The sequence below is a fragment of the Aegilops tauschii genome, chromosome 2 (assembly GCF_002575655.3).
Source record: "Aegilops tauschii subsp. strangulata cultivar AL8/78 chromosome 2, Aet v6.0, whole genome shotgun sequence".
Lineage (NCBI taxonomy): Eukaryota > Viridiplantae > Streptophyta > Magnoliopsida > Poales > Poaceae > Aegilops > Aegilops tauschii.
This window is the reverse complement of record NC_053036.3, coordinates 346571059-346643147: the sequence shown is the minus strand read 5'-3', so window position 1 is coordinate 346643147 and position 72089 is coordinate 346571059. Positions and strand designations below refer to the sequence as shown.

At 45.7% G+C, this 72089-nt stretch overlaps 1 protein-coding gene and 1 long non-coding RNA gene across 7 annotated transcripts; one reads left to right on the top strand and one right to left on the bottom strand.

Annotated features, from left to right (window-relative positions):
- Nucleotides 1-51777: 51777 nt before the first annotated feature.
- LOC109745658 (uncharacterized) lies at nt 51778-56846 on the bottom strand. Of its 5 annotated transcripts, none has more exons than XM_020304771.4 (10): nt 56534-56846; nt 56366-56442; nt 56126-56261; nt 55129-55966; nt 54887-55026; nt 53950-54042; nt 53199-53286; nt 53060-53115; nt 52480-52513; nt 51778-52385 (listed from the first exon to the last, which is right to left on the bottom strand). In XM_020304771.4, the coding sequence occupies exons 1-10, from the start codon at nt 56729-56731 to the stop codon at nt 52339-52341; spliced, it is 1707 nt and encodes a 568-aa protein (XP_020160360.1). In that variant the 5' UTR covers nt 56732-56846; the 3' UTR covers nt 51778-52338. The 5 variants fall into 5 exon arrangements, with proteins under 5 accessions (XP_020160360.1, XP_020160361.1, XP_073364663.1 ...); XM_020304772.4 differs by having other exon boundaries at nt 53950-54039; XM_073508562.1 differs by having other exon boundaries at nt 52151-52513; nt 55129-55257; nt 55339-55966; nt 56534-56833.
- Nucleotides 56847-64846: 8000 nt separating this feature from the next.
- Nucleotides 64847-67770, top strand: LOC109745648 (uncharacterized). Of its 2 annotated transcripts, none has more exons than XR_012202679.1 (5): nt 64847-65114; nt 65400-65500; nt 66691-66752; nt 67153-67218; nt 67477-67770. It is a non-coding gene; the product is annotated as an uncharacterized lncRNA (long non-coding RNA). The 2 variants fall into 2 exon arrangements; XR_002228605.4 differs by having other exon boundaries at nt 66688-66752.
- Nucleotides 67771-72089: the final 4319 nt, after the last annotated feature.

Sequence of the window (72089 nt, the reverse complement as noted above, 5' to 3'; positions counted from 1 at the left end):
CAGCAGGGCCCCGCTCAAAGGTTTCTTTTTAGATTAAGACCATGTGTAAACCTTTTTTACTGTCTCTTGTTGCTTCACACCCCCCGAATATTCAACATAACCAAGAGGGATGCTGGCGTTATTGGCATTTCGCCACGTCAGACTAATGCACGTACCTGGAAATTCAGGGCTCATTATCGAGGGTGTTACTCAGCCCAGTATACATTGTAAAGACCGAATACCTTAGGGAGTGTTCGGCGTCGCGAGTTTGGCCTTATATGCATCAGCTCCGAATCATGTCTTTGGTCAATAGTTGGGTTTGCCTGGCTCCCGTGTTTTGCTACCTTATGTTCCGCTCTATCGGCTAAGGTGGCACCGGGAGAACTATTGCGATTGTGCCCTGGTTCATCTGGACGAGCACCTCAGTAGAGAAAGCCGAAAACTGACTGTCATGATAAAGCGCGAGACTGGTCAACCACTCGATGACTCAGCGGAATCTTCGCGATTCCTCCGCATTAACGAAGGGCCGGTTTCCCGGTCATGTATGTACGCGCCCCGTATTCGGATGAGCGCGGAAGTACCAGGGGCTATATAGTAGCCCCACCGTCAAACTCCTATGGCTAAGTAAAAGTGTTAAAGCTATATAGTCCGATTGCCTTGTTCGCCACGCTATCACCTCCTTAATGGACCAAGACGTTGGATCAAGTGTGAATACGCGCTTTTCTGAACACCCCCGCATTATATCCGTGGGGGCTGACGCCGACGACTGCAAACTTTCAGGTTATATACATACATAAATGGCCGCATAGGAGGCATCATAATACTTTCAGGCAGTATAAACATAGCCTTTATAATCCAAATAGCATTGTTTTTACAATTGGGATACATATCACTCGAACATGATACTCTTTGAGCACTGAGCCTCTATTAAACGAGCACCATCTAGGACTTCTTTAAAATAGTGCTCGGCCGAGACCTGGCCTACGGCCGGATCCTGGGTTGCAATAGCGGTGGCCTCCATCTCTGCCCAGTATGTCTTAACACGGGCAAGAGCCATCCGCGCACCCTCTATGCACGCCGACCTCTTTACAGCGTCGATATGCGGCACAACACCAAGGAATAGTTGCACTAAACCAAAATAACTATTCGGCCTTGGTCCCTCCGGCCAAAGATGATCCACGACAGACCTCATGGCAAGTCCGGACAATCTATGGAGCTCAGTCCACTCTGCCATTTGTTCATTTAACAGCAGCAGACGCGTGGGAGCACTGAACTGTGACCAGAACAACCTTTCCACTTCATGATCTTTCTGATCTTTGAAAAACTCAGTCGCATCAGCAGCACTCGTTGCCAAGTCCAAGTACGCGTCTGCAGCACTCCATAATTGATCCAGAGGGGCATACTTCGGATCTCCGAACTTCGTCCGCAACAAAAGGGCTTCCCAGCCGTGATATCTCTGGCTTGATGAAGCTCCTCCTTTGCCGCTCTGATTTTAGAGCGGGTTTCCTTGGCTGCTACCATGGCTTTCTTCAGGTCCGCCGTTTTTGTTTGGATTTCCTTTTCAAGAAGCTCGTACCGGCCGGAGGCATCCTTCAGCTCAACAACCATCTTGGCTATTTTATCTTCGCTCTGGCAATGAGCAGCCTGTTCGACTCTTAACTCTTCGGCCGCCTTTAGGGCGGCCACATCACTTCTCCTGGCTTGTTCCTTGGCTCGGGCAAGCTCCGCCCGAAGGGTCTCCACGGCGGCAGCTCCATTTGCAGTCACAACATATTATAGATACTAGCATCATGCTCCTCTTAATATCTATTGACCACCGGAAAATACATACCTTGTGCCTCGTCAAGCCGCTTGTTCACAAGCACGATGTCGGCATCTGCCGCATCAAGCTGCCGCCTCAGTTCGGCAAACTCACCAGTCCGGCCAGCCACCAGACCCTCAGCTGCCTGCACATGTAAGCAGCATGATCATTACCTGGGACTATGATCCTTTGTTTGCTGCCTCTGGACAACAACCAGAGTCTCAGGGGCTACTATCTGTATAGGGCACACCTAGTGTGTGCGGTACCGTCAATATATATATATATATATATATATATATATTACTTTACGTACCTCAAAGCCTCTTAGCAGGCTCATAAAAGCTTCATGCAACCCACTTTTGGCGGATGAAATCCTCTCAACCACCGTACCCATTAAAGTACGATGCGCCTCTGAGATAGCCGCTTGCTCTAGAAGACCCATCAGTGCGTCCGGTCGTGCATCGGACAGTCCCGGACTCTTTCTGTTGCTCTCCTTAGGAGCCGAATACTCCAGACTTCGGGTGGCCGAAGGGTTACCTTCTGGCCTTGGCGGATCAGGAGAAATCCTCCGTGATGACACCTCAGGGTCGTCCGCCTCATGAGGCGGGGAGACAGGGGGAGGCGTTTCGCTCTCCATCATCTCCGGAAGAAGATCCCCCGAAGACGAACTCTGTCGAGAAGGGCTACGATCCGAACTACAAGACATACGTCTTGGTTATTGTCCTCAGAGATGAAGCAGGATATATTTACCAAAAGTACTCCTGTTCCCTTACAGCTCGGTGGAGGGCTGACCCCCTTGCGGGCACGGTGCGGTAAGGACGCCCTCCGGGGTAGGGCCCCTGACGAAGGTTTCTTCCCTCATTTGGAAACCCTCGTTTCCAAGTCTTCAGAGGCGGTCCTTTTCCTTCCTTGGGGAGAGGGGATTTTAGATTCTTCTCCCCGATTATCCTCCTTCGCGGAGACACTAATTCCCCCGGTTTGGATGAGTAATGCATGAGGCCCGCTTTCGGCTTCTTTATTCCTCCCTTTATCTTCCCCTGATGGCACTTGATAAGGTGCGTGCTCAAGCATCCTGGCTAGTACAGGATCCGGTGAGCCTTCGGGAAGGGGGGCCGAACACCTGATCATCTTCGCCTTTCTTATCCAGTCCTAGCCAAGAGCGATTTTTTCAGAATGATGTTGTGACAAATGAAAAGACAGCGTGTTCAGCCGCAGAATTACTTACGTGGGTATCTGGCCGATTGCAGTTTAGACCCGCATCCTCGGTGGTGTCCGGACACTTTATTCGTGATCCGAAGAACAATCCATACATCTCTTCGAGCGTCAGGCCGAAGAATTGCTGAATAGTTCACGGTCCTTCCTGGTTGAACTCCCACATACGGAGAGGTCGACGTTGGCATGGCAGGACCTGACGAACTAGCATGACTTGCATTACCTTGACAAGGCTGACATCTCTCTTGAGGAGATCTCGGATGCGACTCTGCAATGTCGGCACGTCATTAACTGGCCCCCAGTCCAGCCCCTTGTTGACCCATGCCGCCAGTTGTGGCGGGGGGCCCGAATGGAAGGCGGGGGCAGCTACCCACTTAGTACTTCGGGGAGCTGTGATGTAAAACCACTCCCGCTGCCATAAGTCGGACATCTCCGGGAAGGAACCCTTTGGCCGTGGAGCATCGGCGCCTTTGCTTATTATGGCACCTCCGCATTCTGCGTGTCGCCCATCGATCATCTTTGGCTTCACATTGAAGGTCTTAAGCCATAAGCCGAAGTGCGGGGTGATGTAGAGGAAGGCCCCACACACGACGATAAACGACGAGATGTGAAGGATGGAATCTGGAGCTAGATCGTGGAAATCGAGCCCGTAATAGAACATAAGCCCTCTAACAAAGGGATCAAGACAAAAGCCTAGCCCTCAGAGGAAGTGGGAAACAAATACGACACTCTCGTTGGGTTTAGGAGTGGGGATGACCTGCCCTTGAGCAGGCAGCCTGTGCGAGATTTCGGCGGTCAGATACCTGGCTTCTCTTAGCTTCTTGATGTCCTCCTCTGTGACAGAGGAGGCCATCCACCGGCCTTGAAGGTTGGATCTGGACATGATTGAAGGTCCGAAGCGCTTAGCCTGAGCCTTGGGTGTTGGAATTCGAGGCGGGGGAAGGGAAGGATCGAGCGCGAGAAGAAAAGGACAGGCCTTGGCCCCTTTATAAAGAGGGTGAATATCAAGCGTCCTCCGCATGGCCGTTTGGAACTTGCCTAAAATCGAGGAGTCATACCAGCAGGCATGATTGGGTTACCCACACCCGTATTGATGAGAATCCCGTGATAAGGGGACACGATCTCTGCTTCGACAAGACGTGCCAAGAAAACCGCCTCGCAACACGTGTAGTGGCAGGCTGGAAAAAACGGTTCGTAATGACCGGACCACGATAGGATGTCACGTTATGAAAAGTTGTCAGTAGATTAGATTTGTGGAAATATTATACTCTCTACGGTGGTATGTGGAATTTATTTTGCAGAGCCGGACACGATCCTTGTGTTCAAAATCTTCTATGGAGTATTCGGAGGAGGAACCCGCCTTGCAATGCTGAAGACGATCTGCGCGTCGGACTCATCGTCATTGAAGCCTGGTTCAGGGGCTACTGAGGGAGTCCTGGTTTAGGGGGTCCTCGGACTGCCGGACTATATACTTTGGCCGGACTGTTGGACTATGAAGATACAAGACTGAAGACTTCATCCCGTGTCCGGGTGGGACTCTCCTTTGCGTGGAAGGCAAGCTTGGCAATTCGGATATGTAGATCTCCTCCCTTGTAACCGACTCTGTGTAACCCTAGCCCCCTCCGGTGTCTATATAAACCGGAGGGTTTAGTCCGTAGGACAACAACAATCATAATCATAGGCTTGCTTCTAGGGTTTAGCCTCTACGATCTCGTGGTAGATCAACTCTTGTAATACTCATATCATCAAGATCAATCAAGTAGGAAGTAGGGTATTACCTCCATCGAGAGGGCCCGAACCTGGGTAAACATTGTGTCCCCCGCCTCCTGTTACTATCCGCCTTAGACGCACAGTTTGGGACCCCCTACCCGAGATCCGCCGGTTTTGACACCGGCACCACCCTCGTGGGCCCCTCGTAGCTCCACCGACCTACTTCTTTCGCCTATATATACTCTTATACCCTGAAAACATCCAGGGGAGCGACAAAACCACTTTTCCACCGCCGCAACCTTCTGTACCCGTGAGATCCCATCTTGGGGCCTTTTCTGGCGATCTGCCGGAGGGGGATTCGATCACGGAGGGCTTCTACATCAACACCATAGCCTCTCCGATGATGTGTGAGTAGTTTACCACAGACCTTCGGGTCCATAGTTATTAGCTAGATGGCTTCTTCTCTCTCTTTGGATCTCAATACAAAGTTCTCCTTGATGTTCTTGGAGATCTATTCGATGTAATTCTTTTTGCGGTGTGTTTGTCGAGATACGATGAATTTTGGGTTTATGATCAAGATTATCTATGAACAATATTTGGTTCTTCTCTGAATTCTTATACGCATGATTTAATATCTTTGCAAGTCTCTTCGAATTATCGGTTTAGTTTGGCCTACTAGATTGATCTTTTTTGCAATGGGAGAAGTGCTTAGCTTTGGGTTCAATCTTGCGGTGCTCGACCCCAGTGACAGAAAGGGAACCGACACGTATTGTATTGTTGCCATCGAGGATAAAAAGATGGGGTTTATATCATATTGCTTGAGTTTATCCCTCTACATCACGTCATCTTGCCTAATGTGTTACTCTGTTCTTATGAACTTAATACTCTAGATGCATGCTGGATAGCGGTCGATGTGTGGAGTAATAGTAGTAGATGCAGAATCGTTTCGATCTACTTGTCACGGACGTGATGCCTATGTTCATGATCGTGCCTAGATATTTTCATAACTATGCACTTTTCTATCAATTGCTCAGCAGTAATTTGTTCACCCACCATAATACATGTTATCATGAGAGAAGCCACTAGTGAAACCTATGGCTCCCAGGTCTACTTTACATCATATAAGTTTCCAATCTACAATTCTAGTTTACTATTTATTTTGCAATGTTTACTTTTCAATCTATACAACAAAAATACCAAAAATATTTATCTTATTATCTTTATCAGATCTCACTTTTGCAAGTGGTCGTGAAGGGATTGACAACCCCTTTATCGCGTTGGTTGCAAGGTTCTTTATTGTTTGTGCAGGTACTAGGCGACTTGTGTGTAGTCTCCTACTGGATTGATACCTTGGTTCTCAAAAACCGAGGGAAATACTGACGCTACTTTGCTGCATCACCCTTTCCTCTTCAAGGGAAAACCAACGCATGCTCAAGAGGTAGCAAGAAGGATTTCTGGCGCCGTTGCCGGGGAGATCTACGCCAAGTCAAGACATACCAAGTACCCATCACAAACTCTTATCCCTCGCATTACATTATTTGCCATTTGCCTCTCGTTTTCCTCTCCCCCGCTTCACATTTGCCGTTTTATCCGCCCTTTTTTCGTCCGTCTCTTTTCGCTTGCTTCTTGTTTGCTTGTGAGTTGGATTGATTGTTTGTCACGATGGCTCAAGATAATACTAAATTGTGTGACTTTTCCAATACCAACAATAATGATTTTATTAGCACTCCGATTGCTCCTATTACCGATGCTGAATCTTGTGAAATTAATACCGCTTTGTTGAATCTTGTTATGAAAGATCAGTTTTCTGGCCTTCCTAGTGAAGATGCCGCTACCCATCTAAACAACTTTGTTGATTTGTGTGATATGCAAAAGAAGAAAGATGTGGATAATCATATTGTTAAATTGAAACTATTTTTGTTTTTGCTTAGAGATCATGCTAAAACTTGGTTCTCTTCTTTGCCTAAAAATAGTATTGATTCATGGAATAAGTGCAAAGATGCTTTTATCTCTAAGTATTTTCCCCCCGCTAAGATCATCTCTCTTAGAAACGATATTATGAATTTTAAGCAACTTGATCATGAGCATGTTGCACAAGCTTGGGAGAGGATGAAATTAATGATACGTAATTGCCCTACACATGGTTTGAATTTATGGATGATTATACAAAAAATTTATGCCGATTGAATTTTTCTTAGAAACCTTTTAGATTCGGCCGCGGGAGGTACTTTTATGGAAATCACTTTAGGAGAAGCTACTAAACTCCTAGATAATATTATGGTTAATTATTCTCAATGGCACACCGAAAGATCCACTAGTAAAAAAGCTCATGCTATTGAAGAGATTAATGTTTTGAGTGGAAAGATGGATGAACTTATGAAATTGTTTGCTAATAAGAGTGTTTCTTCTTATCCTAATGATATGCCTTTGTCCACTTTGATTGAGAATAATAATGAATCTATGGATGTGAATTTTGTTGGTAGGAACAATTTTGGTAACAACGCGTATAGAGGAAACTTTAATTCTAGGCCGTTCCCTAGTAATTCCTCTAATAATTATGGTAATTCCTACAACAACTCTTATGGAAATTATAATAAGATGCCCTCTGATTTTGAGACTAGTGTTAAAGAATTTATGATTTCGCAAAAGAATTTCAATGCTTTGCTTGAAGAAAAATTGCCTAAGATTGATGAGTTGGCTAGGAACGTGGATAGAATTTCTCTTGATGTTGATTATTTGAAACTTATATCTATTCCACCTAAGCATGATATCAATGAGTCTCTCAAATCTATGAGAATTTCCATTGATGAGTGCAAAGAAAGAACCGCTAGGATGCGTGCTAAAAAGATTGCTTTGTAAAAGCGTGTTCTTCCAGTTTTCATGACAATAATGAGGAAGATCTAAAAGTGATTGATGTGTCTCCTATTAAATCTTTGTTTTCCAATATGAATCTTGATAAAGATGTGACTGTAGATGAGTCAACTTTAGTTAAAAGGCCTCCCAATGATTCGGAGTTTTTAGATCTTGATGCTAAATTTGCTAAAAGTGGGATTGAAGAGGTCAAAACTTTACATAGCAATGAACCCACTATTTTGGATTTCAAAGAATTTAATTATGATAATTGTTCTTTGATAGATTGTATTTCCTTGTTGCAATCCGTGTTAAATTCTCCTCATGCTTATGCTCAAAATAAAGCTTTTACCAAACACATCGTTGATGCTTTAATGAAATCTTATGAAGAAAAACTTGAATTAGAAGTTTCTATCCCCAGAAAACTTTATGATGAGTGGGAACCTACTATTAAAATTAAAATTAAAGATCATGAATGCTATGCTTTATGTGATTTGGGTGCTAGTGTTTCCATGATTCCAAAAACTTTGTGTGATGTGTTAGGTTTTCGTGAATTTGATGATTGTTCTTTAAATTTGCACCTTGCGGAATCCACCATTAAGAAACCTATGGGAAGGATAATGATGTTCTTATTGTTGCAAATAGGAATTATGTGCCCATCGATTTCATTGTTCTTGATATAGATTGCAATCCTACATGTCCTATTATTCTTGGTAGACCTTTCCTTAGAATGATTGGTGCAATTATTGATATGAAAGAAGGAATATTAGATTCCAATTTCCATTAAGGAAAGGCATGGAACACTTTCCTAGGAAGAAAATTAAATTACCTTATGAATCTATTATGAGAGCCACTTATGGATTGCATACCAAGGATGACAATACCTAGATCTATTATTGTTTTTATGCCTAGCTAGGGGCGTTAAACCATAGCGCTTGTTGGGAGGCAACCCAATTTTATTTTTGTTTCTTGTTTTTTGTTTCTGTTTAGTAATAAATATTTCATCTAGCTTCTGTTTAGATGTGGTTTTTGATACGTCTCCAACGTATCTATAATTTTTTATTGTTCCATGCTATATTATATTCTTTTTTCGATGTTTAATGGGCTTTATTATACACATTTATATTATTTTTGGGACTAACCTATTAACCAGAGGCCCAGCCCAAATTGCTGTTTTTTTGCCTATTTCAATGTTTCGAAGGAAAAGGATATCAAACGGAGTCCAAACGGAATGAAACCTTCGGGAACGTGATTTTCGGAACAAACGTGATCCAGAGGACTTGGAGTCTACGTAAAGCAATCAACGAGGAAGACACGAGGCAGGGGGCACGCCCTCCACCCTCGTGGGCCCCTCGTTGCTCCGCCGACGAACTTCTTCCAACTATATATACCCATATACCCTGGAAACATCATATATGGAGCCAAAACCCTATTTCCACCGCCGCAACCTTCTGTACCCGTGAGATCCCATCTTGGGGCCTTTTCCGGCGCTCCGCCGGAGGGGGCATTGATCACGGAGGGCTTCTACATCAACACCATAGCCTCTCCGATGATGTGTGAGTAGTTTACCTCAGACCTTCGGGTCCATAGTTATTAGCTAGATGGCTTCTTCTCTCTCTTTGGATCTCAATACAAAGTTCTCCTCGATCCTCTTGGAGATCTATTCGATGTAATCTTCTTTTGCGGTGTGTTTGTCGAGATCCGATGAATTGTGGGTTTACGATCAAGATTATCTATGAACAATATTTGAATCTCCTCTGAATTCTTTTATGTATGATTGGTTATCTTTGCAAGTCTCTTCGAATTATCAGTTTGGTTTGGCCTACTAGATTGATCTTTCTTGCAATGGGAGAAGTGCTTAGCTTTGGGTTCAATCTTGCGCTGCTCGATCCCAGTGACAGAAAGGTAAACGACACGTATTGTATTGTTGCCATCGAGGATAAATGGGGTTTATATCATATTGCATGAGTTTATCCCTCTACATCATGTCATCTTACTTAAAGCATTACTCTGTTCTTATGAACTTAATACTCTAGATGCATGCTGGATAGCGGTCGATGTGTGGAGTAATAGTAGTAGATGCAGAATCGTTTCGGTCTACTTGTCACGGACGTGATGCCTATATACATGATCATACCTAGATATTCTCATAACTATGCTCAATTCTATCAATTGCTCGACAGTAATTCGTTTACCCACCGTAATACTTATGCTCTTGAGAGAAGCCACTAGTGAAACCTATGGCCCCCGGGTCTATTTTCTAGCATATTAATCTCCCGACAACAAGCTATTTCTGGCACCGTTTATTTTACTTTGCATCTTTATTTACTCTTTATCATAAAAATACCAAAAATATTATCTTATCATATCTGCCAGATCTCACTCTCGTAAGTGACCGTGAAGGGATTGACAACCCCTTTATCGCGTTGGTTGCGAGGTTCTTATTTGTTTGTGTAGGTGCGTGGGACTCGAGCATGGTCTCCTACTGGATTGATACCTTGGTTCTCAAAAACTGAGGGAAATACTTACGCTACTTTACTGCATCACCCTTTCCTCTTCAAGGGAAAACCAACACAGTGCTCAAGAGGTAGCAAGAAGGATTTCTGGCGCCGTTGCCGGGGAGTCTACGCACAAGTCAAGACATACCAAGTACCCATCACAAACTCTTATCCCTCGCATTACATTATTTGCCATTTGCCTCTCGTTTTCCTCTCCCCCACTTCACCTTTGTCGTTTTCTTCGCCCTCCTTCCGTTCGATCTTGTGTTACCATGTACCTTCTTTTTGCTTGCATCTTCGCTTGCTAAAAGTTTATGGATCCTCATCCACTTGCTAATCTCTTTAAGAGATCCAATTATGATGAACCTATTTCTAGTGAGTTGAGTGCACTAGATTATCTTTATGAGGTTTTGCTTGAAATTCGTGAATCTGAAAATTGTGATGAAGTACTTTATGAAGCGATTCACGATAGATCTTTGAATAAAAAGCATGATTGCAATGATTTTATTATAAATTCTATTGATGTAAATTGTGCTAATAATATGCAAAACCCTAAGCTTGGGGATGCTAGTTTTGCCATGTCCTCTACTTGTTGCAATGATCATGATTGGTGTGATAATGCTTCTTATGATCTTGAAAATTTATTTAAGCCCCATGATGAATATGAGATTGATAATAATGTTTGCAATAATATTGAAAGTGGGTTTGGAAGAGTGTCAACTTTAGATCCCACATATTTGGAGAATGTTCAATCTTATGAAGTTTTTGATAAAAGTGGGTTTGGAGAGGTCATGACTTTAGTTAATGTTAATCCCACTATTTTGGAAGAGTGTCAACTTTGCATACATGTGGATCATGTTAAGAATATGTTTTGTGATAGCTATATTGTTGAATTTGCTTATGATCCTACATGTAATTATTATGAGAGAGGAAAATATGGTTGTAGAAATTTTCATGTTACTAAATTACCTCTCGTTATGTTGAGATTGCTATTGTTTCTTTCCGCTTCCTTGCATATGCTAGTTTTTGTTTGCCTATAAGATGCCTATACATAGGAATTATGTTAGACTTAGATGTGATTTTAATATGCTACATGATGCCCTCTTCGTGTTTCAATTGCTATCTTTTATGTGAGCATCATTGAATTTATCAATGCCTAGCTAGGGGCGTTAAACGATAGCGCTTGTTGGGAGGCAACCCAATTTTATTTTAGTTTTTTTTTCTTTTTTCTCCTGTTTAGTAATAAATCTTTGATCTAGCCTCTGGTTAGATTTGTTTTTGTGTTTAAATTAGTGTTTGTGCCAAGTGAAACCTATAGGATCTTCTTGGATGATAGTTATTTGATCTTGCTGAAAATTCCAGAAACTTTCTGTTCACGAAAACAATTGTTAAAAATCACAAGAACGTGATAAAATACTGATTCCAATTGCAGAAGATCAATAAACAAATTATTTAGGTCGTCCTATTTTGGTAGAAGTTTTGGAGTTCCAGAAGTTTGTGTTAGTTACAGATTACTACAGACTGTTCTGTTTTTGACAGATTCTGTTTTTCGTGTGTTGTTTGCTTATTTTGATGAATCTATGGTTAGTAAAAGAGTTTATAAACCATAGAGAAGTTGGAATACAGTCGGTTTAACACCAATATAAATAAAGAATGAGTTAAATACAGTACTTTGAAGTGGTGTTTTGTTTTCTTTCGCTAAGGAGCTCACGCGATTTTCTGTTAAGTTTTGTGTTATGAAGTTTTCAAGTTTTGGGTAAGGATTTGATGGATTATGGAACAAGGAGTGGCAAGAGCCTAAGCTTGGGGATGACGAAGGCACCCCAAGGTAAATCCAAGGACACTAAAAATCCAAAGCTTGGGGATGCTCCGGAAGGCATCCCCTCTTTCGTCTTCGTCCATCGGTAACTTTACTTGGAGCTATATTTTTATTCACCACATGATATGTGTTTTGCTTGGAGCGTCTTGTATGATTTGAGTCTTTGATTTTTAGTTTACCACAATCATCCTTTCTGTACACACCTTTTGAGAGAGACATACATGATTCGGAATTTATTAGAATACTCTATGTGCTTCACTTATATCTTTTGAGCTATATAGTTTTTGCTCTAGTGCTTCAGTTATATCTTTTAGAGCACGGTGGTGGATTTGTTTTATAGAAACTATTGTTCTCTCATGCTTCACTTATATTATTATGAGAGTCCTACAAAATAGCATGGTAATTTGCTTTAATCATAAAAAATACTTCTAATATAATAGGCATCCAAGATTAGTAATTTTTTTTTGTTATGAGTGTGTTGAATACTATGAGAAGTTTGATGCTTGATAATTGTTTTGAGATATGAAGATGGTGATATTAGAGTCATGCTAGTTGAATGGTTATGAATTTGAGAAATACTTGTGTTAAAGTTTGTGATTCCCGTAGCATGCACGTATGGTGAACCGTTATATGATGAAGACAGAGCATGATTTATTTATTGATTGTCTTCCTTATGAGTGGCGGTCGGGGACGAGCGATGGTCTTTTCCTACCAATCTATCCCCCTAGGAGCATGCGCGTAATACTTTGCTTTGATAACTTGTAGATTTTTGCAACAAGTATATGAGTTCTTTATGACTAATGTTGAGTCCATGGATTATACACACACTCATCCTTCCACCATTGCTAGCCTCTCTAATACCGCGCACTTTTCGCCAGTATCATACACCCACCATATACCTTCCTCAAAACAACCACCATACCTACCTATCATGGCATTTCCATGGCCATTCCGAGATATATTGCCATGCAACTTACCACCGTTTCGTTTACTATGACACGCTTCATCATTGTCATAATTGCTTTGCGTGATCATGTAGTTGACATCGTATTTGTGGCAAAGCCACCGTTCATGATTCTTTCATACATGTCACTCTTGATTCATTGCATATCCCGGTACACCGCTGGAGGCATTCACATAGAGTCATATTTTGTTCTAAGTATTGAGTTATAAGTAAATAAAAGTGTGATGATCATCATTATTAGAGCATTGTCCCAAGTGAGGAAAGGATGATGGAGATTATGATCCCCCCCACAAGTCGGGATGAGACTCCGGACGAAAAAAAGGTCATATAAAAAAAGAGAAGGCCCAAAAAAAGAGAGAAGGGACAATGCTACTATCCTTTTTCCACACTTGTGCTTCAAAGTAGCACCATGATCTTCATGATAGAGAGTCTCCTATTATATCACTTTCATATACTAGTGGGAATTTTTCATTATAGAACTTGGATTGTATATTCCAATGATGGGCTTCCTCAAAATGCCTTAGGTCTTCATGAGCAAGCGAGTTGGATGCACACCCACTTAGTTTCTTTTGTTGAGCTTTCATACACTTATAGCTCTAGTGCATCCGTTGCATGGCAATCCCTACTCACTCGCATTGATATCTATTAATGGGCATCTCCAAAGCCCGTTGATACGCCTAGTTGATGTGAGACTATCTTCTCCTTTTTTGTCTTCTCCACAACCACCATTCTATTCCACATATAGTGCTATGTCCATGGCTCACGATCATGTATTGCGTGAAGATTGAAAAAGTTTGAGAACACCAAAAGTATGAAACAATTGCTTGGCTTGTCATCGGGGTTGTGCATGATTTAAATATTTTGTGTGGTGAAGATAGAGCATAGCCAGACTATATTATTTTGTAGGGATAACTTTCTTTGGCCATGTTATTTTGAGAAGACATAATTGCTTAGGCAGTATGCTTGAAGTATTATTATTTTTATGTCAATATTAAACTTTTGTCTTGAATCTTTCGGATCTGAATATTCATACCACAAATAAGAGAATTACATTGAAATTATGCTAGGTACCATTCCACATCAAAAATTTTGTTTTTATCATTTACCTACTCGAGGACGAGCAGGAATTAAGCTTGGGGATGCTTGATACATCTCCAACGTATCTATAATTTTTTATTGTTCCATGCTATATTATATTCTGTTTTGGATGTTTAATTGGTTTTATTATACACTTTTATATTATTTTTGGGACTAACCTATTAACCGGAGGCCCAACCCAAATTGCTGTTTTTTTGCCTATTTCAGTGTTTCGAAGGAAAAGGATATCAAACGGAGTCCAAACGGAATGAAACCTTCGGTAACGTGATTTTCGGAACAAACGTGATCCAGAGGACTTGGAGTCTACATAAAGCAATCAACGAGGAAGGCATGAGGCAGGGGCGCGCCTACCCCCCCTAGGCACGCCCTCCACCCTCGTGGGCCCCTCGTTGCTCCACCGACGTACTTCTTCCTCCTATATATACCCATACACCCTGGAAACATCATATACGGAGCCAATAACCCTATTTCCACCACCACAACCTTCGGTACCCGTGAGATCCCATCTTGGGGCTTTTTCCGGCGCTCCACCGGAGGGGGCATTGATCACAGAGGGCTTCTACATCAACACCATAGCCTCTCCGATGATGTGTGAGTAGTTTACCTCAGACCTTCGGGTCCATAGTTATTAGCTAGATGACTTCTTCTCTCTCTTTGGATCTCAATACAAAGTTCTCCTCGATCTTCTTGGAGATCTATTCGATGTAATCTTCTTTTGCGGTGTGTTTGTCGAGATCCGATGAATTGTGGGTTTATGATCAAGATTATCTATGAACAATATTTGAATCTCCTCTAAATTCTTTTATGTATGATTGGTTATCTTTGCAAGTCTCTTTGAATTATCAGTTTGGTTTGGCCTACTAGATTGATCTTTCTTGCAATGGGAGAAGTGCTTAGCTTTGGGTTCAATCTTGCGGTGCTCGATCCCAATGACAGAAAGGGAAACGACGTGTATTGTCTTGTTGCCATCGAGGATAAAAAGATGGGGTTTATATCATATTGCATGAGTTTATCCCTCTACATCATGTCATCTTACTTAAAGCATTACTCTGTTCTTATGAACTTAATACTCTAGATGCATGCTGGATAACGGTCGATGTGTGGAGTAATAGTAGTAGATGCAGAATCGTTTCGGTCTACTTGTCACGTACGTGATGCCTATATACATGATCATACCTAGATATTCTCATAACTATGCTCAATTCTATCAATTGCTCGACAGTAATTCATTTACCCACCGTAATACTTATGCTCTTGAGAGAAGCCACTAGTGAAACCTATGGCCCCCGGGTCTATTTTCTAGCATATTAATCTCCCGACAACAAGCTATTTCTGGCTCCGTTTATTTTACTTTGCATCTTTATTTACTCTTTATCATAAAAATACAAAAAATATTATCTTATCATATCTGTCAGATCTCACTCTCGTAAGTGACCGTGAAGGGATTGACAACCCCTTTATCACATTGGTTGCGAGGTTCTTATTTGTATGTGTAGTTTGCCCAAGGTAAAATTCAAGGACAACCAAAAGCCTAAGCTTGGGGATGTGTAACACCCCAGATGTAACTTTCCATATTTGTAACTCCAACTCTTGCCATTTTCGGCTATGTGTTATGATATTCCCTTCGTGGTCGGGTTTTGTCTTTCGTTTTGCATTTTGTTTTCGTCATGCATCTCGTATCATGTCATCATGTGCATTGCATTTGCATACGTGTTCGTCTCATGCATCCTAGCATTTTCCCCGTTGTCCGTTTTGCAATCCGGCACTCCCACCTCCTCCGGCGCATCCCTCTTGTTTTGTTTCGTGAGCGGGTGTTAAACATTCTCGGAATGGACCGAGGCTTGTCAAGTGGCCTTGGTATACCATCGGTAGACCACCGGTCAAGTTTCGTTCCATTTGGAGGTCGTTTGGTACTCCAACGGGTAACCGGGTAACCGCAAAGTCCGTTTGTGTGTTCCAGCAAAACCCCCTCTCTAAACAGCCCAAAAATCCTCTAAGTCTCTTCCATGCTCTAGGTCGTTCGATCACGATCGTGTGGGCGAAAACCGCGCTCCGTTTGGACTCTCCTAGCTCCCTCTAGCTATAAATATGTGAGACTCCCTGAAATTTCCGGATCCCCGAAACCCTAGCCTCTCCCTCCGCCCGCCGGACACGTCCGCCCGGCGCCGGACGAATCGCGCCGCCGCCCCACAGCCAGTCCGCGCCTGCCACGTGTCGCCGCCGCCGCCCGTACGCCCGCGGCCCAGGAAGCCCGCATCCGGCCCCCGCGGGCCCGCGCGTCCTCGCCCGCGGCCCGAGCCGGCGCCTCCCGCCCGCCGCCTCGCCTCCTCCGGCCGCCCGCGCCGCCGCCGCCGCATCGCCTTGCCGCCACCCGAGGCCGCCGTCGCGCCTCCTCCGCCCGCGGTCGCCGACCCCGCCGCCGTCGTCCTCCGCCGCCGCCCGAGCTCTTCTTCCTCCTCTCCACGCCGGCGACGTCTCCCTCCTCTCCTCCGGCCGTCCGCAACTCCGGCGAGCTGAGCTCGAGCCAGATCCGATCGGGACTGCCCTAGGGTTGACCTCTCTCCCTCCTCAAATTCTCCAAGTCCTTATTTTTTATAGTACATGCACCTGTTCATCGCATCATAACTCTCTGCATATAGCTCCGTTTCGCGCGTGTAATATATCGAAATGTTCGTCTCGAGATGCTCTTCATTTTGTTACATTGCACCATGTTCATTTCAGTCCATCTTGATGCCCAAATCTCTGGTGCAAGAGTGCTAGTTGTTGTTATCTGTTGTTACTTATCAGAACTTAGGGTTTTGTTATTTTTGTTGCATTTAATCTGTGCATCTTATGGGTATGAGCTCTACATGTGTTTTGTTTTATGTCATGCCATATTTACAGGGGTGTATGCCATGTATTTTTGTGATCTATGTGGTGACTAGCACAAGCATGCAAACTAGGCCTCGTGATGTTTCTGATTTCAGGGACTTAGTAATTTTACCAAGTCTGACTGCTGATATTTTGTTGCTATGTATCCATGTGGCTACAGAGAGATCCATGCTCCTTTTGGAGATGTTCAGTAAGGATGTTTTGTAGATATTGTTGTAATTGATCCATTCATGCCCTTGTTTGAAATTATGGAGTGCCATAGAATGACTCAATCTTGCTCTACTTTTGCTATAAAATGTTCCTGGCAGATTGTTTACATATTATTCAATTTTGCCAAGCTTGTTGTAGTTGATCCATACATGCTATATATTTGCTCTTGCCATGAATAGCTTCATAAACATGCCATCGTGCTGTAGGTATGCTTGTTTTGTCATGCATTGCTTTGTGGTGAGTGCATCAAGCTCACAAAGATGCCCTCATAATGTCTGTTTCTGTCATTCTCTGTTTTCTGCTAAGTCTGAAACCTGTTAACGAAACTTGCTATGTTTCCATGGTTGCCATCATATCTTCTGGTTCTTTTTGGCTTATGGTCAGTAAGGGACTTTTTTCATATGCATTTAGTAGATTCATTCCATGCCTTGTTTTGCTATGTTAAGTTCCTGTAGCATATTGATTTCGTGCTCTGAACATTACTACCTGATGCTGTTTCAGCCATGTCCAGTAATTTCACTAAGTCTGTGAACCTGATATCTTTTGCAGTTTTGCCATGCTTGTTTGAACCTGTTATGCTGTGATCTAGCCATAGCTCAGTGTTCATCTTTTGTCAAGCATCTACTTTAGATTACTTCCATATGCTTTGTTGCTATGTTGGAGTGCTGTTGCATAGTATCTTGATGTATTCTAAGTACTATCATGCTGTTAATCGCATATTCGTGTCATTCTTGTTTTGCTTGCCATTTACAAACCGTGCATCCGTTTCCGGTGATCTTTATATCGATTTCGACCGAAATCATCTCAACTTTCTAGTGGCATGCTTGGTTTGCCAAGTTACTGCCTTGTTCATCATTTTCCTTCTGGAGCACGCATATGCATCGCATATCCCATCTCGCATATCATTCATGTTTTGCATCATGTTGCTTGTGCATTTCCCGTGATTGATTGTGGTTCCATTGCTTGTGTTCTTGTGTTGGGTAGATCCGGGAGACGAGTTCGTGAACGAGGAACCTGTTGAGTACGCTTACGAGGATCAAGCTTTCGACAACTCTGAGAACCTTGCAGGCAAGATGACCATACCCTCGAAATCACTTCTATCTTTGCTTTGCTAGTTTTTCGTTCTATTGCCATGCTACGCTACCTACCACTTGTTATATCATGCCTCCCATATTGCCATGTCAAGTCTCTAACCATCCTTTCCTAGCAAACCGTTGTTTGGCTAAGTTACCGCTTTTGCTCAGCCCTTCTTATAGCGTTGTTAGTTGCAGGTGAAGTTGAAGTTGGTTCCATGTTGGAACATGGATATTTTTGGAATATCACAATATCTCTTATTATATTAATGCATCTATATATTTGGTAAAGGGTGGAAGGCTCGGCCTTATGCCTGGTGTTTTGTTCCACTCTTGCCGCCCTAGTTTCCGTCATATCGGTATTATGTTCCTTCAGTTTGCGTTCCTTACGCGGTTGGGTGATTTATGGGACCCCCTTGACAGTTAGCCTTGAATAAAACTCCTCCAGCAGGGCCCAACCTTGGTTTTACCATTTGCCACCTAAGCCTTTTCCCTTGGGTTTTCGCGAGCCCGAGGGTCATCTTTATTTAAACCCCCGGGCCAGTGTTCCTCTGAGTGTTGGTCCAAACTAGAGCCCTTTGCAGCGCCACCTCGGGGAAACTTGAGGCCTGGTTTTAGTTGTACGGACTGCTCATCCGGTGTGCCCTGAGAACGAGATATGTGCAGCTCCTATCGGGATTTGTCGGCACATTCGGGTGGCTTTGCTGGTCTTGTTTTACCATTGTCGAAATGTCTTGTAAACCGGGATTCCGAGACTGATCGGGTCTTCCTGGGAGAAGGTTTATCCTTCGTTGACCATGAGAGCTTATAATGGGCTAAGTTGGGACACCCCTGCAGGGTATTATCTTTCGAAAGCCGTGCCCGCGGTTATGAGGCAGATGGGAATTTGTTAATGTCCGGTTGTAGAGAACTTGTCACTTGACTTAATTGAAATACATCAACTGTGTGTGTAGCCATGATGGTCTCTTCTCGGCGGAGTCCGGGAAGTGAACACGGTTTGAGTTATGTTTGACGTAAGTAGGAGTTCAGGATCACTTCTTGGTCATTACTAGTTGACGACCGTTCCGCTCCTTCTCTTCTCGCTCTCTTTTGCGTATGTTAGCCACCATATATGCTTAGTGCCTGCTGCAGTTCCACCTCATTACACCATCCTTTCCTATAAGCTTAAATAGTCTTGATCTCGCGGGTGTGAGATTGCTAAGTCCTCGTGACTCACAGATTCTACCAACACAGTTGCAGGTGCCGACGATGCCAGTGCAGATGACGAAATCGACCTCAAGTGGGAGTTCGACGAGGAACGTGGTCGTTACTATGTTTCTTTTCCTGATGATCAGTAGTGGAGCCCAGTTGGGACGATCGGGGATCTAGCATTTGGGGTTATCTTATTTTCATATGGATTTTGACCGTAGTCGGTCTTTGTGTGTATTTTGGATGATGTATGGTTTATATTTATGTATTGTGTGAGGTGGCGATTGTAAGCCAACTCTCGTTATCCCATTCTTGTTCATTACATGGGATTGTGTGAAGATGACCCTTCTTGCGACAAAACCACAATGCGGTTATGCCTCTAAGTCGTGCCTCGACACGTGGGAGATATAGCCGCATCGTGGGCATTACAGGATGCCCCGGAAGGCATCCCCTCTTTTGTCTTCGTCCATCGGTAACTTTACTTGAGGCTATATTTTTATTCACCACATGATATGTGTTTTGCTTGGAGCGTCTTGTATGATTTGAGTCTTTACTTTTTAGTTTACCACAATCATCCTTGCTGTACACACCTTTTGGAGAGACACACATGTATCAGAATTTATTAGAATACTCTATGTGCTTCACTTATATCTTTTGAGCTAGATAATTTTGCTCTAGTGCTTCACTTATATCTTTTTAGAGCACGGTGGTGGTTTTATTTTATAGAAATAATTGATCTCTCATGCTTCACTTATATTATTTTGAGAGTCTTTTAGAACAGCATGGTAATTTGCTTTGGTTATAAAATTAGTCCTAATATGATAGGCATCCAAGACGGGTATAATAAAAACATCCATATAGAGTGCATTGAATACTATGAGAAGTTTGATACTTGATGATTGTTTTGAGATATGAAGATGGTAATATTAGAGTCGTGCTAGTTGAGTAATTGTGGAATTGAGAAATACTTATGTTGAGGTTTGCAAGTCTCGTAGCATGCACGTATGGTAAACGTTGTGTGACAAATTTGAAGCATGAGGTGTTCTTTCATTTCTTTCCTTATGAGTGGCGGTCGGGGACGAGCGATGGTCTTTTCCTACCAATCTATCCCCCTAGGAGCATGCGTGTAGTGCTTGGTTTCGATGACTTGTAGATTTTTGCAATAAGTATGTGAGTTCATTATGACTAATGTTGAGTCCATGGATTATACGCACTCTCACCCTTCCATCATTGCTAGCCTCTTCGGTACCGTGCATTGCCCTTTCTCACCTCGAGAGTTGGTGCAAACTTCGCCGGTGCATCCAAACCCCGTGATATGATACGCTCTATCACACATAAGCCTCCTTATATCTTCCTCAAAATAGCCACCATACCTACCTATTATGGCATTTCCATAGCCATTCCGAGACATATTGCCATGCAACTTTCCACCGTTCCGTTTATCATGACACGCTTCATCATTGTCATATTGCCTTGCATGATCATGTAGTTGACACCGTATTTGTGGCAAGGCGACCATGCATAGTTTTTCATACATGTCACACTTGATTCATTGCCCATCCCGGTACACCGCCGGAGGCAGTCATATAGAGTTATGTTTTGTTCTAGTATCGAGTTGTAATCTTTGAGTTGTTAATAAATAGAAGTGTGATGATCATCATTATTAGAGCATTGTCCCATCTGAAAAAAGAGAAAGGCCAAATAAAAAAGGGGGACAATGCTACTATCCTTTTTCCACACTTGTGCTTCAAAGTAGCACCATGATCTTCATGATAGAGAGTCTCTTATTTTGTCACTTTCATATACTAGTGGGAATTTTTCATTATAGAACTTGGCTTGTATATTCCAACAATGGACTTCCTCAAATGACCTAGGTCTTCGTGAGCAAGCAAGTTGGATGCACACCCACTTAGTTTCTTTTGTTGAACTTTCATACATTTATAGCTCTAGTGCATCCGTTGCATGGCAATCCCTACTCCTCGCATTGACATCAATTGGTGGGCATCTCCATAGCCCGTTGATTAGCCGCGTCAATGTGAGACCTTCTCCTTTTTTGTCTTCTCCACACAACCACCATCATCATATTCTATTCCACCCATAGTGCTATGTCCATGGCTCATGCTCATGTATTGCGTGAAAGTTAAAAAAGTTTGAGAATACTAAAGTATGAAACAATTGCTTGGCTTGTCATCGGGGTTGTGCATGATGAGATCATTTTTGTGTGACGAAAATGAAACATGGGCAAACTATATGATTTTGTAGGGATGAGCTTTCTTTGGCTATGTTATTTTGATAAGACATAATTGCTTGGTTAGTATGCTTGAAGTATTATTATTTTTATGTCAATATTAAACTTTTGTCTTGAATCTTTCGGATCTGAACATTCATGCCACAACAAAGAACATTACATTAAAAATTATGCTAGGTAGCATTCCACATCAAAAATTCTATTTTTATTATTTACCTACTTGAGGACGAGCAGGAATTAAGCTTGGGGATGCTTGATACGTTGGAATTTTTGATTGTTCCATGCTATTATATTATCTGTTTTGGATGTTTAATGGACTTTAATATACCTTTTTATATTATATTTGGGACTAACCTATTAACCGAAGGCCCAGTGCAAATTTTTGTTGTTTTGCCTATTTCAGTGTTTCGGAGAAAAGGAATATTAATCGGAATCCAAACGGAACGAAACTTTCGCGAGGATCTTTTTTGGAACATATGCAATCCAGGAGACTTGGAGTGGAAGTCAAGGAAGCAACGAGGTGGCCACGAGGCAGGAGGGCGCGCCCCCACCCTCGTGGGACCATCGTAGCTCCACCGACCTACTTCTTTCGCCTATATATACTCTTATACCCTGAAAACATCCAGGGGAGCGACAAAACCACTTTTCCACCGCCGCAACCTTTTGTACCCGTGAGATCCCATCTTGGGGCCTTTTCCGGCGATCTGCCGGAGGGGGATTCGATCATGGAGGGCTTCTACATCAACACCATAGCCTCTCCGATGATGTGTGAGTAGTTTACCACAGACCTTCGGGTCCATAGTTATTAGCTAGATGGCTTCTTCTCTCTCTTTGGATCTCAATACAAAGTTCTCCTCGATGTTCTTGGAGATCTATTCGATGTAATTCTTTTTGCGGTGTGTTTGTCGAGATCCGATGAATTGTGGGTTTATGATCAAGATTATCTATGAACAATATTTGGTTCTTCTCAGAATTCTTATATGCATGATTTAATATCTTTGCAAGTCTCTTCGAATTATCGGTTTAGTTTAGCCTACTAGATTGATCTTTCTTGCAATGGGAGAAGTGCTTAGCTTTGGGTTCAATCTTGTGGTGCTCGATCCCAGTGACAGAAAGGGAACCGACACGTATTGTATTGTTGCCATCGAGGATAAAAAGATGGGGTTTATATCATATTGCTTGAGTTTATCCCTCTACATCATGTCATCTTGCCTAATGCGTTACTCTGTTCTTATGAACTTAATACTCTAGATGCATGCTGTATAGCGGTCGATGTGTGGAGTAATAGTAGTAGATGCAGAATCGTTTCAATCTACTTGTCACAGACGTGATGCCTATGTTCATGATCATGCCTAGATATTCTCATAACTATGCACTTTTCTATCAATTGCTCAACAGTAATTTGTTCACCCACCGTAATACATGCTATCATGAGAGAAGCCACTAGTGAAACCTATGGCTCCCGGGTCTACTTTACATCATATAAGTTTCCAATCTACAATTCTAGTTTACTATTTATTTTGCAATCTTTACTTTTCAATCTATACAACAAAAATACCAAAAATATTTATCTTATTATCTTTATCAGATCTCACTTTTGCAAGTGGCAGTGAAGGGATTGACAACCCCTTTATCGCGTTGGTTGCAAGGTTCTTTATTGTTTGTGCAGGTACTAGGCGACTTGTGTGTAGTCTCCTGCTGGATTGATACCTTGGTTCTCAAAAACTGAGGGAAATACTTACGCTACTTTGCTGCATCACCCTTTCCTCTTCAAGGGAAAACCAACGCATGATCAAGAGGTAGCACTAGCCACTCCGGCTAGGGCGGTCCTTCCTCCCTTGCTGGGCGCTCGGCTTCTCTGCTCCAGATCTGTTCGCCATGGCAGCCAGTCCATGCTCTGTGACGTCCTCGTTCCACGGGGAGCGGCTGGTCATCTCGGGCCTTGGCATCTCGTCGGCGTCGGAGGGTTCTGCTGCGGCCAGCGGGGAACCGATGGAGGACACCATGGCGGCGCCGTCGCGTAGGATCGCGCCTTGGCAGGAAGTCCCTGCTTCAAAGCGGTCGCTTTGGAAGTGCCGCCGCGAGGCGGGGCAGCCGGAGGTTGTGGTTCGCCGCAGCTCGCCGCCTCGCAGGAAGGTGACGCCGGAGATGCGGGACAGGTCCTTCAAATGCTTGGATAAAGGCCACTTCTTGAAGGACTGCACGAACAAGTTTGTCTGCCTACAGTGCGAGCTGCCTGGTCATGGCGCCAGTCAGTGCAAGCGGCCCCGCAGCCCGTCGGTGGTGGAGGAGCTCAAGAGAGATGTTGTGGCCAAGGTGGCGCGGAGGTCGTTGGGCCAGGGTGCGGCCGCCGTTCCGGGATCGTCTAGGCAGGGCGCGCCCGCACCGCGTGTTCTGCCCCCCTCTCCTGCTCTCATCGGGGCCGACGTTGCCGCTGGATGGGCCTCGTCAGGTGGCCCCGAGATTGGAGGTGCAGGCGGACTTGGAGATGTCCCCGTCTGAGTTGTGTGTCGTCAGGAGGTCCAGGGCCATGGCTGATCTCGAGGGCAGGCTGCAATGCCATGGTCGTGTATGTGGGTGGTGACAGGTCGGAGCTCTCGCTGGACCTGGTTCGGCAGGCGCTGCAGGCGAGGATGGGCATTTTAGCAGACAGAGTATCAGTTCATAGATTCCAGCTGGAGGATTTTCTCGTGGTGTTTGCAAACAAGGAGGACCGGTCCAGAGTGGGATTGAGGCCAGTGATCGAGTTCCACTAGAGGAGGCTCTCGTTCCGGCAATGGATCAGACAGAACCAGGCGGTTTTTGCGGCGCTAAGGACCAAGGTTAGTTTGGAGCTCGAGGGCATTCCCCCGCATGCCTGGGAGTTGGATGTCGTCGAGAGTTTGTTGGGTGGTTCCTGGTTCATCGAGACGGTGGCGCTGGAGACTTCGTCGAGGGCGGACTTGGCCTCCTTCAAGTTGCTTGCGTGGACGGCTGATCCAGAGCTGATCCCAACGCGGAGGCGGCTGGCGGTGCCGGTGCCGGAGGAGCAGTGGGATGTGTACCAGCCGAAGACTCTGCAATACAAGGTGCTCATCCATCTTGACGCCATCACCACCTTCCCGGAGGGGGAGGAGCCATGGTTGCTCAGAGGGAGCTCGTCGGGCAGCGGACAGAGTGGCCTGCCGGATTCGCCTATGGACATGGGGAGAGGGGCGACAACGCACCGCTGCGTTTGGCAGCGTGGAGTTCGGGATGCCAGGGGTGACAATGCGGGCGGAGGGTCTGGATCGGTGGCTGGCCGGACTTACGCCGGCGTGGTTCGTGGAGCAGGGGAGACGACGGACTGGACGATTCCTCCCATGGCTCTTGTGCCTCCGGTGGGGCCAAGCGGTGGGCCAGCAACCATAGTTCGGGATAGGCTGTCACTGCGTCATTCTGTTTTTAACCGTCTGGGTGGTTCAGTTGCGTTGGAGGTGGAGACCGAGGTGGCGGGGCAGAGAAATTCAAATCCGCTCAGCGTGAATGTGGTGGCTAGTGAGTTGTCGTTGGCCCGATCGGTTCAGCCAATGGACGGGCTGGTGGATGCGCATGACAGCGGGGGCCCCGTGAATCAGCCCACCCAGTCGCGGCTCACCGAGGCGGTTCCAATCAGTGGCACGGTAGTGGGTGGTGGAGCCCCAGGCTCCCAGCAGGTGGGGTCAGTGGGGGCAGAGGTGTCTGTTGAGGTGACACCTTCAGATGCGATCCGACTGCCGCATGTGGCTGACGAGGTGCCGTCTCAACCATTGGCTGCGGCACGGGAGAAGGAGGCGAGCATGGGTGGCTCGGGCATAGAGGATCTGGGGGCTCTGTCTTTGGTTGTGCTGCCGCCCAATCCACTGGTCCAGGATGTTGCGGGTGGAGACAAGGTGGTATAGGGGGTGAGCCATGCTCGGCTCTCCAGATGCCAGTGGGAGACACCACAATGTTTGGGACAGAATCTCCGGCATGCGAGGATGTGCAGCGACAAGTGACTAGTTCGGAGGAGGGGTGTTGGTGCAGCGACAAGTGCGCTCATGAGTTTGAGCCTGGGCAGCTAATTCCCGACTTAATTCAAACATGCTACAGAGGGAGGAGACTGGGAATGTGGTTATGACACCTCAGGAAGCCATTGCGTTTGGCAAACTCAAGTGGTTTTGCAACGCCTTGGTGAGGAAGCTTGCGCCACCGCTCCTTTTGGAGTTGCAATCTTCTCTCCGACCGGACGCTGAGCCGTACACACCACGGCATGCCACGAGGAGTGCCAGGAGGGTGCAGCCAGCCAAGTCGAAGGCAACGCAAGCAGAGAATGTTCTAATGCGCGCGCTAGGCATCGTGCCAGAGGACTTGGAGGGGCATGATGACAACATCATGGAGTTGGCCGAAATCTTTGAGTCACAACTAAGAGAGCAGCACATTCGGGTCATTGTGGCCTTGTTTGGCAAGGAGATGCCGCCGGCTCATGAGAGGGGCGCCAGCGCGTCCATGGTGTTGGGGGCGGCTTGAGTAGTCGCTGGCAGGTGGGGTGTGTTTCTCATCTCCTATGGATTGGAACCCGCATGTACTCTCTTGGAACGTGAGGGGCCTCAATAACCTTGCAAAAAGAAATGTTGTTAGGGAGTTTGTAATAGATGCGAAGGTTAACTTGGTGTGTCTCCTAGAGACAAAGCTAGATGTACTTGATAAATATCTGGTGATGCAATGCATTGGGCCATATTTTGATGGTTTTGCTTATCTGTCGGCGATCGATACGGTGGGTGGTATTTTGCTAGCTTGGGATAGTACATACATGGAGATAGACAATCTGGCTCGGGACTCTAACTTCCTTACGGGGCACGTGCGTAACAAAGATGGATGGTATTGGTGGTTATCCGTGGTTTACGACCCCCAAGGGGATGAGTTGAAGATCAATTTTCCTGGTGGAGTTGCAGCATAGGAGAGATTTATGCCCGGGACCGTGGATGGTTCTTGGAGACTTCAATATGATCTTAAGAGCGGAGGAGAAGAATAACCCCAATCTCAATAGATCCATGATGAGGAGATTCAAGGCGTTTGTGGATAATAACGAGCTCAAAGAACTCTACATGCATGGAAGGAGGTTTACGTGGTCTAACGAGAGGGAGAACGTGGTTATGACCAAGATAGATCGTGTGCTTGTGTCGGTGGATTGGGAGCTCTACTACCTGGATGTTTTGCTTCAAGCTCTCTCCACGAACACCTCGAACCACACCCCGTTACACCTTTCCACGGCGGCCCCGTTTTGTGCTAAGAGGAGGTTTAGGTTTGAATTGTACTGGACCCGACTAGAGGGTTTTGAGCAAGCGGTTCAGGAAGCCTGGGTGTGCGATGAGGAGATCACAGACCCATTTAAAAGATTGGATGCTTTGTTGAGGAATATGGCGGTGGCCTTACAAGCTTGGGGACAAAGGAAGACGGGGAACATTAAGATTCAAATTGCCATCGCCAACTACGCCATTCTTAGACTTGACAGAGCTATGGTGGCGAGGGACCTGACTTGGTTGGAGAGATGGTTGAGGCTAACCTTAAAACAGGCGATGTTGGGGCTGGCCACTCTCCAACGTACGATTGAAAGACAAAGATCGTGGCTTAAATGGATAAAAGAGGGGGATGCGAACACGAAACTCTTCCAAGTAGTGGCCAATGGACGGAGGTGCAAGAATTTCATAACCCACATTAGACTTAATGGAGAGCTGATCACGGATCAAGGAAGGAAGGATGAGATCTTCTCGGAGGTTTATGAGCGGCTACTAGGGCATGCCACTGCCTGGGATGTGGAGGTTGATCTTGACTTCCTCGACTTGGAAGGGCTTGACCTGTCGGAGCTCGATTGTATCTTCACGGAAGAGGAAGTGTGGAACACTATTAAGGAGATGCCACCGGATCGGGCACCGGGACCGGATGGGTTTATCACGGCCTTCTACCAGAAGGCTTGGCATATCATAAAGAGGGATGTGATGGCAGTGCTCATGAAGCTATACGTAGGGGATGGCCGTGGTTTTGGCAAACTCAACCGGGCACACATTGTGCTCATTCCAAAAAAGCCGGAGGCCGAGGAGGTGGGAGACTTCAGGACGATTAGCTTAACCCATAGTGCTGCTAAGTTGTTCGCAAAGATGCTAGCGAATCGTGCTCGGAGAAGAATGAAGGAGATCATGGAATCTAACCAGTCCGCGTTCATATGTGGGAGACATCTACATGATAACTTTCTCCTGGTTCGGCAATTTGCTAGGAAAATTTATGCTAGGAGGCGAGTGTTTTCTTGAAGCTGGACATCTCACGAGCGTTTGACTCCCTTGCCTGGCCGTTCTTATTTGAGGTGATGCGAAGGAAAGGGTTTGGCAATAAGTGGTGCCAGTGTATTGCTATACTTTTGAGGACCGCAAGCACTAAAGTGATCGTGAATGGGGTGCCAGGTAGAAGCTTCGTGCATGTGAAGGGCTTAAGGCAGGGGGGGCCCGTTTCGCCTCTTCTTTTTGTGATAGCCATGGATGTTTTGTCGAAGATGATGATACGTGCTGCGAGCATGGGCGTCCTGAGTCCTTTCACTGGCATCGCTCCTCACCAGTCCGTGTCAATCTATGCTGATGATGTGGCTTTGTTTGTCAAGCCAAGGGACCTGGATCTCACCCTTGTTTGGTCGGTGCTTATGGTGTTCGGGGAGGCATCTGGATTGAGGGTGAACTATCACAAATCGTTGGCGATTATGATCCGCGGAGATAATGCTGATAAGGATCGTGTGGAATCGGTGTTGCATTGCCGCATGGGAGCCTTCCCATGTAGGTATCTGGGGCTGCAATTGGCCATTAGAAAGCTCACCCGGGCTGAGTGGCAGCCCATGTTGGATCATGCGAAGAATTTTGCGCCGGCTTGGCAAAGCGGGTTGTTACATCGGCCGGGTAGGCTTGTGTTGGTCAAATCGGTTATCGCGGCCAAACCGATACGTCACTTCATGGTTGCTGAGGCTCCTGGATGGGTTTTTGAGGAGATCGAGCAATGGATGCAGGGCTTCTTTTGGACCGGTAAGGAGAAGGCTAATGGTGGGCAATGTCTGATCGCTTGGGACTCGGTGTGTAAGCCTACCTGTCTGGGTGGCCTAGGCGTTCGGAACCTACAGATGCAAGGGCTAGCACTGCGGGTAAGATGGGAATGTTGCGGAGGACGGACCCTGAGAGGCCGTGGCAAGGGCTGCCGATGATTGAGGACAGAGATGCCCGCGCGGTGTTTGACAGCCTAGTTAACATCTCGGTGGGTGATGGCAATAAGGTCCTGTTTTGGCGGGATAGATGGATCCACGGATTCTCGGCAAAGGATATTGCACCATTAATACATGACAAGGTGGACACGAGGACAATAAACAGGAGAACGGTGGATGAAGGCTTGGAGAATGGGAGATGGCTGTTAGATATATCGGGTGAACTTAGCTTCGACGATCACATGCAGCTCATTCATCTCAACTTGGCGATGAGCACGGTACAGCGCGACGCCTCCAGTAAGGATTCCTTCTCGTGGCCTACGGATCCGTCTGGCCTATATACGGCTCGGTCGACATACCATCGGCTATGTCTCGGTGCAGTTACGGCGCCTTATGCCTCATGCATCTGGAAAAGTTGGGCTTTGCTCAAGTGCAAACTTTTCACTTGGATGGCGGTGCAACATCGCATTTGGACCTCGGATAGGCGAGCAAGGCATGGGTTGCAGGATCGGCCTTCGGCATGCTACACGTGCCTCCAAGAGGAGGATAATGCAGAGCACATCTTGGTCCAGTGCGTGTACGCAAGGGAAGTGTGGCATACCATGTTTGATGCTTTGAGCATGCAGGCACCCATCCCAGACGCGCATGATCACCTCTTGGATTGGTGGTTGACGCAAAGAGCTAGCTGGAGTAGGGGTTTCAAGAGGGGTTTTAATACGGTCGTCATTGCGGTCATTTGGGCGTTATGGAAGCAGCGAAATGCGGGAGTCTTCCACAGGATCAACCAGCAGTTGAACGTGCCAGATCTGGCTATCGCCATTATTGGTGAGTTGAAGGAGTGGAAGGCGGCAGACCTAGGGGGAGGAGGTTTCTGTGGTTTCTGTGAGAGAGTAGGCTTAGGCTAGTTTGGGTGTGTGTGTGGGTGCCTGGGATGTATGTTAGGCTGGTCATAGTGGGGAGTAACTTAGACTAGTAACATGCATATATTACTAGTCTATGTTACTACGTCTATAGTGCATAGTATCATAGATTAGTATTATAGGTGGTCTCATTTATTGCCATACATGACACATAGTAGCACCACATTTATTATGTTACGGTATCTACATATGTTACTATAACCATCTCTCTTCTTTAATTGCCTGACACATAAGCATGTTTGCGAGTCCCAAGTACATGATATTACTTATGTTACCCCACTATGACCAGCCTTAGCATCCATCCATAGGTTTCTTGTACATTGTCTATTCTGCTCCCTTCTATAAAATTAAATTAAGGCACGCTTTTGGGGCGCTCTCAAAAAAAAAAACCTCCCCTCGGTAGAGATGACGCAGCCTGCCCCTCGTCCTCTCCGTTCACGACCTCGTCGCCGGCGCGGGGTCCACAAAGCGTCCCGCGCCACGAGTACAGAGGAGACATCGGCCCCGACGCTACTCCTCCCGAGACGGCACCGCGCCCACTCGCGCGGTGGCCGCCCCGCGCCCGGCCGTGCGTCGCGCCCCGTGCGGCCCGCCCGGCCGCGCTCCGCTCGACAACCCATAGTCCGCGCGTACCCGCGCTCCTCCCCGCCGCCGCCCGGGAGGCAGCGGCGGCTGTACTCTGTGCACGGCTTGCTCCTACGCGTGGGCGGCTCCCTGCGGCCAACGGCCAAAGAGGCGCGTATCGCGGCCACGCTCGACATATCTCCACGTGCCACGGCGAAGCGGAAGTCGACGCCCTCGGTCTGCATCTCTGCCGCACAGGCGACGCGGCCCCGGCTCCACCAGCGTCCGCATCTTTCGGCCGGGCCGTTCCAGTCCAAGCCGGCGGATGCCCTGGCCCCGACGCGGCACGACGGTGACGCGCGCCCTGGATGCACCTTGCGTGCAGGCCCGCGATGGAAACCGCATCGGCGATGTACTTCCCGGCACGCGGCGCACACCGCGGCGCCTGTGTGCTTCTGTGGCGGCTGAGGTGGCTACCAGTCCATGGCGCGACCATGGGCGTCACCTCCGCGTGACTGCCTCAACCCAAGGCGATGGGATTCATGGTGGCACGCACTTCTCCAGTCCAGCCACCGGCCTGGTTTCCCAGGCGACGAGCGCATGGCCCCGCCATGGCGTCGAGCACGGCTCTGTCCAGCGGCTCGTTTTTCCTCGGGCAAGGCAGCCATGGATGGTGCAACCTCCAACGGCGAATGCGTTCGGCCAGCGATGCCTGGCGGCAGCGCAACGCTCATGCAGGGATGAACAGCGCGGCAAGCCGGCAAGGCTCTGCGGTGGTTACAATTTCCCCCATGGGAATCTCACGGGATGGATAGTACTACATGGAAACCTTATCCTTTATGGATATTTCCATTGCAGTCTTTCCGTTTTCTGTTATTCGTGAATAAGTTCTTTTCTTAACGGATTAGCCCTCGAGATTAACGAAAAGAGCAGGACAATCTAATGATTGTTTTGATTTCGCATTATAATGTTCGTAACCTGGATGTGTGCCCTCAGGCTCATTGTTGTTTATGCATGAGCCTTCGAGGGGTGTCTGCCTCCGGACGTGGTCGCATCCGACCGCGCTTTTCAGCGCGTAGCGTCGAAGTCGACCCTAGAATCTTAGTCGACCCCCAACCCGGTTTTCCGCGGAAGGCAGCCAAGGCCGTCGCAAGCTCCCGAAGTGGAGGCGACTATGGCCTGCATCCTTTGCGATGCGGCGGCTCGCCTCACAATCCGGCTCAACTGAGAAACCTCGAATCCATTGATTTGTACGTCTATTTGCAATTAAGATTTTTAATCTCTTGCAAAGATAACTTCAGTACCTCTACAGTATTGATTTGTGATTGAGAATTTTCTTCTCTTGCAAAACAATCTCATTGCAATTGAGATTAATTTTCTCTCGCAAAATACTAACTCACCATGTTGAATTATCTGGCTACTTGATGCAAGATCATCTCATTTAATTTGAGATATATATAATTCAAGTTTTTTTACTTGAGCATCAAGTTTGCAACATCATTACTATTCATTACAATAGTAGTGCATTTTTGTTGAGTATGATGTATTCCGGAATGTATGTATCTCCATGTTCGCTGCATGTCGAGAATAATACATCTATTTGCAATGAGATTTTTAATTTCTTGCAAATACATATGCAAAATTCAAGGTGTCATCCTTAGCAATTTGAGATTCACACTACTGATTTCGAGCCACCTTTTTGAAATCTATTAATTTTGCAACATTAAGATGTATTTATATTACGCGATCTGTAATATAAATAAAGTACCGGTTTTTCACCGGAGATGATATGTTCTATGTGTTTACCACATTGCCATTCTTCATGAACATGTCACAGCGGTCGAGATTGATTTCTCCCGCACAACAAACTTGTAAAATTTTTACAATAATATCTCCCTCATTATATTAGGAAAACACAAGATAATGAGTTGGATCTACTGCCCATGTGCAGACTATCTCTATTACTGTGAGATATGTATGATCTTCAATGTGTTATGTTCCCACAATTGAGGTTGAGCATTTTCAAGTTATACACTTGAGTCAAAATTTTGCATTCTTATTACAAAACCATGATGGTTTTTAATTTACTTCTTGTAAATTAATTATCTCTGGCCTGCCCCTATAAATAATCGATGGCTAACAATTTGAGACTCTTGCACTCAATAGCCACAACTTACTTAAGCGGGTCATGGACATCAAGATCAGTCTTGCATCCCATGAGATAGCGCGTGCAATCCAAGCCACGCCACCGGGACGCAAAGGACCTCAAGAGTAATGGTTTGAAACTCACTTCAAGCCTTCAACTTGACACCATCAAGCTGTCACGGAACCCTATGAGCACGGAGAACATGAAGGTTGAATATGCTATATGCATCAACTGACATGCTTGGAGAGTACATTTAGTCTCTCAATCTCCTTAATGATCTATTTATTTATGTCCATTTCTGATGTTCTAATATGACATGATTATTGTTGTCATCATATATTGTATATCACAATATATTTTATCGGCACTTTGGTATAAATACATTTGTATGTATTCTATATATCTGACAGTGATTTTCTTGAGAATCTTCATGTCTATATATAGATTTCTATGGGGGTCAGTCTGATGAAAGATGACTTGTGTCTTGTGGACATATGCACCACAAACTCTATACTTAGGGAAGTAAATGTTTCCACTCTCGTTGAGAGAAAGGGGATATTTTAAAATCGCTAGACGCAATGAGGTATTTGTTGGCTCAACTTGAGTCATATTTACTACTAGATGATACCCCGTGCGTTGTTGTGGGGCTTTCTTTCTTTGATGAGTAGATCAGATGAAAAGCACATATTAAAAAGGAAATATGTCTTGAAATGTTGAACAAATACATTTACATATGAAATTTTGATGTTTGGGATCCGATGAATATTGATATTTACATTTCGAAAATGTTGGAACAAATACGTTTCTACACAAATATATGGAGTTTTATCCCTAACATGCATGGATTCCTCGATAGTTAGGTTGGCTTGTAAGACCATTGAATTAATTTTGGTACACTTGGTTGGCCTATAGTGACTTCGAATGAGTCATGTGTTCACCTGCACACAAATGTTAAAATTCATGTAGCCAAGTATTTACCACTCAAAATAAAATATGGACATAAAAATTAACTGTTGCCATTGATAGTAATTTTTTGGAAATGGAGGCGTACCACCGGCCTCTGCATCATAATGATGCATTCAACCATCTTATTAAAAGCTCGCAAAGTACCACAAAGTCGTCAAAGTATTACAGCTCGCAAGTGGAGCAAAATTAAAACATAAATCAAAGTTCATGCTGACAATCAAAATCGGAATGGCAAAAATGAAGGATAAGCTCGCTAGACTCCTATCCTGTTATGCGACCGCCATCCGAACCGGTTGAATATAGCCCGTGCTACCATCTCCCACTGGTTGCACCCAGTAACCAAAGGTTCCCTGGATTCCATAGGAGTGAGTGAGGACCACGTACGGATCCAAGCGGTAGCTCTGAAGATGACCTGCATGAAAGTTAAATTGTGTTGTCTGCTAAATATCAAATCATTCCTACAATTCCATATAGCCCACAAGAGCGCACATATTACAATCCGAATACGAGCTGCAGTAGTATGTTCAACCACAGTTAACCACATTCTAAACAATGATGCAATGTCAACTGGAGGAATAATGTTGAAGGCTATATGAATCGTTCTCCAAAGCAATTTGGCAAGTGGACATTCAAGAAATAAATATTGTATTGTTTCATCATGATCACAAAAGCAACATCGTGGACTACCTACCCATCGCCTCTTGATTAAGTTGTCCTTTGTAAGAATTACTTGTTTGTGGACAAACCACATAAAGATTTTAATGCGCAAAGGAACCTTAATCTTCCAAATATGCAACGATCTCGAGACTGGGCCAGAATTAATCAAATCCATATACAAAGATTTTACCGTAAATATCCCATTCTTAGCTAGTTTCCATTGCGTCGAATCCGGTTGGTCGGAGAGTTGAACATCTATCAATCTCCGAACCAGGTGCATCCATGCATTCCATCGCTCACCAACTAGTGCTCGTCTGAACTGAATATTTAAGGGGATCGTATGTAAAACTGTGCCTACGTAATCCTCCTTACAATGTTATACAGGATGGGATAGTGTACGGCCAGGGACGTCTCTCCTAACCACGTATCCTCCCAAAACCTTATTGACATCCCATTGCCAATCAGGAATTTGACCCTCCGAAAGAACAGGTCCTTCACTCGCATAAGCCCTTTCCAGAATGGCGAGTCAGTTGGTCTCATGGTAACCTGAGCGAGTGTTTTGGACTGGAGATACTTATTACGCAAAATTTGTGCCCACATGCCCTCCGGCTCTGTCTCTAACCTGTAGAGCCATTTGCTCATAAGGCACTTGTTCTTGATTTCTAAGTTCTCAATACCGAGACCGCCCTGGTCTTTTGGTCGGCAAAGAATGTCCCATCGCGCGAGACAGTATTTCCTCTTGGCCTCATCTGACTGCCAGAAGAACCGAGATCTGGAAAAATCAAGTCGTTTCCGTACCCCTTTCGAAATTTCGAAGAACGATAGTAGGAACATCAGCATACTAGTCAGTACTGAGTTAATCAGCATTAGGTAAAGCACACCTAAAATCTAGTAATTGTGTCCTCGAGCAAGGCATGAGCAGCCAGCTGAGATGTACGTGCAAACATCCAAAGGCATGATGAATAACATACAACCATATAACTCTCAAAATTGGTAAGGAATATGTACTGGCTTATAGTTGTAGGTTGTACTTTGTCTATAAAATCTCCTATTTAGACGCTTTTACCTTTTCTATTCCTAGCAAAGCAACAATTAGATGCTGGGTTGTCCTTGACATTCTTGATTCGTGAAAGATGTCGAAATGACGAATAAATTTAGGAAAATAACTGAAAACACTTGGACAATGGATTATTCTATCTGCTCCGAATATTTTGGTTCGAAACCACAACGTTCAGATTGGCGATGGGGAAAAGTTACAACATCTCCTGGTCAGCGAGGCATGACGGTGAGATAACATGTCCTTGCACAACTGGATGGATTTTTTTTTTAACATGAACTATGCACTGTATAGATATAGCCAGGGAAAGAATGTGCAGGGCGCAGTAGTTGCTTGACAATCTACTGTCCTCATTTTTCTAGTTTTGATGTTGCGCATGAAAAAATAAATTAGGAACTCCAGCCTTGTACCAAATCAGATGGCACGATTTAAGATCAATAGGAACAAACGATAAACATGCAATGTTGGGATGGAAAATAATACATACATTCATCTATGAACATGAGTAGAAGGGATGAACCAACAGGCCAAAGGGGAAATCCAAATTTCTCTGAGCATTGTAACTTGTATGAGAGGACATATATACATGAAGGGAGCGAATAAACAACACTGCAAGGTTAATTTGACAGTAATAATCAGGGATTAAGATAAGGGAGTAGTTACCTGTTGATGGGCAGGGTCGTCGGCGGTCAGCACCATTGAAGGAAAGATAAGATTTTCATTGTATCACTTATCAGACCAATATATCTTCATAGTCAAATAACATCACCACCATAGCTACACCATGGCCCCAACCATGTCCTCTGTCTAATCAATAGTTGTAAGGCCCTTACAATACTTTTAATCAATAACTGAACTAAGATGTACCATATTTAGGCCACTACTGAAACTTCAATCTTGACTTAAAATTAAGTATTGAAGTGATCCAAGAAATGAATTGATTGATGTATGTCAGCGTTTTGGGAACGGGGGTCCCTAGACTTGCCTGCCTGCGGATCACGGCGTGGCTCTACGAGCGGGCCCGTACAACCCATCTTCGCCAAAAATCTTTCAAGACCCTCGCGAGGGGCCAAGCCTCGCGAGGCGGACGACACAAGACCTCCTCGAGAGCGGCCTCACCAGGCTGGCTCGCGAGGGGCGGAGAGATCAAGGCGAGGTAAACCTCGCAAGATTCTTGTGACGTGAGCCATGACGATCAAGGCCAGGCGGGCGTCAGCGCGCACAGTGTCCTTGTTTCCTCTTTGGTCCTAAGGAAGCAAGCGCAGGCGAGGAGTACTGAAGCGTCAAGGAAAGGTTTCCATATCAGTGCAACGGGACCAAGACCAGCAGGATGGCAAGACGGAGGTCACCATGGAGCCCAAGGCGGCGTCACCACCAGAGCCTTTTGCAGGCGAAGACTGCTTTTGTCAGGATAAGCTGTACTAGCTGTCCCCTTTCAAATTGGCCGTTGTTGGCTCCCTTTCCGCTCAATATTTGGGGAGAGGACCAGGGCCTCTATAAATAGTATTAGCCACCACAGTAGGAGGCATCTCATCTTGGACTCGATCCATCCCATCCTCACACCCACCAAGCACAAGAACACCTCGCCTCAGGAGGCTGTTCTTCCCCTTGTACTGTTCATCCTCAGCCCGAGAGGCAATCCACCACCACCACACTGGAGTAGGGTATTACACCACAACGGTGGCCCGAACCAGTATAAATCTTGTGTCCTTTGTGTTGCGAGTTCGTCGTGTTAGTCCTTGAGATCTTAGCAAAGCGAGGACGTGGATCGGTAGGGGGAGATCTTCGTGCGCACCCCAGTGTTCGAACCTTAAGGGTTTTGCCGGAACCCGAGATCCGACATTTGGCGCGCTAGGTAGGGGTGCGCCGTAGCTTCCCTTCCGCCGATCTGTGCTTCGCCACCCCGCGCTTCGCTCTCATGGCAGGCGTCTCGCTCCCGGCTCCGATGACAGATGCCGATGATGGGGCCAGGGGGCTCAGAGCCTTGGCCCCCGCCCTACGGCAGGTGCAGTGGCCACCCAAGTTCAAGCCGGAGATGCTGCCGCGCTACGATGGCACGGCGGACCCGTCGGCTTTCCTGCTAGCGTATGAGGAGGCCGTCCTCAAGGCCGGGGGCGACGTTAAGGTCATGGCCAACTGGCTTCCCATGGCCCTCACTGGCGCACCGCGCGCCTGGCTACTCGACCTCCCCGAATCCACGGTGGCATCTTGGGAAGAGCTGCGCGGCCTCTTCGCTGCGCGCCACGCGGCACCGGCGCATCACGCGGTCGCCGCCCTGCTAGGCGCTCACAAGCACCGCCTTCGGATCGCCACGTCAAGCCATTCCTTCACCAGATCAGCACTGTTTCCAAGCGCTCGGGGGCTCCGCCGGGCTGGGCCGCGCCCGCGGCCGACCTCACCTTCGACTCGGGAGACCACCCCGTCACCATCGCCGGCTCGGGTATGCTCCCGATGCTTTGCACGCCCACCATCTGCAACGTGGCCATCACCAAGACCCTCATCGACGGCGGTGCCGGCCTCAACGTGCTCTCTGTGGAGGCCTTCAGCCTTCTACACGTACCGCTCGAGCGGCTCCGCCTCAGCAAGTCTTTCTCAGGAGTTGGCGGCGGCACCACCCACTCCCTGGGACAGATCCGCCTCCCTGTCACCTTCGGCACGCGCGACAACTACCGCACCGAGCTGGTCGACTTCGACATCGCCCGCATCGTCCTCCCTTACAACGCCATCCTCGGGTACCCAGCTCTGGCCCAGTTCATGGCAGCAACCCATCCGGCTTACAACCTCATGAAGATGCCGGGGAGCAAGGGTGTCCTCACCATCAAGGGGGACGCCAAGGAGGCCCTGGCGGCGCTCAAGCTTGCTCTCAAGACCATTGCGGCGGCACATCCCGTCAGCGCGGGCGCCTCCGAGGCCAAGGGAGCCGCGCCAACCAAGAAGAAACAACTGTTCACCCAAGACAAGGCAGAAACCAAGCTTGGTCCTCAGGAGCCGCCTTTACCATAGGCGCCGACCTCGACCCGAGCCAAGAGGAAGCGTTGGTGAAGTTCTTGCACGCAAACAAGGAGATATTCGCACGGGAACCCAAGCAGCTGGTGGGGGTCCCGAGAGAGGTGTTTCAGCATCACTTAAGGGTGTGCCCCAATGTACGCCCTGTGAAGCAGCGGGCGAGACGACAGTCCACGGAGAAGCAGGCCTTCATCGTCCAAGAAACCCGCAAGTTAGAGGCGGCGGGTGCCATTCGCGAGGTTCGGTACCCCGAATGGCTGGCAAACCCTGTCGTTGTGCCGAAGAAAGGCAGGAAGGAGCGAATGTGCGTCGACTTCACCAACCTCAACAAGGCCTGCCCCCAAGATCCGTTCCCGCTCCCACGCATCGACCAGATCGTCGACTCCACCGCCGAGTGCGACCTGCTATGCATCCTGGATGCGTTCTCAGGGTATCACCAGATCAAGATGGCGGTAGAAGATGTAGAGAAGACAGCCTTCCTGACCCCGTGTGGAGTGTAATGCTACACTTGCATGCCTTTTGGACTGCGTAACGCGGGCGCGGCCTTTCAGCGGTTGATGCACATCGCCTTAGGGCGGCAGCTCGGGAGAAACACGGAGGCCTACGTCGACGACATTGTGGTGAAGTCTCGGGAGGCGAGAACCTTGATCCAAGACCTGGAGGAGACCTTCCCGAGCCTACGCCAGATGAACTTGTGACTCAACCTGGAGAAGTGCGTGTTTGGTGTACCTTCCGGCAAGCTGCTGGGTTTCCTCGTATCCCACAAAGGGATCGAGGCGAACCCAGAAAAGATCAAGGCCATTGAAGACATGAGCCCACCGCAGACCCTCAAGGAAATGCAGAAACTAGCTGGTCGGGTGACTACGTTGGGGCACTTCATCTCCAAGCTGGGAGAGCGCGCCCTACCCTTCTTCAAGCTGATGAAGAAGAAGGGCCCGTTCGAGTGGACCCCGGAGGCCGATCGAGCTTTTTAAGACCTTAAGAGATACCTGACCAGCCCTCCAGTGATGGTGGCACCGCGACCTCTCGAGCTCCTAGTACTTTATCTTGCCGCCACCCCGTACTCCGCCAGCGCGGCTCTGGTGGCGGTTCAGGAAGAGCGCCAAGCCAAAGGCGCATCGCGCCAAGCTACGCCACCAGCCGAGATAACGCAAGATCAGGAAGGTGCCGCAAGAGCCGTAGCAGCGTCAACAGAGGGCCAAGCTCAGCAGGACGACGCAGCCGAGACCCCGACAAGTGATCAAGCGTCGGGAGTTCCACTACCTCAGGAGGCGCCCCAACTTCCGCAAGACACGAGCCTCACCAACGCGCTAGCTCTCGTCGAGCACCCGGTGTATTTCGTCAGCACGATGTTGCGGGACGCAAGGGCACGATATCCCATGCCTCAGAAGCTCTTACTCGCGCTCTTGGTGGCCTCGCGTAAGTTGCGGCACTACTTCCAGGGCCACCCCATCAAGGTCGTCTCAGCCTACCCATTGGAGAGAGTGCTCAGGAGCCCCAACTCTGCTGGAAGGGTCGCTGAGTGGAACATCGAGTTGCAGGCATTCCAGTTGGAGTTCAGCACTACCAGGGTCATCAAGGGAGCCGCACTCGCTGATTTTGTGGCGGAATGGACGGATGCCCCGACTCTTGAAGTAGGCGAGGACCAGTCCACCTCGCCGGGAAGTGAGGCGCCTGACGGGTGGGTCATGTATTTCGATGGAGCCTTCGCGCACCAGGGCGCGGGGGCTGGAGCAGTACTCATCTCGCCCGCTCAAGACAGGCTCTACTACGCCGTGCAGCTCTGCTTTCAGCGGGGCGAGAAGGTCTCCAACAATATCGCAGAATACGAAGGCCTCATAGCTAGCTTGAAAGTTGCGGCAGCTCTGGGGGTGAAGCGCCTCACCGTTAGGGGCGACTCGCAGCTCCTCGTCAACTTCTCCAACAAGGTATACGAGCTGAAGGACGAGCACATGGAGGCATACCTCATGGATGGTGCGCAAGATGGAGAAGCAGTTCCTGGGCCTGGAGTTGCAGCACGTGCCCCGTGGCACCAACAAGGAAGCTGACAACATCGCCAGAAGGGCATCCAAGCGGCAGCCCCAAGAGCCTGGCGTCTTCGAGGAGCGGCTCTTCAAGCCATCAGCGACACCACCACTTTCAAGGACAGCTCAGCCTCGGGAGGAACTCCCGCAGCCGCCTGCCACAGGAGCCCCAGCCTGTGGCCCGACTTCGGGAGCGCGCCTACTCTTGGCGCTCAAGCCCCAGGAGGGATGCTGGACCAAGGAATTCAAGGAATACCTGATGCAAGGGGCGCTGCCGGAGAAGGAGGAGGAGGCGGAGCGCGTGGCCCGGCAAGCCACGACATACTACATTCGGGACGGTGAGTTGTACAGGAAGCGACCAAATGACGTTTCACTGCGTTGCATCTCCAGAGGCCAGGGGAAGGAGTTCCTATCTGACATACACAGTGAGGACTGCGGGCACCACTCGTCGTCGCGGACCCTCGTCGGCAAGGCATTCCGCAGCGGATTCTACTGGCCCACGGCGCTCAACGACGCAGCCGAGCTGGTGAAGTCTTGTGAAGCCTGCCAGTTCCACGCCAAGCAGATCCATCAGCCGGCTCAGGGCCTCCAGACCATCCCACTCACATGGCTGTTCGCGGTCTGGGGGCTGGATATCTTGGGCCCGTTCCCTCGAGCGCCTGGGGGCTACCGCTACCTCTATGTCGTCATTGACAAGTTCACCAAGTGGGCGGAGGTGGAAGCTGTCCGCACCATCCCAGCTGGCTCCGCGGTCAAGTTCATCAAGGGTCTCGTGAGCCGCTTCGGGGTCCCCAACCGCATCATCACTGACAACGGCTCGCAGTTCACTAGTAATCTCTTCAAGACATACTGTGCTAACCTTGGAACGCAGATCTGCTACGCTTTGGTGGCGCACCCCAGGAGCAATGGTCAGGCGGAACGCGCCAACGTAGAGGTCCTGAGGGGCCTCAAGACCAAGACTTTCAAGAAGAAGCTCGAGGCCTGCGGTAGGGGCTGGTACGACGAGCTCCAGTCCGTGCTGTGGTCCATCTGCACCACTGCCACCAAGCCAACGGGCGAGACCCCGTTCTTCCTCGTCTACGGAGCAGAAGCGGTCCTCCCTCACGAGGTCAAGCATCGCTCCGCACGGGTCCTGGCGTTTGATGAAACGCAACAGGACGCCACACGGGGATGGACCTCGTGCTGGGGGAGGAATGCCGTCGCGAAGTGCTACCTCTTGAGCACTGCGTTGGTTTTTCCTTGAAGAGGAAAGGGTGATGCAGCAAAGTAGCGTAAGTATTTCCCTCAGTTTTGAGAACCAAGGTATCAATCCAGTAGGAGGCTACGCGCGAGTCCCTCGTACCTACACAAAACAAATAACTCCTCGCAACCAACGCGATAAGGGGTTGTCAATCCCTTCACGGTCACTTACGAGAGTGAGATCTGATAGATATGATAGGATAATATTTTTGGTATTTTTGTGATAAAGATGCAAAGTAAAATAAAAGCAAAATAAAAGCAAAGGAAATAACTAAGTGTTGGAAGATTAATAGGATGAAGATAGATCCGGGGGCCATAGGTTTCACTAGTGGCTTCTCTCAAGAGCATAAGTATTTTACGGTGGGTGAACGAATTACTATTGAGCAATTGACAGAATTGAGCATAGTTATGAGAATATCTAGGTATGATCATGTATATAGGAATCACGTCCGAGACAAGTAGACCGACTCCTGCCAGCATCTACTACTATTACTCCACTCATCGACCGCTATCCAGCATGCATCTAGAGTATTAAGTTCATGAAAACAGAGTAACGCCTTAAGCAAGATGACATGATGTAGAGGGATAAATTCATGCAATATGATAAAAAAAAACCATCTTGTTATCCTCGATGGCAACAATACAATACGTGCCTTGCTGCCCCTACTGTCACTGGGAAAGGACACCGCAAGATTGAACCCAAAGCTAAGCACTTCTCCCATTGCAAGAAAGATCAATCTAGTAGGCCAAACCAAACTGATAATTCGAAGAGACTTGCAAAGATAACCAATCATACATAAAAGAATTCAGAGAAGATTCAAATATTGTTCATAGATAATCTTGATCATAAACCCACAGTTCATCGGTCTCAAAAAACACACCGCAAAAAGAAGATTACATCGAATAGATCTCCACGAGAGAGGGGGAGAACATTGTATTGAGATCCAAAAAGAGAGAAGAGGCCATCTAGCTACTAACTATGGACCGAAGGTCTGAGGTGAACTACTCACACTTCATCGGAGAGGCTATGGTGTTGATGTAGAAGCCCTCCGTGATGGATGCCCCCTCCGGCGGAGCTCCGGAACAGGCCCCAAGATGGGATCTCGTGGGTACAGAAGGTTGCGGCGGTGGAATTAGGTTTTTGGCTCCGTCTCTGATCGTTTGGGGGTACGTAGGTATATATAGGAGGAAGAAGTACGTCGGTGGAGCAACGTGGGGCCCACGAGGGTGGAGGGCACGCCCCCCTACCTCATGGCCTCCTGGAAGCTTCTCTTACGTAGGGTCCAAGTCTCCTGGATCATGTTCGTTCCAAAAATCACGCTCCCGAAGATTTCATTCCATTTGGACTCCGTTTGATATTCTTTTTCTGCGAAACTCTGAAATACGCAAAAACAGCAATTCTGGGCTGGGCCTCCGGTTAATAGGTTAGTCCCAAAAATAATATAAAAGTGGATAACAAAGCCCAATATTGTCCAAAACAGTAGATAATATAGCATGGAGCAATCAAAAATTATAGATACGTTGGAGAGGTATCACGAAGCCGCAGTGCGGGCGGCAAGGTATCCGTAGGCACTGCGGCGATACCACTGCCGCAACATACGCTCCAGGACGCTCGAGGCGGGTGACCTCGTCCTGAGGCGGGTCCTCTCCAGGGAAGGACTTCATAAGCTCTCACCCATGTGGGAGGGCCCGTTCAAGGTCGTCCATGTCTCCAGGCCTGGTGCCGCGCGCCTGGAGACACAGGACGGGGTACCCATCCAGAACGCCTGGAACATCCAGCACCTCCTGAAGTTCTACCATGAAGAAAGGCCCAGTGCCTGTGAAGATCGCCGCCCGTGACACTCTCACGTAATAACGAGTGGGATTGTACACGCCCCGGAGTCTCACGAGTGCCGCCCTCGGGCCTCGGGGGCTCCCTCCCACTTCCTAGTGGCAGCACTTAGCTCCGCGTTGGTGAGAAGACTTGAAGACTAGACTAGGTGCCGGACAAGCAAAGGTTTAAGCTTGGGGGAGTTGATACGTCTCCGTCGTATCTACTTTTCCAAACACTTTTTTCCCTTGTTTTGGACTCTAACTTGCATGATTTGAATGGAACTAACCCGGACTGACGTTGTTTTCAGCAGAATTGCCATGGTCTTATTTATGTGCAGAAACAAAAGTTCTCGGAATGACCTGAAACTCCACGGAACTTATTTTTGGAAAATATTAAAAATATTGGCGAAAGAATCAAGGCCAGGGGGCCCACCACCTGTCCACGAGGGTGGGGGCGCGCCCCCTGCCTCGTGGGCCCCCTGTTGCTCCACCGACCTCAACTCCAACTCCATATATTCGTGTTCGGGGACAAAAAAAATCAGAGAGAAGGATTCATCGCGTTTTACGATACGGAGCCGCCGCCAAGCCCTAAACTCTCTCGGGAGGGCTGATCTGGAGTCCGTTCGGGGCTCCGGAGAGGGGAATCCGTCGCCGTCGTCATCATCAACCATCCTCCATCACCAATTTCATGATGCTCACCGCCGTGCGTGAGTAATTCCATCATTGGCTTGCTGGACGGTGATGGGTTGGATGAGATTTATCATGTAATCGAGTTAGTTTTGTTAGGGTTTGATCCCTAGTATCCACTATGTTCTGAGATTGATGTTGCTATGACTTTGCTATGCTTAATGCTTGTCACTAGGGCCCGAGTGCCATGATTTCAGATCTGAACCTATTATGTTTTCCTGAATATATGTGAGTTCTTGATCCTATCTTGCAAGTCTATATTCACCTACTATGTGTTATGACCCGGCAACCCCGAAGTGACAATAATCGGGACCACTCCCGGTGATGACCGTAGTTTGAGGAGTTCATGTATTCACTATGTGTTAATGCTTTGGTCCGGTACTCTATTAAAAGGAGGCCTTAATATCCCTTAGTTTCCACTAGGACCCCGCTGCCACGGGAGGATAGGACAAAAGATGTCATGCAAGTTCTTTTCCATAAGCACGTATGACTATATTCGGAATACATGCCTACATTACATTGATGAATTGGAGCTAGTTCTGTGTCACCATATGTTATGATTGTTACATGATGAACCGCATCCGACATAATTCTCCATCACCGATCCAATGCCTACGAGCTTTTCATATATTGTTCTCCGCTTATTTACTTTTCCGTTGCTACTGTTACAATCACTACAAAACCCAAAAATATTACTTTTGCTACCATTACCGTTACTTCCATATTACTTTGCTACTAAATACTTTGCTGCAGATACTAAGTTATCCAGGTGTGGTTGAATTGACAACTCAACTGCTAATACTTGAGAATATTCTTTGGCTCCCCTTGTGTCGAATCAATAAATTTGGGTTGAATACTCTACCCTCAAAAACTGTTGCGATCCCCTATACTTGTGGGTTATCACGAGCCTCCTAACGATTTTTTTGCAGTTCCTAAGCGCCCACTGAGTCAAGGAAGGCCCTGACAGGCACCAGGAAACAAGTGCCTCGTGAAGAGGAGGCTACCCCGAACGTGCCAAGCCAAGTTGTCTCTACACAAAACAACGGCACAACACAGAAACAATAAACATAACATAGTGATTGAGGAATCATGGTTCGATACACACCCCTCCGGGGCCCATACTGTTTTTTCTGATACAGGAAGGAAAGGAAGAATAAGATAAAAGCGGCGCTTGCCCCTACAGTCGTTCACGGGGGCGGACTCTTGGCGTCATCCTGGGCTCAGCCAGACCCCTCCCCGCGCTTCACGGAGGCGTGACGACGAGACGACCCGCTGCCACCTTCGAAGCGGGCGCGGCGGCGTGGCGGCTGGTCGTAGCCACCACTGCTGGAGCTGTCGCCGGGGGAAGAACCACCGTAGCTGGACGAGATGCGGTCGGCACCAAGGGCGGGTTCGCCCTCATCCTCGTCTCGACCGTCGCCAAGGCCGAGCACCTCCTCGCCGTCGTTCACCTCGGGGCAGCACCTGGCGCGGCGACCATCTTCCCCAAACACCCTCACGTAGAGGGTCGCATCACCGTCATACTTGAAATGGAGGGTGCACCGCCTGCCCAGGCCGCGCGCGCGGGCGAACGTCTGCCAACCGCGGGCCAGAGCTATGTTGCCCGCGACGAAGACCTTGACTGCAACCCAAGAAGCCCTGCTGCAGCAACCGTCCGCCTGCAGCCAGAGCCCACCTAGACCGGAGGCTGGCAGCTCATCGGCAAAGAAGCGCGGGAGCTGAAGCCAGTTGCGGGCCGGGTTCTCCGACCAGACGACGAACTCCGGCAGCACCTCCGCCGAGTGGAAGCGCGGCCGGGGAGGCCGTGCAACCATGGCACGTCTCCCTTCGTCGACAGGGCTGCCACGACTGGAACGACCCCTGCCACGCGCAGCGGTGCCACCATGGGAACGGGGGCCGCGGCGGGGGTCGCGGTGTGCTTGCGGGGACGGCCACGTCCACGCTTGGGCGCCGGGGAACCGGGCCGCTCGCGAGGGGCCTTCCCCTTCTGCACGGCAGAGAACCTCCTCGGCGGCGCCATTGGTGTCGCTGCTAGCAATGGAGAAAAGGGGAGAAGCAAGCAGAATGGGAAGAGATGGGCGACAGGGGCTCCGCCCCCCTCCCCATTTATAGCAGGAGAAGGCCAACCAGCGCCCCCCATGATCACAGGTAATGATGGTTTTTCCTTGCATGTCGCAGGGACTTGTCAAGTCAGGCAGTTGCCGAGGCGGCGTGGGGAAGCGGAGACGCCCACGTCCAATCAACCGCCACGCGTCGACCAAGGCCGCAGGCTATTGGGGCCTGCGGCGCTCCGCACTTGACCTTTGGCTTCACCTCTAAGCCAAGCCCGAGCGCGCCTTGGGCCCGGGGGCTACTGTCGGCGTTCTGGGAACGGAGGTCCCCAGACTTGCCTGCCTGCGGCCCACGGCGTGGCTCTGCGAGCGGGCCCGTACAGCCCATCTTCGCCAACAATCTTTCAAGACCCTCACGAGGGGCCAAGCCTCTCGAGGCGGATGACACAAGACCTTCTCGAGAGCGGCCTCACCAGGCTGGCTCGCGAGGGGCGGAGAGATGAAGGCGAGGTAAACCTCGTGAGGTTCTCATGACGTGAGCCATGACGATCAAGGCCAGGCGGGCTCCAGCGCGCACAGTGTCCTTGTTTCCTCTTTGGTGCTACGGAAGCAAGCACAGGCAAGGAGTACCGAGGCGTCAAGGAAAGGTTTCCATATCAGTGCAACGGGACCAAGACCAGCAGGACGGCAAGACGGAGGTCACCATGGAGCCCAAGGCGGCGTCACCACCAGAGCCTTTTGCAGGCGAAGACTGCTTTTGTGAGGATAAGCTGTACTAGCTGTCCCCTTTCAAATTGGCCGTTGTTGGCTCCCTTCCCGCTTAATATTTGGGAAGAGGACCAGGGCCTCTATAAATAGGATTAGCCACCACAGTAGGAGGCATCTCATCTTGGACTCGATCCATCCCATCCTCACACCCACCAAGCACAAGCACACCTTGCCTCAGGAGGCTGTTCTTCCCCTTGTACTGTTCATCCTCAGCCCGAGAGGCAATCCACCACCACCACACTGGAGTAGGGTATTACACCACAACGGTGGCCCGAACCAGTATAAATCTTGTGTCCTTTGTGTTGCGAGTTCGTCGTGTTAGTCCTTGAGATCTTAGCAAAGCGAGGACGTGGATCGGTAGGGGGAGATCTTCGTGCGCACCCCAGTGTTCGAACCTTGAGGGTTTTGCCGGAACCGAGATCCGACAATGTACATTTATCAAATTTATCAAAAAGGGTACTAATCAGATACATGGTCCAATATGAAAAGATCCAAAATTTTCAACAGCTAAAACAATCTAGAGAGAACCAGCGCTAAAGACACAGGCGATGATTGCACAGTGGCAAAGATGGGGATGCTGAAACCCATTCCTGTAGGCTGACGCGGTCGGCGAGCGCGGCGAAGATGGTCAAAAACGACGACTGGCATCCCTGTGAGTCTCACCATCTACTTCGCGTCCCACCGGCAGCAGATGCAAGGTAGGGCGGGTGAGGCGCGAGCGTACCAATTGATGAAGACCATGATGGATTGGGTGATGGAGAACGCGGGAACAACGGAGAGGAGCGGCGAGTTGCCAAACACGACCGAGAAGAGGTGACGTCCCAGGCGTGGCTGTGCCGCGGAGCTGGTTCTAGATGCTTCCAGCCTTCGTATCCTCTCCGAGATCTATAACAGAACGTGGAGAGCATCGAACATGGAGGCTTCGAATTCGCCTGAATATGTGAACAATCTTCTCGGACAGAATCGCTACAGATGGTGGGGGAGAACATCTATGTATTACTCATCTATTTATTCAATGGAGAAGAAGAAAAGGCATCGATTTAGAAGATGGAGAGATTGATGGGAAATCAATCGGAGTGGGAGTTAGGAAGATAATAAGTGTGCGTGCTAACTTTTGGGCTCCGAAGGTAGCGTACGCAGTTACCACCGGTTTCATATCCAACTCAACCGTGAGCGTGCAACAGGAAACACGCTCCTATAGCGAAAAGACAAAACCGTGTGCTCGGCAGCAGCATGATATATGGATGACGTGGCTATTGTGTTGTACGCTAGTAAACCGGTGGTGGGTCCCCATGTAAGCCTGTAAGGAAATGTTGATGTGGCTGGGCTGATGATGTGGACAACTTGCATGTTAAGATAAATAGGTTAATTGGGATGACTCTCTTAGGTATATAGGATTTCTGTGGGTACTCGAGTAACGTCAGGGTGCTTTGTTGCTTCCGGGTTTAACTCGTGCCCTACTAAACTATAGAGGTATCCGTCAAAATAGTTTCCATAGCAGAACTTATGATGGCAACAAAGAGGAATATCTTCTCTTTACCATACGCAACGGATATGGAAAGCATATTCTCTATGTATCATCGGCATTGCACTACACATACTACAAAACCCGTAGCACACGCGATAGTTTTCCAGATTGTCTTTTGCATGAAAAACTTGGCATTCCCGCTTTGGTCATCATTGACGTTGGTTTGAATCCAAAACTATCAACAATTCCAATAGTTTATGATTATTATAATGCTAAATTCTAACAATATTTGGATTTTGTGTGCACTACATGCGACACAGGGAAGCTAATTTTAAGGCTCGCGCACCTTAAAGTCTACGCTGAACCACTCAGACTCCTTGAATGCATCAAGTCGAGGTAAGTGGCTCTTCCCAACTATTGACTAGACTATTCAGGTATCCATGGTTTTTCCAAAGACACATCTACACAATGGTCTCAAGTGTGCTTTATTCACACAAAGCCATTGGCTCATTATCCTGACATCGATTTCAAGCAAATCGAATGGATAGCATTGCAGAATTTTCCTAGAGTGCCTTTCTCTATGGCCCGTGGATTGAAGTTTAGCCATTTGTCCTAATGTCTAGACTCGAAATGGTTTGGTAGAATCCTATATCCAAAGAATTAAGCTCATTGCATGATCTTTACTTTGGAATTGCATCTTACCAACTTTACGTTGGAGTCATGCAGTTTTACACGCTCATGACCAAACTGCGTACTATTATTCCCCTCTATCTTTGATACGTGGAAACATACCAAGTATTTCCCATCTGCGGTAATTCGGTTGCATACCGATATCACCACCCGGCATACATCATTGGCCCCTCAACATATAGTTGGGATCTATGTGAGGAATAACTGTATTTCCGTCAATACCTCAAGCCCCTAGCATGGGGAGTTATTCAAGGCCAGTATGCTGATTCAATGAGGAACATTTTCAGGCATTAGGGGGAGATTTCAAGTACCATTAAGAAAAGAATGCCAGGAAATTAGTGGAATGTTCAACACATTTCTGCCTCAACTCCACGTACTCAAAGATCTGAACCATGCGTTCAGAAGATTTGCAACACATTGCAAATAACCTGCCAGATTCATTTACTAACTATAAAGGTGTCACACAATCCTACAATCCTGCAAAAGTACGCCTGAAAGAGTGGAGGTACCAACAAAATCCACTCCACTCCCCGTTCAAAGCAATAGGGGGAGATGTATGGCAAAAGTACATCAGGATTCAGCTTCTCGCAAGAAAGGATATCAAGGCCCATGAATCAGTAAATGCAAGTCAACTTCACGTTGACAAACACCTAATGGGTAGTATACACCCAGTGGATGGGAAACCTCCACCAACCCAGGTCATAGTGCACAGAATGACCGGGACATCGGAATACCCGACTCAACCGCATTGGGAAATCGCGAGTAGTCACCATGGGTAACGATATTTCCATCAACTCTATATTGATATATAGATTCTGGAGAAACATATAACCGGAAGTCTACAATTGTCGACATACATTTCTCAACTAGATTGAAAAAACCTTTCAAATGATTCATATCCAAAGACCATGGCTATGGCAAAGTGTGAACAACACTCAGACTAAACTCAAGCAAAGGGTATAATCTAGGTAGAAATATTCTTGCTCAATAATGGGAAGGTATTCATAAGCAATACCTACATCAGTTTTCTTCTGGAAACGGGATTGAGAACAACAAGGTGGTGAAACAGGAAGCAAGTATTGTAGCACAAGGGTTCACGCAGATACCCAACTATTCTCCAGAGGTGGAATCTCATTCCGATAACTTATATCATTGGCAGTTCAAAATCATCTATCTCTGCAGTTGATAGACGTAGTGATTACATATCCATGTCAGTCACTAGATTCAGACATATATGATTGATTCCCGATGGAGTCTCAATTCTAAACCGAAATACAAAATGCAACATACATTGTGTAAAATCAGTAAGTCACCATAAGACTTATTGTTGTCGGTACATATGGTACAACCGACGTAGTGAGATCCTTATTCATAAGGATTACTCCTACAATGATGATTATTCATGTTTGTGTGCCTGCTATGACGACACATGTAATCATCTAAATGACGAGTTTAAAATGAAGGATTTGGGTAAAACCAAAATAGCGCTCGTTACGACAACTTGAGCACCTTCATTCATACATTATGGTATACTATGTTGTCTATATCCAAAATATATTGAAGAAATTCATTATGGACAAATCTTATCCATCCATAACTCTCATGGTAGTTTATCTCTAGACGTAGAGAAAGATCTATATGAACCAAGAGATGATGGAAATGAGATATTGGGACTCAACGTTCCATAATGCCATTGGATCCACCAAACACAACTGGTTGGTACTCAAGAATATCTTTCGATATCTCCAAGGCATTAAACATCTTGTCCTGGTTTTCAGTTTCACAGAAATGTGAACACCGATATCATTGGATACATCGATCAAATCCCCACTATGTCAGATCGTAGACAAGCTTAGTCTTCCTACTAGGTGTCGTAGCCCTCTCATGAAGAGTCTTCAAAACAGACCTCACGGCTACATCCACCAACCATTATCTCAACAATAATGTTTCTTGTGTTGCCCGGATGCAAACATGTTACATAATAAGCAATATCGTTATATTGCATACCATGCAAGTCAAACCATATGACTGATTTGTTCACGAAGTCTCTACCAACTTTTACATTCCTGATATATGTTGTTGGAATTGGTGTGTGACGGCTTCGAAATTTGCAAGAATCAGAGGGAGTATCTTCCTGAATTGTTCATGTTTAATGCATCATATTATACTTTTTTTCCTTCATGAGTTTGCTATACAGGTTTTCATAAAAGGTTTTTAATGTGGTAATATCAACATGAGATCATATGTCATACTTTCAATTTTTCTCACCGGGGTTTTTAGGAAAGTATATACGACATATTTATTATCCTTTTAATTCTACGGGTTTTCCTCATATTTAGTTAAAACGGACAATAACCATTATATGTTGCGGCATTTTCTCCTTATTTTTCCCAGTGGGTTTGAAGAAGTTTTGGCAACATATCAAACACTATACTCCTCATATTTTTCCCACAGGGTTTTTGAAGGAGACATTAACAAGATGATGGATATACGCAAGGACAAGCAGTGATAAAGGGGAGTGTTAGGATTTAATCAGTTTACTTGATTAAAGATTAATCCCTGCTATAAGCCCCCCACGTGCGTTGCTATTCTGGCGATCGACGCGGTGGTTCCTCGCATCTCTCCTCAACAGACGCGCATCTCCCCTCAACAGACGCGACCCTAAGTCGTGTCTTTTGGCCTTCTATAAATATGTGTTCCTCATCAATAAAGAACAACACTTGAATCATGTGTGTCTCTCTCGATTACACTTCAATATATGCAAGTTCCATAACCGTTCCCATACTGGATTTATTAACGAGCTTTCCGGCGCTTCCGTGGTCAACCTAGGACCAAACTGATGCTCCCACTCGACATAATACGCAGAACGGACCCACTCTACGTAATACGACCCATTTATTTTACAGGTGTAAATTTTACCGGTCACCTCTTGCCTGGAATGAAAAAGGAGGTCCGTATCCTAAACCGGCCAGAAACGAGCTGAAACGCTAATCCAATCGGGGCCTAAGATTTTGCAGCACTCCAGTAAGATTTACTTCCTCCATAAACTAATATAAGAGCGTTTAGATCACTTTATATTAGTTTACAGAGGGAGTACTAGTTAAGAGCAAGACATGCCATGTTTGTGGCACTCCAGTAAGATTTAGTTAGTTAGGGCATGGGACACACAAAATGGAAATAAAAGCTGCCCACATCTGCTGTTACAAGGTTCTAATCAGCAAATATCCAGCAGAGATGTTCCACCGTACAAACAAGTGGATCTAAGGCCTCGTACAATGCAGGTGCTTAGGGAGGATGCTTAGAGAAATAAACCAGGCTTTCCTTAGGCACCGGTGCTTATTTGTACAGGATAGACGCTTAACTAAGCGTTTCTCCTGTAGAAATAGGCATCAGTGCTTTAAAAAAAATCAGTTTATTTTTCTAAGCACCTCACTAAGCATCTCCCATTGTACAAGTACTGCCGCCGACCGCTTGGTGCTGGTGCCGGTGCCTTGGGACTTCCATGTCGAAATTCCAGGTTGTTAGCTTCTGGACAGTCCAAGAGGTCACTCAGAGAGGCCCCCTTGTCTTCCTTGCAGGTTTCACTGACTTGTTCCCTATCACCCAGACACACGTGATTATTATGCTTACCGAGGGAAAGCTATATAGGTATATGACATGCAAATTTGGCAGGGGAGCTTCTCAACAAACCAGTCACAGGAGCGACGCCTGAAATCAACCCATTCTGCACAACAAACGGAATTCAATTAGGAGGCAGTGTCAATTCCCTCATGTCATTAGCAGACAGATCTAAGGAAAAAAAAGACAAGTTATGCATCCATATCCTACTAAAGATTGAAAATTAAGTACATCATACAATAAGCATCTTCACTGCACTTCTACCTGATAAGTTATGCATTGTTTTATCCAGATCAACTCGCCGTTTCAGATTAGTGCCAACAATAATTTACAGTGTGAAACACTAGGAAGGGATGGTGAATATTCAGATTATGCATGCATTACCCTAATACGTTTGATCAGTCTCTTCCGAGTCCTAGCAATATGATTATATATCGTGGACAATTCCACCGTAGAGCTTATAGACTGACACTTTCGTTATATGGAAGCCTTTGCAGGAAACTCTTCTTGCATCATTCACTGTTTAGTTTTGGACTTTAGTGCAATGAACAAGACCAAACTAGGATAATTGAAGCATTAACAAATTAGCTAATCATGGGCACAAACACACAATCATATAAGATATAACATTGAAATATATTTCTTTACTAACGTTGTCATAGACAATCCTACTGCTTCCTGGATCCAATTGGGGTACTACCACTCGTCCTGAAAAAAGAAGAAGAATTCCCTTTATCCAAGGACAATTGGTAAATTATTTAAGTAGCAGAATCCAACCGAAGACATTGTACCTGATTTGGTTCTTCTCATTTTGAGACACTCGGGTGTGGAAATAGATAATGACTGGGCCCTAGAACGAGTAAGCCGAGATTTATGCCCCTAAAGTGTTTCAAAGGAACATTGCAATAAGTACAGATACAAATGGGTCAAAATCTTGGCTAGCACAGTTTTTGCCAGCTGAGTCAAGTAACAGAGAGTGGATTAAACATATGGGACGCCAAGACAGGCTATATATATGAGTAAAACTTAATTAAGGAAGAAGGTGGCATCAGTCAATCTTGATCACAGTAAGCAGCATGGCATACTTTTCTGCTATTTCATATAAAGTGAGCACAAAAGATGACTGGGGTAACTACAATTGGTAGAATATTGGTCCGTCTGAACAAAAACTATGCTAAAATCATTACAAGTTTACTCCTGCATGTTTTCGAAGATAAAAATAAAATCATTACTACTTTGTCCAGTAGCCTCATAGCGAAGTGGTGTGATATCGGCTATTCCTATATTTCATACTAAAATCTGCTATAAAATTGGCAACTTTACATCAATAGTTTATGCATTATACGGATGTTAAAGAATGTCCAAGATAATGAACCATCATTCAGTAACAGCTGGATCACATGGCAATTGCAGAAGCTATGGAAGCTAACACATTATAGATTTCTTTAACCATCAGCATTTAACAAGTGTTATAAAATAGTATTACAATGTTTTAAATTGTTTAACAACAGAAAAAGGTATGGAGAAATTTTGCATACTTACATATGGAGCTGAAGTTCTGGTCATTGGCGATCTAGTAGGACGCTCCAACACTTGCTTTGCAGATCTTCGCTTCTCTGCTGAACCTACAGTCTGCTTTTCCACGTAAAAGGCTATCAAGTTCACTATGTAAAATGAGGAACACAACTAAGATCACTAGCTTAAATGTGCTAAATATGAACTTGGCATCATAAAAAAAACTAAATACTGTATGATGCACCTTACCCTGGACGTTAAGGAATTTATTGGATCATATTTGGTTTTACACATCTTATATTTAAGGTACAGATCAATCTATGAAATTCCTTAGTAAGGATTATTAATTACGAATTACTAAGAAAAAAAGTATGTACTAGCTACATAACATATTTGGACATACAGTAAACAAAATCTGAAGCCACAACATTGAACCTAAAGATGCTGGAATCTGATTCATCCCAGTAATCAGGTAATGCTACAGAAATAGTGTCATTGCAAATGATTAATCATGAAATGTCACAAAGGGCACAGATTGGAAACATGCTATCATAAGTTTTCTGTGGACTGCAACTATATTAATTGGGTTAGATTTACTAAAGATGCTATATTACATTGACGGTGTATCTAAATGACTTCAGTTTAAGATGCAGGCATGTAGAATTGAGTCGTTACAATTGTCACTCTTGTGACAATTATATGCCCCCGTGATTTTTGTAACATAGCTATGTTTCTCTTGAGTACAAGAATCTCCATTCAGAGCACCCAGCAGTACCTGATAAAGCTAAATCGAGAATGTCCTAATTGGAGGAGACAATAACAATAAAAGGAAAACTAACAGAGGTGGTAGTTGCATATTAACTATTTTAGCAAATAAACTGGTAGAAATATTATAGTAACACAAAACGAAGTTCAAAGACTGATTACTTGATCTAATTTTTTAGCTTTGGGATTTATAACTCACTTTTTCCTGAGATTGCACATCTGAGTGAATTGAAGATGGTGTATCTTCATTTGATACTGCCTTCTGAGTCAATGTGATGTGCTCAGTTGTTTCCAAGCAGTGTTGATTCTTCAATGAGGCCACTGGAGTACTTTGATAACCTAAATTAAATAATAGTCACTCTCTTAGAAACATCAAGATAAAATGAAATATCCGCAGGAGAAAACTTAACCAGTGTCTTAACAATTTGCTCCTGCACATACTTGAGGGTTCAACACTTTGAGAAGCACCAGGAATCTCTGAGCAGCAATTAGCATTTTCAGGCGGTACTATGGCTAAAGGATATTTAGCCAGCAGTTCTACTGAGTTTTCAGCACCGGTGGCATTTCCACCTTCCGAGTCATTGGGCATATTATCAGGGGACATATGATCAGGGGACATGGTGGCATTTTTAGCACTGGTGACATTTCCACCTTCCGAGTCGTTGGGCATATTATCAGGGGACATGGTGGCATTTTCAGCACTGGTGGCATTTCCACCTTCCGAGTCATTGGGCATATGATCAGGGCACATAGTGCAAGTCCAATCGGAGTTGAAAAGATGGCTACCAGCATCTTCTTCCCTTGCATCTGGATGCATAGTGTCATTCTGATTTCCTGCCTCTTTGCAAGTTTCATCACCAGTATATGTTTCTGCAGGAGCAAGAGATACATTACACTCAATGTCCACATGATCTCTTTCTTGTGAAATGCTGCTCGCAGTCAAGCCTATTTCCACATTAGCTACAGTTGCGGGTCTGGCATCATCTGAAGCAGCAGAATTTTCCTTGGTTGAAGCATCATTTCCACAGATGTATTCCTGGAATCTTGAACTCTCTGTGAATGCATCAAGATGGTCGATTGGGAAATTTTTAGCATTATTAAGAAGGTCCTCGATGAACGAGGGTCCAAACTTTTGAATAAAATTGCCTAGCTGGAATTTCTCCAGGTAAAACTGAGCTGAACCCTCTCGTGGATCAATAAAACAGTTTGGGTAAGACTCCATGTGCGAATCCCAAGTCTCCCACCAGAACGGAAATCCAATCATGAATTGTTCGCATATCTGCACGCATGTTTTTTTTACCAGAGCAGTAGATTAGAATCATGACTAAATGGTCTTTCTGCACATGAATAAGCTTTTTGCTTGAATCTGGGCTGACTTTCCATCATCGTTTATGAACAGAATAGATAAAAGAAGAAACACAGGAGAGAATGTGCATACCTGCACAGAAAATCCATTTTCACGCATTCGCAATAAGTTAATTGAACCATGAAGGAGCACCACAACCCCACCTTCATCCTGGAGAGTGAGAGGCTCATAACGATGTGCTATGGGTGCAGAAGTGAATGCGTCATTCCTGTCAGAAGCAAGGTCAGTCAGAGTGGGTTCTACTGGCTGGAATCGTAGAATCAGTCCAGCAAATTTGGATCGCAAAGTGGTAGAAAGAAGAAACGCGCATACCTTTCAGTGAAGCCGGAAACAGCAAGCTTCCGCTCTTCCCCTTCCACCCTCACCGGCCACCATTCACACAGCGTGACCTAACCAAGCACCAAATCGAATCAAACTACCACCCGTCTAGGAAGAAAAAAGGAAGAAGATGTGGAAAGGAAAGGGGGAGGGAGGGAGTACGCATGGGTGCTCGACGGGGGATGAGGAGGCGGCGGCGGCGGCGGCCGCCGCCGCAGCAACAGCAGCAGCGCCAAGGCGGGTGCGCAGCGGGGCAGGGGAGAAAGGAGGGCTCAGAGCGGCGGCTGGGGTTGGCGACGTCGGCGCCGCGCCCCGGCGAGATCTTGCCCTCGGCGGAGGGCTGGGGGTCTTTTTTGCCATGTCGGGAGCGGAGTGAGAGTCACACGACGGAACGAAGGGCGGTGTTGGGGGGGAACGGCGAGACGAGCTAGAGAATACTAGAAACGTCGGACTGGGCCTTATCAATTGACACCGAGAAGTTGTGCAGGCAAGGCAACCTCAATGAAGCATATGAAGTATCGATTTTTTTTATTCATTTTTTTTCTTTTCTTCTGTTGGACTAATTTACGTTTTTTTATTGTCTTTTCACGCTGTATACAACTACATTTGCAAGATTTTTTTTCTTCATTTTTTTCTTTTCTTCTGTTGGACTAATTTACTTTTTTTATCGTCTTTTCACGCTGTATACAACTACACTTGCAAGCCAATCCAGTCCAGCGTAACTTCAGTTGCATGCACATTGCCTTATAGGTTTTTCTCTCAACTAGCAAAAATGCCCGTACGTCACAACGAGAGATACGATAGTTATATGATTAAATGAATTCGTATGGCTCATGGATACCTTACTGCATCACCATCTCCTCTTTTTATGAAGGGTGTCGTCGACTCTGATGGTGCGGCAGATCTAGGTGTCACGCATGTTTGGAAGGTAGGTGGTTTTTCAACTATGATGGAGATATAGGGGTAGCTAGCTCTGCTCCATCCACCAGTGTATGTTGCACGCTCAAGGCCTACGTCCAAGCGACCACCTGCGATTGTTGCCACGGGACTGTGCTAGCGTGCGGTTTAATAGACATTGCATGATGTGGAGGATCAAGTTGTACGGCAGGCAAACGCCATCGTCATCACCATGGGCTCGCGTCCATGATGATGAGATGTGGAAGCGAATCGATTTTGTAAAAATGGTATGTTGGGAAACGTAGCAGAAATTTAAAATTTTCTACGTATCACCAAGATCAATCTATGAAGTCATCTAGCAACGAGACAGAGGGGAGTGCATCTACATACCCTTGTAGATCGCGCGCGGAAGCGTTCAAGAGAACGGGGTTGATGGAGTCGTACTCGTCGTGATCCAAATCACCGATGATCCTAGCGCCGAACGGACGGCACCTCCGCGTTCAACACACGTACGGAGCGGGGACGTCTCCTCCTTCTTGATCCAGCAAGGGGGGAGGAGAAGTTGATAGAGATCCAGTAGCACGACGGCGTGGTGGTGGAAGTAGCGGGATCCCGGCAGGGCTTCGCCAAGCGCAAGCGGGGAGGAAGAGGTGTCACGGGAGGGAGGGAGGCGCCAGGGCTTGGGGTGCTGCTCCCATGCGCCTCCCCACTATATATAGGGGTGGAGGGGCTGGTTTCTTGCCCTCCAGGTCCATTGGGGCGTTAGCAAAGGTGGGGAAAAGAAATCCCATCATTTCCCTTCCCCACCGATTGTTATCCCCCTTTTTTAGGGATCTTGATCTTATCCCTTCGGGATATGATCTTATTCCTTCTAAGGTGGGATCTTGGTGCGCCTTGACCAGGGGTGTGGGGCCTTGCCCCCACTACCCACGTTCATGTGGGTCCCCCCATGCAGGTGGGCCCCACTTCGGAACCTTCTAGAACCTTCCCGGTACAATATCGAAAAATCCCGAACATTTTCCGGTGGCCAAAATAGGACTTCCCATATATAAATCTTTACCTCCAGACCATTCCGGAACTCCTCGTGACGTCCGGGATCTCATCCGGGACTCCGAACAACTTTCGGTTAACCACATACTAATATCTCTACAACTCTAGCGTCACCGAACCTTAAGTGTGTAGACCCTACGGGTTCGGGAGACATGCAGACATGACCGAGACGACTCTTCGGTCAATAACCAACAGCGGGATCTGGATACCCATGTTGGCTCCCACATGTTCCACGATGATCTTATCGGATGAACCACGATGTCGAGGATTCAATCAATCCCGTATACAATTCCCTTTGTCAATCGGTACGTTACTTGCCCGAGATTCGATCGTCGGTATCCCAATACCTTGTTCAATCTCGTTACCGGCAAGTCACTTTACTCGTACCATAACGCATGATCCCGTGGCTAACTCCTTAGTCACATTGAGCTCATTATGATGATGCATTACCGAGTGGGCCCAGAGATACCTCTCCGTCATACGGAGTGACAAATCCCAGTCTCGATTCGTGCCAACCCAACAGACACTTTCGAAGATACCTGTAGTGCACCTTTATAGCCACCCAGTTACGTTGTGACGTTTGGTACACCCAAAGCATTCCTACGGTATCCGGGAGTTGCACAATCTCATGGTCTAAGGAAATGATACTTGACATTAGAAAAGCTCTAGCAAACGAACTACACGATCTTGTGCTATGCTTAGGATTGGGTCTTGTCCATCACATCATTCTCCTAATGATGTGATCCCGTTATCAATGACATCCAATGTCCATGGTCAGGAAACCATAACCATCTATTGATCAACGAGCTAGTCAACTAGAGGCTTACTAGGGACATGTTGTGGTCTATGTATTCACACATGTATTACGGTTTCCAGTTAATACAATTATAGCATGAACAACAGACAATTATCAGGAACAAGGAAATACAATAATAACCATTTTATTATTGCCTCTAGGGCATATTTCCAACAGTCTCCCACTTGCACTAGAGTCAATAATCTAGTTCACATCGCCATGTGATTAACACTCAAAGTTCACATCGCCATGTGACTAATACCCAAGAGTTTACTAGAGTCAATAATCTAGTTCACATCACCATGTGATTAACACTCAATGAGTTCTAGGGTTTGATCATGTTATGCTTACGAGAGAGGTTTTAGTCAACGGGTCTGCAACATTCAGATCCGTGTGTGCTTTACAAATCTCTATGTCATCTTGTAGATGCAGCTACCACGCGCTACTTGGAGCTATTCCAAATAACTGCTCTACTATACGAATCCGGTTCACTACTCAGAGTCATCCGGATTAGTGTCAAAGTTTGCATCAACGTAACCCTTTACGACGAACCCCCTTTCCACCTCCATAATCGAGAAAATTCCTTAGTCCACTAGATACTAAGGATAAGTTCGACCGCTGTCATGTGATCCCTTCCTGGATCACTATTGTACCCCTTGACTAACTCATGGCAAGGCACACTTCAGGTGCGGTACACAGCATAGCATATTGTAGAGCCTACGTCTAAAGCATAGGGGACGACCTTCGTCCTTTCTCTTTCTTCTGCCGTAGTCAGGTCTTGAGTCTTACTCAATACTCACACCTTGTAACACAGCCAAGAACTCCTTCTTTGCTGATCTATTTTGAACTCCTTCAAAATCTTGTCACGGTATGTATTCATTTGAAAGTACTATTAAGCGTTTTTGATCTATCCTTATAGATCTTGATGCTCAATGTTCAAGTAGCTTAATCCAGGTTTTCCATTAAAAACACTTTTCAAATAACCCTGGATGCTTTCCAGAAATTCTACATCATTTCTGATCAACAATATGTTAACGACATATACTCATCAAAAATTCTATAGTGCTCCTACTCACTTCTTTGGAAATACAAGTTTCTCATGAACTTTGTATAAACCCAAAATCTTTGATCATCTCATCAAAGCGTTCATTCCAACTCCGAGATGCTTACTCCAATCCTTAGAAGGATTGCTGGAGCTTTGCATACTTGTTAGCATCTTTCAGGATTGACAAAACCTTCTGGTTGTATCACATACAACCTTTCCTCAAGAAAATCGTCGAGGAAACAATGTTTTGACATCCTATCTGCAAGATTTCATAAATAATGCAGTAACTGCTAATATAATTCTAACAGACTCTTAGCATCGCTACGAGTGAGAAAGTCTCATCGCAGTCAACTCCTTGAACTTGCCGGAAAACATCTTAACGACAAGTCGAGCTTTCTTAATGGTGACACTTACCATCATTGTCTGTCTTCCCTTTAAAATCCATCTATACCCAACAGCCTTACGACCATCAAGTAGTTCTTTCAAAGTCTATACTTTGTTTTCATACATGGATCCTCTCGGATTTTATGGCCTCGAGCCATTCGTCGGAATCCGGGCCCACCATCGTGTAGGAGATATGCCCTAGAGGCAATAATAAATGTTATTGATTATCTCCCTGTTCATAATTATGTTTATGTTCCATGCTATAACTGTTGTGGTTCCCGAGCCCGTATATCCATAAAGGCTCTGGGGAGAACCCATATGCACGTGTGGAATAATAAACGGTAAAATGTATTCCTAGTCGTGCCTCTAAGACTAGCTCAAGTGTTGCATGATGATTATGTTTTCCCAATCATGGGCATGTCTATGCCAAGCAATTTTGAGGGCACAATGTCAGGAAGGACATTTGTGTTGAATCAACCCGAATTGATGTTATGCTATGAGATACATTCGTCACAAGTTAATGGTTTATAACACAGAGATAGTTAATGTTTACATAATTCCTTAGACCATAAGAGTATCGAGTTTCACTACAAGGATAACCCCTATAAAGCAACACATATTCTACAACATTTTGACCATAGGTTGCAAAATTCACAAGAGATACGCATATAAGCGTTGCGGCATATGCGTTGTAGACTTACATCTCATGACCATAGTGTCATACATAGATTGCAACAGATCTTATATGTTGCCTTGTATGTGTTCTATATTATGTATGTTATAAGACTGGAAATTTACATAATTAAAAATAAAAATTAGAGACGCCGACATACATAATGAATGTGGTGGCAAAAATATCTGCTAACCATTCGAGCGAAAACCAAATCACACGTAGTCCCTTCATTTTATTCTCCGATCCACACCAGGTTAAATCCTATTCGGTTAAAGGCATCGGCACAAACGGGCGCACCCCATTGACCCTTTTTTCTGTTTATTAAAGAACAAAAAATGATGAGTGGCGATGGGATTGGACTCTAGACATCTTCTTTCAAATACAAACCCAGTAAACACTAGAACATCTAAATTCTTGTGCCTACTAACTTCATTTTCCCATTTTATTCTTTCTTCAGTTCGGGGAAGCCCCCGGTTTTGGGAAGATTCCCTAGACGGGTTTTTTTGGACCGCTTTTGTTCGTTTATTCTTTCTTTTTTTCTATTTCTATTTTTTTATTTTTGCAAAATGCATGAATTTTTTTTCAGTATCGATGAACTTTTTTCAAAATTGAGATTTGCTTCAAAATTGATGTTTTTTTTCAAAATTGATGAACTCATTTGAAATTTGGGAAATTTTATTGAAAATTGATGAACTTTTTCCAAATTCGATGGACTTTTTTTAATTCAATGTACATTTTTTGAAATCGATGAGCTTTCTTCAAAATTGATGAAATTTTTCATATTCGTGAATTTTTTGTCCAATTCATAAAAGTTTCTCAAATATATGTTTTCTTGTTTTTGCTAACTTTTCCCAAATCGATGAACTTTTTTTAAATTCATGAACATTTTTTTAAATTCATGAACTTTTTAAATTTCATGATTTGTTTAGAAAATTGTGAATTTTTTCGGAATTCTATGAACTTTTCAAAATTGTGTTAACCGTTGGCCGGTTTTTTCCGTCAATCAGAAGCACAGCACATCCGAGAGAAGAAAAACAGGAGGCGAGAAAGCAAGTTGAGCGAGAATAAATAAGAGATGGGCTTGGAGGGAAAATAAGCCCAGTAACAGCTTACCCTGCAGATCGTCCCGGGATAAGAGATGGGCTTGAAGAGAAAGGCAAGTTGAACTCGTTGCTGTAGGGCCGAGTTATTTTCTCCCTTCGATCCAACAAGTTCCCCTTAAAACACAAGAAACAAATAAATGTTGTAGCCATAAGCATATGTAAACACTAGTCTATCCTGTTTTCTGACAAATTTTTTATATCACAGGCATTAATTTTTTTCCGCAGCAGGCGTAAATTGAAATAAAAAGCAAAATTAAGCAGCGTTGGACTATGAATTGTAGGCATATTTTTTTTAGCAGTAGGGAAATATTACGAGGTCACAAAATAGTGAGGCATGACAGAAAATAAGAATGATTTTATACCATTTTATTATAATATATTAAAGATATTAAAATGCACATATACAATTAAGTCCGCGAGGCAAAATTCCCTTGAACCGGAACCAAAGCTGGGGGAGGTTTGCGGGCGTCCGGACTCGTGCTAATGTACACAGTCCCACCAGAACACTCTCCCGCGCGAACCGCTCTAGGACAAAATTTCATACCGCAAGCATAAATAGGTTTTTTCCGTAGTAGGCGTAAATTGAAATAAAAAATCAAAATTAAGCAGCATTGGACTATGAATTGTAGGCATGATTGTTTTTGAGCGGCAGGGAAACATTACGTGGTCACAAAATAATGAGGCACGATAGAAAATAAGAATGATTTTTTGTTATAATATATTAAAGCTATTAAAACGCACATATACGATTAAGTTCGCGAGCCAAAATCCCCTCAATTCGGAACCAAAGCGGGGGATGTTTGCGGGCGTCCGAACTCGTGCTAATGTACGCAGTCCCACAAGAACACTCTCCAGCGTGAACTGCTCTACGACAAAATTTCGTACCCCAGGCATAAATAGATATTTTTTCGCCGTAGGCGTAAATTGAAATAAAAAAGCAAAAATAAGCAGCGTTGGACTATGAATTGTAGGCATTTTTTTGAGCGGTAGGGAAATATTATGAGGTCACAAAATAATGAGGCATTACCGAAAATAAGAATGATTTTATACTCTTTTATTATAATATATTAAAGTTATTAACACACATATACAGTTAAGTCCGCGAGCCAGAATCTCGAAACGGAACCAAAGCTGGGGAAGTTTGAAGGCATCCGGACTCGTGCTAATGTACGCAGTTCCAACAAAACACTCTCCCACGCGAACCGCTGTAGGAACTGCGCCGGCGTATCGATGTCGGCCAGCCACTCCAGAATGGACGCGATTCGATGGCCTTGATGTCGGTCGGAGCGACCTGACAGGACGGGAGTGTGGCACCGATTCAATGCGGGCGCGACGACCGAGAAGCATATTCCGACCGCCGCGCCCATTGAAGCAGCATCAATCCGCCTGCCCGGGCTAATTAAGTACGGCTCCAACGTCGACCAACCCCATCTTTATCTCATCTTGGCTCCTCTCCGCACAACCATAGCATCCAATCCGATCCTCTCCTGGACCGGCAAGATAGGCTAGTCAGGCTCTTCCGGATTGCTCTCGGCGCCGGCGGAAGATGTTCCTTAAGATCATGGCGCCGCCCGCGCGTGGTCTTTTGTTCCATCATTCTCCTCTACGCCATCAAAGAAGGAGGTCGTGCTCTCCTTGGATGACCAAGAGTAGCAACAGTCACCCCTCCTGGCCGATGCTGCCGCAATGGACGAGGAGTTTTAGTGACAGTTCGAGCTCCCTCTGTGACCGCAATTCGGCGCCACCCTCGCCACTGCCTTCCCCGCCTCATCACTGATTGCCGCCCTATCGATGCCCGGTCGCTGTGAAGCTGGATCCATACCTGGAGCTCACGAATGCACACGGGCACCTCGTGCCATAGCTCAAACACTATGACAGGAGAATGTCGCCGCGGTGCTCTAGGAACGTCCGTGTTTCATGACATGGCGCAATGCGCATCACCGTGCCGTGTTCGCGATGTTGCGCCAGACTGGGTCCTTACAAACGCCGCGCTGGCCAAGGCCTATACCATCTACCAGTCAAAGACCACGGTGAAGATGTCTGCGCGCGGCGCCGGTGCCGCCCCGACGACCAACTGGTCATGATCGGCTTGGCCTAGCCGCTGGGCTCCGCCGCCCTCATCGCCGACAAGGGCAAGGGAAGGGCGGTGGAGCGGGGTGGTGTCCGCGGCTGACGGTACCATGCGCGCGACGACGAATGAAGTTGAGCAGAAACAATTCACGGCCAATCAGGTCCGGTTTGAGCAACAAAAATCAACATTACTTCACCCATCTTTCACTGAATTTTTACAAACATAGAAGAAGCACATTGTGTTTGGCACAAATATATGTACATGTGCGTGTCAAGCAAGGGCCAGATATGATAATAACAAAAATTATAAATTATTTCGCATAATTTTTTACTACTGGTATTCTTTTGTGATTTCGCACCAAAGTTTTCCTTTCCCTCCATTCTCTCCCGCAATAGCGAATAAGCACGCGCGCTTGATTACCATGGCCCCACCCGCCATACGAATCAAGAACGCAGACCAAAATCTGGCATCGCGAGGAGGTCAAATCGGAAACCTCCCCCTCCCCCTCCCCCATATCTTATCAACACAGTTCCCTTCCTCGTCTCGTAGGATCTCTATCTTGAGGAGATCGATCATGGCCTGCCCTCCCTCCTGAACCTCGTAGCTGACCCCGCCGCCGCCGATTCATTGAGGATTTGAGGTTGAGGGCACAAGAGGCATGTCTTGTTCAGCAACTGGGATGGAAAGCAGATCAGTCCCCACCCCCGATTCATAGAAACACAAGGTAAATACTAGTACGACTTGACGATTTTGCCTCCTCCCCCCTTGGTTCAGATCTGTCCCTTATATGTTTTCTAAGTACTCTTCTCTTGTGTGAATTTGCTAGTGCACACCAAGTGTTTGATAGCTGTCCTCTGTTATTGGTTCACAATTTTGGGGGCCTTGAGATAGAGGGGGTTGTTTCAGATTCTTCTTCTATAAGCTTACACGTTCCCTACTTGATTGAGATTAGCTTTTTAGGTTTTATTCATTATAGTGCCCTGACGCCTCCTTGTTTTGGTGTTCCTAGGTTTACTGAACATAAGAGGTGGCTTAAATCTAGTAACTATTAAGGTTTCAGGTGTGGACGCGTGCAATATTTCAATGTAGTTCTGCACCATTACTACCTTGGTGAGTTCAATCTCTTCATAGACTTTCTTTATGGACCTCCAATTCTGACTATCCTATTCTAGTTGGGTAGTACAGTTGGGTTAGTTCTTAGCATAGTTTCTTTCTTTCTTTCTTCGTGTGTGTGCAGACATTTGTGACCTTGTTATTTTCTTATTGCTATCATATTGTATTCTGGCTGGGGTGTCATTTGTAGAAAATGGACGATGGAGTGACTAGAACAAGTGTTATCTTGGTCGTACCTATGGACAAATTGCAGTAAGTATCATGTCGACTAGTGAGGCCCTAATAAAATGAAAAATGTTAATTTTATTATGAATATCAGAACATGATCTGCAGCAGCACAACTACAAGTCCAGTCTACAAAACGACACACTTGTTCTCAAAATAAATGTTAGTGAACAACCATGTGCACGATAGTGAAAACACATGTATACTCTGCAACACACTCAGCCTTGGCCCATGGGATCTCCTCACAGTTCCAACTTGAAAATCTCATCAGCCTAGCTATAATGCTTGTGCATGAAGGAAACCTCCTTAACACCAAAGAGAATGAACTTGGGTGTCCTTGAGCTTATGATCCTCTTACTATCCGTGGATAGTGTTAAACCTGAACATGTGTTCCCCCCTGCAAAAACCAAGTTAAACATCATACCACACAAGTACAAGTTCATCTTCCCTAAGCAACTGAAATAGATCAACAGTTAAATTACTAGTATCGAAAGATAACTGCATTTTATTCATAGTAATGTTCCCAGCATAGAAAAAAAAACTAAAAAGCATGGGGTCATTGAAAGAGCTGCTATATGGAGTTTCATTTTGTTACTTGCTCTTTTTCTTATACACCTGATGAACAAAATAATGGACCCCTTGCAAATTTACATTTTAGAGTAACGGTTTCATGTCTTAGTTCATCGTTTTCACTATGAAATAGGAATAGCTTGATTTATTCCCAGTACCTACTCAGTACTAAATGAGTTGCTATTTTGATTTGATAAGGAACAAATGTGGTAAGACTTATTTTTATTGATTGTAGGGGTAGAAATTACTTCAAAATATGATTGTTTGAGCTGAAATCTGAATTAATCATCTTCACATCTGTGGGGATGACTGTCATAAGGTCGAGTAGGACCACAGAATATTGTCTTTTACATAATTTATTTAAACTTTTGGTCATTGTCATGTTGCAGCAGATATGTAATGGACAAGAATTTCAGTGCACGGGCGAAGGGAAATAGATTCTGCTGCAGATAAGGTATATATCCATTCCCATATACAATATGTTCAAAATATGTTGCTCCAATGGTTATGTATCTACTAGTCGTCTTGCTAAATGCTGTTAAAAATAAGAATGTTAGTGCATGTCAGGGAGAAAAAACTTCTGTTGCAAACAAGCGGTATCCTTTCATAATCACATACAAATTTTGTTTAGACTATTTGTGGCTTCTTTAGTTGTTTATTACTTCTTTGCTATCAGTCTGTTGTCCAGACTACAAAAACAACATAAGGTGCTAATGCATGCTGTAAGAGTGCTCGAAGTGGTTCCCAGAGTTGGATGGATGCCAATGAACTATCTGTTGTGCTCAAATTCATTTCATATGTTCCCCTGTTTTGTTTCTGTCTTCTCATATGGCAACTTTTATTTTTTCTAACAGGCAGGAACTAAAGTATTCTTGAAGAGCCCGAAAAATCATAACAAGGGCGTAGCTCTAGATACAATGGTAAGTTCTGATCCTAAATTTAAACTTGATGGTCCTGAAATTAGAAATGAATTCTGGGTAGTGCATGTCGATATGGCACTAGTGCAAACTTAATATTTGGTATGAAGTCGCAAAACTGCAATACTCTCGGTAATGCATAAAAATAAAAGCTTGCATGGCCTTCAACCTTTGTACGTGACTAATATTTGCCTATATTACTACTTGCATCATGTCAAGGTATTGTGTGTTAACAGTTCAGTTTTGTTTTCTTGTTTGTAGATTCAAAAGATAAATGGATGAGTATATGGGAGCGTGGGGATTATACTGCAATGATGATGTCGATGATCCGTTTCATGATGATGATGACGGATGCATTTAGTTTTAGTTATGTTGTAGGGATGACGTTCCTGTCGGATGTTGTTCCTTAGTTAAGATGGATATTTTCAGTTTAAGTTTCACTGTCAAGAAAATTGTTAGATTATGCATCACATTTGGATGATGTTCCTCCTGTAATATCCACTATTGTAATCCAACAGTTTTGATCTAATATATGATTTCTTCCTCTCGTGAGTATATCGTGTTGTTTTTCGTTCACTTGAAATACATAATTATCGCCTTTACATGGAGCATTAATTTAATTGCTAGCAATATAATTATATATACATATAATGTTATTATTGACACTATATATGTACCAACACTTGAAACGTTGGAAATTCTCCGTTGCCAAGCAATGGGATTTTGATTCATGTACATCAAGCACCAACATATAAAATTGTTGTAAAGTCCGTTTTATCTGTTGTTCTCTTGCAACGGACCCTTTTACCAACGATAGTATAAGCGTTGCATTATGCGCTAGCAACACTGGATAAGGCTACGCATCCCAAACCGTTGGTAAAGAACCTAGCAACGCATATATGGACATTTAGATACGGAAAAAGGCGTTGCTATAGTGGGGGTCTTGTTGTAGTGTTTCTTCATGCTTGCTTCATGAACTTTGGGGTTTGTTAAACGTCATCCGTAACTGGATGGCTATTACGGCGGCTTACGGGTTCATGGGAAAGTATGTTAAGTGACTTGATAGCTCGAGATTGGGATTTGCTCCTCCGACGATGGAGAGATATACTCGGGCCCTCTCGGTGTTACGGTGTCCATCATCGTCTGGCCAGACACTTTGTGATTTGATCACGGGGATGCCGGAACACGAAACGAGAAAAGAGAACAAAACCGGTAACGAGGTAACTAGCATAGTGGACAAGTTGTTGATCCACGGGAATGCCAACATGTCTCACCTCGGGTATTTGTAACATATCGCGAAGCAACAGGAATAGCACACGGCAACTGGAGGTTCACTCGAATATTTATTCGTGTGGGTATAGGGGTCAATATGGGTGTCCACGGCTCCGATGTTGATCATTGATCGGAAGGGGTTCCGGGTCATGTCTATACTTCACCGAACCTATAGGGTCACACGCTTAAGGGTCATCTATCTGCTGAATACTAGACAGGGAGTCTGAGAGAAAATCACCGAAAAAGTTTCGGACACCGAAAAGTTTCGGACAGCGGAATCGTACCGCAGAGAGAGGTCATCGGATAAGTTTCGATGATACCGAAAAGTTGTTTCGGGATACATCATTAAGTCAAATTGGTTTTGGCACATGCCTGATAATTCTTGGAGGATGCCAGAATCATTCTGGAAGCTTTTTGGAATTTTCAGAAATAAAAACTGAAAATGTTTCGGAGCTGCCGGTACCGCTTTGGTTGTTTTTCGCAGATGAAATTCACTAATCTGAAATTGTTTCAGAACGAATCCAAAATCATTTTAGTGGGTACTGGAATTATTCTAAGACCCACAGAAATATTTTCGGATTTAATGGACGCGAAAAATTGTCTTCATGAATAGTGAAAACGCATTCTTGTTTGCTTTTCGCAGATGAAAATCACTAAACCGAAATTGTTTCGGAACACGTTGAAAATTATTTTAGTGGGTACTGGAAATGTTCTGAGCCCACATAAATATTTTCAGTTCGAACGGACGCTGAAAAATGTCGTCATGAATAGTGAAAGTGCTTTTTGCTTGGCTTCTTGGAGAAGCCACCTTGAGGGCCTTTTTGGTATTTCCCCCCTTGGCTTCTTGGAGAAGCCACCCTTGGGCTTGGCCTATAAATAGGGGTGGAGGGGGCTGCCTAAAGGATCATCCCTTGCTCTCATACACATGCCATGCATTATCTGGCTTCTTCTCTCCCTCCCACGAAAAGAGTTTCGTAGAGCCGTAAGGCTGTCTGGGTTCCGGCAGGAACTAGTTCTGGACGGCGAAGCCCTGCCGGATAGATGACACCGTATGTGTGCAACTCTGTAGAGAGATCGTAGTTTCGGTCTTAGTTCGTGAGTGCCTCCCGAAGGGCTGTCCGTGTGACCGTCCGAGTTTCGAAGGTCCTCCCGAAGGGCTGTCCGAGTGACCGTTCGAGTTTCAAAGGTCCTCCCGAAGGGCTGTCCGCGACACCGTCCGGGGGGCTGTTCGACCGCCTCCCGGAGGGCTGTCTGAGGAGCAGATGAGGGTTTACATCCTCGCGGTTGGGAGGTTGTAAATCCTAGCTGCGGGGATCTGCACCGCCGATCGTCATCGACTCTACTTCCCGCTACGCTACGAGTCGGTAATGAAAAAGATCAAACCATGTATGCAGTCTCCATAGTGGTCCTGGGCTGGTGCGTAGGTCGGAAATTTTTTGTTTTCTGCTGCGTTACCCATCACATCGCTTCTCCATAGCTCGTAGGTTCATTGTTGTCTAGCAACATGACTTCCAAGACAGGATTACGTACCACTCTGAAGTAGTACGCATCCTTGTCGTCCTATGAGGTTTGGTAGTGACTTGATCTGAAGTTTCATGATCACTATCATAAGCTTCCACTTCAATTGGTGTAGGTGCCACAGGAACAACTTCTTGTGCCCTGCTACACATTAGTTGAAGTGACGGTTCAATGAGCTCATCAAGTCTCCACCATCCTCCCACTCAATTCTTTCGAGAGAAACTTTTCCTCGAGAAAGGACCCGTTTCTAGAAACAATCACTTTTGCTTCCAGATCTGAAATAGGAGGTATACCCAACTGTTTTGGGTATTCTATGAAGATGCATTTATCCGCTTTGGGTTCGAGCTTATCAGCCTGAAACTTTTTCACATAAGCGTCGCAGCCCCAAACTTTTAAGAAACGATAGCTTAGGTTTCTCTAAACCATAGTTCATACGGTGTCGTCTCAACGGAATTGCGTGGTGCCCTATTTAAAGTGAATGCGGTTGGCTCTAATGCCTAACCCATAAACGATAGTTGTAATTCGATAAGAGACATCATGGTATGCACCATATCCAATAGGGTGCAGTTATGATGTTCGGACACACCATCACAATATGGTGTTCCAGGTGGTATTAGTCGTGAAACAATTTCCACAATTTCTTAATTGTGTGCCAAACTCGTAACTCAGATATTCATCTCTATGATCATATCACAGACATTTTATCCTCTTGTCACGATGATCTTCAACTTCATTCTGAAATTACTTGAACCTTTCAATAATTCAGACTTGTGTTTCATCAAGTAAATATTCTCAGCATCTACTCAAATCATCTATGAAGTAAGAACATAATGATATCCACTGCGTGCGTCAGCATTCCTTGGACTGCACACATCAAATGTATTACTTCCAACAAGTTGCTCTCTTGTTCCATCTTACTGAAAACGAGGCCTTCCAGTCATCTTGCCCATGTGGTATGATTTGCATGTCTCAAGTGATTCAAAATCAAGTGAGTCCAAATGATCCATCTGTATGGACTTTCTTCATGCATATATACTAATAGACATGGTTCGCATGTCTCAATCTTTTCAAAAACGAGTGAGTCCAAACATCCATCAACATGGAGCTTCTTCATGCATTTTATACCAATATGACTCAAGTGGCAGTGCCACAAGTATGTGGTACTATCATTACTATCTTATATCTTTTGGCATGAACATGTGTATCACTACGATCGAGATTCAATAAACCATTCATTTTAGGTGCAAGACCATTGAAGGTATTATTCAAATAGACAGAGTAACCATTATTCTCCTTTAATGAATAACCGTATTGCTATAAACATAATCCAATCATGTCTATGCTCAACGCAAACACCAAATAATAATTATTCAGGTTTAACCCCAATCTCGATGGTAGAGGGAGCATGCGATGCTTGATCACATCAACCTTGGAAACACTTCCAACACATATCGTCATCTCACCTTTAGCTAGTCTCCGTTTATTCCGCAGCTTTTATTTCGAGTTACTAACACTTAGCAACCGAAGCGGTATCTAATACCCTGGTGCTACTAGGAGTACTAGTAAAGTACACATTAATATAATGTATATCCAATATACTTCTGTCGACCTTGCCAGCCTTCTCATCTACGAAGTATCTAGGGTAGTTCTGCTTCAGTGACCGCTCCCCTCATTTCAGAAGCACTTAGTCTCGGGTTTGGGTTCAACCTTGGGTTTCTTCACTAGAGCAGCAACTGATTTGCCGTTTCATGAAGTATCCCTTCTTGCCCTTGCCCTTCTAGAAACTAGTGGTTTTACTAACCATCAACAATTGATGCTCCTTCTAGATTTCTACTTTCGCGGTGTCAAACATCGCGAGTTGCTCAAGGATCATCATGTCTATCCCTGATATGTCATAGTTCATCACGAAGCTCTAATAGCTTGGTGGCAGTGACTATGGAGAACCATCACTATCTCATCTGGAAGATTAACTCCCACTCGATTCAAGTGATTGTAGTACTCAGACAATCTGAGCACATGCTCAACGATTGAGCTTTTCTCCCTTAGTTTGCAGGCTTAAGAAACTTGTCAGAGGTCTCATACCT

Excerpts from the sequence above, each read along its gene's own strand:
- LOC109745658 (XM_020304768.4), bottom strand. The coding sequence starts at position 56,731 with ATGGCAAAAAAGACCCCCAGCCCTCCGCCGAGGGCAAGATCTCGCCGG. Across the intron at positions 53,116-53,198 it reads AATGAGAAGAACCAAATCAG|GACGAGTGGTAGTACCCCAA; the intron begins GTACAATGTCTT and ends TTCTTTTTTCAG. Across the intron at positions 52,514-53,059 it reads GTAGGATTGTCTATGACAAC|AATGGGTTGATTTCAGGCGT; the intron begins GTTAGTAAAGAA and ends TTTGTTGTGCAG.